The sequence below is a fragment of the Stenella coeruleoalba genome (assembly GCF_951394435.1).
Source record: "Stenella coeruleoalba genome assembly, chromosome: 10".
Classification (NCBI taxonomy): Eukaryota; Metazoa; Chordata; class Mammalia; order Artiodactyla; family Delphinidae; genus Stenella; species Stenella coeruleoalba.
In genome coordinates, this window is record NC_137156.1 from 22,540,401 (window position 1) to 22,612,301 (window position 71,901).

At 46.6% G+C, this 71,901-nt stretch overlaps 1 protein-coding gene and 1 pseudogene across 2 annotated transcripts; one reads left to right on the forward strand and one right to left on the reverse strand.

The window, feature by feature from the left end:
* Nucleotides 1-5,521: 5,521 nt before the first annotated feature.
* Nucleotides 5,522-7,102, reverse strand: LOC307192343 (cysteine-rich protein 1-like; annotated as a pseudogene). Its single transcript has 2 exons — nucleotides 7,075-7,102; nucleotides 5,522-5,783 (listed from the first exon to the last, which is right to left on the reverse strand). The product of its transcript is annotated as a cysteine-rich protein 1-like (transcript).
* An 11,379-nt stretch (nucleotides 7,103-18,481) lies between these two features.
* Nucleotides 18,482-45,448, forward strand: LOC307192344 (uncharacterized protein). Its single transcript, XM_079933191.1, has 16 exons — nucleotides 18,482-18,613; nucleotides 18,936-19,205; nucleotides 19,407-19,682; nucleotides 20,304-20,579; nucleotides 20,698-20,808; nucleotides 21,240-21,272; nucleotides 21,416-21,463; nucleotides 22,077-22,132; nucleotides 41,778-42,039; nucleotides 42,359-42,628; nucleotides 42,817-43,092; nucleotides 43,714-43,989; nucleotides 44,108-44,218; nucleotides 44,653-44,685; nucleotides 44,829-44,876; nucleotides 45,040-45,448. The coding sequence occupies exons 1-16, from the start codon at nucleotides 18,550-18,552 to the stop codon at nucleotides 45,042-45,044; spliced, it is 2,415 nt and encodes an 804-aa protein (XP_079789317.1). The 5' UTR covers nucleotides 18,482-18,549; the 3' UTR covers nucleotides 45,045-45,448.
* Nucleotides 45,449-71,901: the final 26,453 nt, after the last annotated feature.

Consider the following 71,901-nt stretch of genomic DNA (forward strand, 5'->3'; position numbering starts at 1 on the left):
TATGTCATCATGGAAATGCATATTAAAACAATGAGATACTACTACGCACGCATTGGAATGGCCAAAATCCAGAACACTAAGAAGACCAAATGCTGGAGAGGATGTGGAATAACAAGAACTCTCATTCATTGCTGGTGGGAAGGCAAAATGGTACAGCTACTTTGGAAGACGGTTTGGCAGTTTTTTACAAAACTAAATACATGTACTCTTACCAGACAATCCAGCAGACAATCCAGCGGTTGTGTTCCTCGGTATTTACCTAAAGGAGTTAAAAACCTGTCTACACAAAAATCTGCATATGAATATTTATAGAACTTTTATTCATAATTGTCAAAACTCGGAAGCAACTCAGACATCCATCAGTAGGTGAAGGGATAAATAAACTGTGGTACATCCAGACAATGGGATATTATGCAGTGTCAAAAAGAAACGAACTAGCAAGACTTGGAGGAACCTTAAATGCATACTACCATGTGAAAGAAGCCAATCTGAAAAGTCTATATACTGTATGATTCCAAGCATATGACATTCTGGAAAAGGCAAAACTCTGGAGACAGTAAAAAGATGTGTTGCCAGGGGTTGGGGAGTGAGGGGAGGAATAAGTAGGCAGAAAATAGAGGATTTTTAGGGTAGTGAAACACTCTGTCTGACACTATAATAATGGACACATGTTCCTATACATTTGTCCAAACCCACAGAATGTAGAGTTCCAAGAGTGAATCATAATATAAACTATGGACTGTGGGTGATGATGCTGTGTCAGTGTAGGTCCATCAGTGGTAACAAACGCACCACTCTTCAGGGGACATTGATAATGGGGCATGCTATGCATGTATGGGGGCAGGGAGTATATGGGAAATCTCTGTATATCCCCCTCAATCTTGCTGTGCACTTAAAACTACTCTACAAAAATAAAGTCTTAATAATATGTGAACGAGTGTTACCTAAATATCCAGCATCACAGAAAAGTCTGCCTTCTTGTGAGAGGACTCTTTCAGTTGCAAGTTAACAAAACTGGAATGAATCTAGCTTTGGCAAAAGAGGTTTAACATGTTGATTTACCGGGGAAGGCCGGGGTGAGGCCAGTTAGATACATGATTGGACCCGGAGACTCAAACTTGTCATCAGACCTCAATTTCTCTTCTCTTTCACTGTTCCTGGGGAAGACAGACAATATGATCTCTAAGCCCCTCACATTACCCACTTTCACAACTTTAGCAGAAAGATAAACATCTTTCTCACATTGAGCATGCATAAAGTACTGGAGAGGAAAGACTACCCTTGGACCAGTCCCTGTTGCTAGGTGGATGTGGTACAACGTGGTAACCTGACTTGTCAGGCCTGGGTCATGTGATTTCCTCATCCCTCGGTTCATTACATTTCCTAAGTCATCTAAGGTCATGCTGATTATTAAACCATGTAACTATTAAACAAAATGACTTTTGCAAATTCTCAGAACCATAAGAAAATAAGTGAGAACATTAACTATTAGAACTGCTGGGTGTCCTTTTATTTCCTCTCCTTTATATTTCTACCTAGCCTTTTGCCTCTTCCATTCCCCAAATTACCTAGAAGACTGGGCTACCTTTCTGGCATCATAATTTTGTCCTGTATTCCTGTGGGATGAATACAAAATCCCTTGGACCTCAGCTCTGATCTCTGGACTCCTGGCTACAGCCCTGTGAGATGCCATACTTTCAGGTGGTTGCCAGAGTCCCCCTTGTGGTGCGCACACTTCTAAGATGTGATTCCCATCTCCTGGCGTTCATGCACTTGTGTAATTCCCACCTTTGGAGTATAAGTTGGACCTAGTGACTCATTTGTAATAAAGAGAATACAGTGAAGTGATAGAATTTTATGATCACCAGGGCACAGGATATGAGGGACCGGAGGTCAACTATCCAAAAGTCAGCTGTTCAAACCAGTTGGGGGAAGCACACACTCCTCATGGAATCTGAGGCGGAATGACCCTGCACTCCTTTTCTACCTGAGGGGTTAATCCTCTAGATTTCCACCTCCACAATCCCTGTCATCAGACAGGGTGATGAGGAGGGGACCAGCAGTGATTCTGCTCCTAGGTAGGATGAGCAGGAGGTCTGGTCCGCAAGGAGGACAGGAAGTGAAGAAACAAGAACTGCCAAATCTAACACCCGGTGACCCAAACACTTCCCTAGGCCAGACCCCATGGCTAGAAAGATGAGGAGGGTAACAATCTCCAATCTCCCTGTGCTGCCCGCTCTGGCCCAGTTCTCCCTTTCTCTAACTCACAGTAATGTCCCAAGAGCCCACAGAGGTGACACGAAATATATCTCTGCTCATCTCCAGAACAGACCACCATGGCCACACACTCCTGGGAAGTCCTACTCTCTCGATATGTATTAATTCAGTATGTGCAGCAGAAACCCAAATAACAGTGGTCTCACAGGATGAAAGCTAGTGTGTGGCTCCCATGACAGTGAGGCAGGCAGTTCCAGGGCTGCTAGGGTGGTTCTGAACCACAAGGATGTCCAAGCATCCAGGTCTCCTTGACCTTTGTTTTCTGCTGTCCCTGGGATGTTGCCCTTATCAGCATGGCCCAACATACCTAAGACCATGTCATTGGTCCATGAGCAACCAGGTCAAGCAGGAGAGAAGGGAAAGTCTCATTGTGTATCTCTATCAGAGCTCTTGGGGGACCAAGTGCATCATCAATGAGCAGTAATATTTTGAAAGGAATCTTTTTCTGAGCAGTAAGTTTCCATAGTGGGCTGAAAACATTTAGTCCACCATGTTGTAAACAGATGTACTCTCATCTAGGCTTTGTTGTTCTATTTACAGATCACAGGCAGAGTAGATTTAGCATAAACGTTAAAGGGCCTGGGATTTGAGGAATGGAAAATACGCACTGGCTTCAAGTTTAAGTCACCAGCTGCATTAGCCCCTAACAAGAGAGTCAGCCTGGCCTTTGAAGTTTTGAAGCCAGGCATTGACTTCTCCTCTCTAGCTATGGAAGTCCTAGATGGCACCTTCTTCCAATAGAAGGCTGTTTCATCTATACAGAAAATTTGTTATTTAGTGTGGCCGCCTTCATTAATGGTCTTAGCTAGAACTTCTGGATAACTTGCTGCAGCTTCTACGTCAGCAGTGCTGCTTCACCTCGCATTTCCATGTTACAGAGGCGGCTTCTTTCCTTAAACCTCATGAACCAACCTCTGCTAGCTTTAAACTTTTCTTCTGCAGCTCCTCACCTTCTTGGCCTTCATAGAATTGAAGAGAGTTAGGGCCTTGCTGTGGTTTGGAATTTGGCTGAAGAGAATGCTGTGGGTGGTTTGATCTTCTATTCAGAGCACTAAAACATTCTCCATATCAGCGATAAGGCTGTTTTGCATTCTCACCATTCGTGTGCTCACTGGAGTAGCACTATTTATTTTCTTCAAGAACTGCTCCTTTGCTTTCACAACTTGCCTAACTGTTTGGTGCAAGAGGCCTAGCGTTCAGCCTATCTAGGCTTTTGACATGCCTTCCTCACTAAGCTTAATCATTTCTAGCTTTTGATTTAAAGTGAAACATATGCTACTCTCCTTTCACTTGATCATTTAGAAGCCATTGCACGGTTTTTAATTGGCTTAATTTCAATGTTGTTGTGTCTCAGGGAATCGGGGGGCCTGAGGAGAGGGAGAGAGATGAGGGAACGTCTGGTTGGTGGAGCAGTCAGAACACACACAGATTTATCCATAAGTTTATTGTCTTCTATGGGAGTGGTTCCTGGTGCCCTCAAACAATTACAATAATAACATCAAAGATCACTGATCACAGGCCAGCATAATAAATATAATAATAATGAAAAGTTTGAAATATTGTGAGAATTACCAAACTCTGATACAGTGTATGGTCAGGCCACTCAGGACGGCTGTTCTCTTGTTCTCTTGTACATCCCCTGTCCGACCAAGGCCTGCTCCACCTACACATGACTGACCCGCTACATACTTGCCCCTAGCCCTAGCTAGTGATTGTTCTTATCAGGGAGGATGTGAGGGGTGGGCCCTCTACTGGTTTCCCTGGTGTCCACCTGATGTCAATTCCCTTATAACTGGTAATATACCCCCTGGCCCCCCGCACACGGTGGGGTGTCGCTCCAGGATCTTGCTTCAGATGTGTAAGCTTCCCCATCCATTACACCACTGACGCCTCTGTTGCTGACTCCGAGCCTTTCTTCTGTCTTGAAGCTGGGCAAGCACAGGCCTTGTAGGCCTGCGGGGTGCAGCCCAACACACAGAGACATGAAGTGAGCAAATGCTGTTGGAAAAGTGGCGCTGGTGACTTGCTCACTTCAGGGATGGCACAAACCTTCAATTAGTAAAAAATGCAGTATCTTCAAAATGCAATAAGACGCGGTACACCTGCACAGGTCGACACCAATTACTTAGTTGAACCTTTGTCTAAAACTCTAGGAAGAGAGGGGTGAAATCAAACAGTGTCTATTTCAGCTCCTTGGGGGAAGGTGTAAGATGACAGTGGGTAAAACTATTGTTTCCTTCTCTTTTCTGGAGCTCTCCCATCTCTCCCAGGCTGGCCATTCTGTGTAGCAGGAGACAGATGATCACAGGCAAAACCCAGGCTTTTTCTCCCACTCTCCCGTCCTTCTTTCCTTACCATTAATATTGCGATCATCAGATTACAATATTCCCATCTTTGGATTTCCCCTGCGACCCCATTCACTCAACTCTGACTCTACCGCGGGCACCGTCAGACCCCACAGGTTAGTGCTCAGTCCTGCACGCCCGCCCCCTCCTTAAGATGCCAATCTCGAGTCCAGGTTGTCACCTGTGTTTCTGACCGACTGGCTACAGATTGGATGTTCTAATGATCCCCCACTCGGGTTTGATTAATTTGCTAGAGCGGCTCATGGAACTCACAGGAACACTTTCCTTACTAGACTACTGGATGTAACTCTGGAACAGCCAGACGGAGGAGACACAAAGGGCAAGTGTGTGGGAAGGGCGCAGAGCTTCCGTGTCCTCTCAGATTGGGACACTCTCCCCAAATCTCCGTGTATTCACCAGCGTCGAGGCTCTCTGAACCTCATCATTTTGGGGTGTTATGGAGGCTTCATTAAACAGGCACGATTGATTACATCATGGGCCATTGCAGTAGGTGAAACCTCCGGCCCCTCTCCGACCCCAGGACGTGGGGGATGCGGTGGTACCGGAAATTCCAACTGCCTATTAACATGGTTGCTTCTCCTGGTAACCAGCCCCCATCCTTAGGTTCAGTCCAAAACCCAACCTTTAACATAACAAAACACACATCTGTGGCTCTCATCACTTAGGAAATTCGAAGGATTTTAAGAGTTCTGTGCCAGAAATATAAAATTAGGAAAATGAATGAATGTGTTTTCTTTTGTTTTCTTCCAAGTGTACGGGTTTATTGAGGGCATGGGGGTCTACAGGACAGCCCCAGGTGCCTGTGGAGAAGGCCCGCCATCGGCCTAGAGGGCCGCGGCCCCGGGGGCAGCCGGGGATGGGGTCTCCAAAACCTGGGTTTACTTGAAAGTGTGACTCTCCGCTCCAGGCGCCCAAAGCCTCTGGGTCCGAACATGGCCCAGTAGCAGGGTTGGTTGCAATAGGGCTTGCCTTCATGCTCAGTGTGTCCCCTCCCCCTGAGGTCAGCGTCTTTCCACATTTCTCACACTTCAGGCAAGGCCATGACAGTCCTTCCCCAGGACGTCACCCGCTCAGCCAAGTACACCTCCTTGTCACACTTGGGGCACTTGGGCACGGTGGCGCCGGGTCCGGGGCGGGTGGCTGGGCGGGAGCACACCGGAGCGCGGGACTCGGAAAATGAATACGTTTAAATTCAATTTATAATAGCATCAGGATAAAATATTTAGGTATCAATTTAAAGAAAGTGCGCCACATAAGTACACTGAAATTATATAGTTTTGCTTAGACTTTCAATCTCTTTGGTAAAGTATTCCTTCTGTTCATTCATAGTATTCCTGAGCTCGTTATACCGCCTTTCTGAATTTTCTTGTGGCTTGTGGCGTTTCCTCATGAGCTGTTTTGAAATCTCTATCAGTTATGTCACAGTATTCCATGACCTTAAGTTTGCTTTCTGGAGAACTGTCCTTTACTTTTCGTGATGCAGTGTTACTGTGGTTCTTCGTGTGCTTGCTGTGCTGTTCCTCTGCCAGCACTGGTAAAGTGGGGAGCACTTTTCTGCTTCATTCTAACCATTCAACAAATTAGAGAGCAGAGGCTTTTCTCTTCTCTTCCAGGAGGTGGCGCTAGAGCACAGGTTTGGGGTTCTCCTACCTGCGTTACCTGCTTGGGAGAGTTGGCACTTTCCACCCCCATCAGGGGTGTGGTCCCGTGCCCTCTTATTGCTTCTTGTGCCTCCAGAGATTTTGCTGCCTTGTTGCTGCCTGTGCCACTGGCATCGCTGCCTGGTGACCTGGGATAGTGGGCTCTTCCCTCGTGTCCGGGATCCCCTGAACCACGGGGGAAGAGGGGGGCGTGGGTAGCTGGGGTGGTGCAGGCACCTCTGCCATGTCCCGTGCTGTAAGGTTCTCCGGCTCTGCTGCTGCCAGTGGGTGGCTGGAGGGGCCAAAGTCATGGGCGTCTCAGGGGCTGGTGGCTGGGGCCCCAGGACCCACTTCTGCTGCTGCCTAGTTACCTGGGGCCCTGGGCACTGCTGAGGCTGGAAGGCTGGATTCCTGTGTCCTGTTGCGGCTGCTACTGGGTGTTCTGGGGCTTCCAGCTCAGTGGCCGCAGGTGGAGAACAGGATCGCAGGCTCCGCCTCTGCTCTTCCCTCGGTTCAGCCTCGTCTCTGTGTCCCAGTCCACCCACCTTTCCATGCACACTGGGTGGCATTCTCCGGAGTCCTGGTGTGTTGGGCAGAGTCACCTGTGGTGTGTCGTGGATGTTTCCTGGTTGTGGATGGAAGCGGGGAGAGACAAAGGCAGCTTTTCACTCCTCCGTGTAGCTGATGTGTCTCCTCCAGGTCGCAGTTTTATGTCCAGAATCAGCTGATTCTGTTCAGCTGGAAGCCTGGCTCAGCTGCAGCCTGTGGGGCCCTGGGGAGCCTCCCCTGACCTCTGACCCCGAAGTCCAGGGTCAACATCAGCGCCAGAAATTAGATCTGAGTCCAGGACCACAGGGCCTTTAAGTTCAGGTTGGGAAGTGGCTGGAGGGATCCAGGCAGCAGGTCCCTGTCTATTATTAGGTCCACGGAGGGGAAGAAGAGACAGGACACTGGGGTGTCCTGGGCTCTCGGGACTGGGGAGGAGCGGAGAGGACCCTTGAGGCTTCAAACGGTGGCGGATTTCATGCCTGGACAGGAGGGGCCATGCTTGGTGTCCTTGGGTGCGGTGTTGGGACGCCTGGGCCCTGTAGGTCTGGGGAGGGGGGAGGTCGTTTTTCTGTCTCAGGGAAATGTTAGGGGGACCCCCGGGCCCAGACTCATAGCTGATCTCCTTGTCCCACTGTGGTCTCCAGGCTCCACTCCATGTCCTGTCCTCTGCTCTCCTGTCCTCTGCTCTCCACTTCCACCAGCTGGGCAGGTCTTTTTCCAAAGGTCTTTAGCCAGTCTTTTTGGCACGGTGGTCACCGCTCTCTCAGCTCACAGGGAGACGATGTCCAGGTATCCCCGGGCTGTGAGCTGGGATGGACTCTCCCTTCCTTGAGTCTCCCTGCTGCCCCCAGCACCATGTGTGTGTGGGTGGAGTGAGGACTGGGGGTGAGGCTATTTCTCTGGAAGAGAGGAATTCCTTTAACCACCTCCCCGCTCTCCTTTTCTCTTTTCTCTTTCTTCCAGGTGTATTTGAGTTATACCATACCTGTAAGGACAGGAAAACACCGAAAACATAAGCACAGTTTACCAGCAAAATACAGAGCTGACACCTGTGTACTTATCATCCAGGTGAAAAACAGAGCCTCTACCAGCACCCAGGCCAGAAGCCCCTGAGCCTCTCCCCACACAGACCCCACCCTCCCCGCACACACGTGTCCACTGAGTGAGCTGCCCTGCCCCTCTCCTTTCTCGTTCCTCCCCCTCCACTCCTGTTGGCCTCCATCCCCTAATGTCACTGTTTCCTTCCTCTCCTCACTTCTCCAGGAGCCTCCCCATCTTCATAGGCAGATATCTTAGGGGATCTCCTTCCCCTCCGGCTCCCCCTCCCCCTCCCCCTCCCCCCCCTTCTACTCCATTCTAGGGATGGAGGTTCCAGAGTTGATTCCCTAGAGGAAGAGTCTATAACCCTGTCAGCAGCTGCAAGAAGTGACAAGGACTTGGGGTTCAAGGTCCCACCCGTGGAGACTGAGGACACCCAGTATGTTTGTGGGGTCCACCCTGGATTTGGGAACCAACTGTTAATGGCCTTGAAATCTAATCCTCCCTGAGGCCTTAGTCCTTGGTGGTTTGTTGGGGAGGAAAAGGTCCGTGTCAGCATGTATTCTGAGTAACAGTTCAGACTTTGAACTTGACACTGGATGAACTCCAACTTCTGTGCGCAGCACTGACCCGCTGCTAGGAGCCCAAGGAAACCCTGGGCAGGTCTTTTGTAAGGGGGTCAAAGGGGAGCTCAGGTCTCCTGTCATCAGCAACTGTGGCCACACGGGGGCGCCACCACTCCGCCCTCTCCTATTCAGCACAGGGAAGGGAGAGGATGGGCTGCGGTCTGAGTCCGACAGAGATGGCTGCCCTGGAGGCTGGTCAGCAATGGGGGGATGAAGATGCTGCCTGAGCAGCTCTGGGGTCGGGCTCGGGGATGCGGCGGGGATTAGAGGGGAGGAGAGCCCTGGAGCGCTGCCTTGTGTCTGAGGTTTCCATCTTTCCTCTCCACAACCCATCTCTCCAGCTCATTGATGAAAACACTCTGGAAAACTCAAAGTCGATTCTTATTTCACTCCCTGTTCGTTTCTGGCAGATATTTTTTTTTTTTTCATTTTAGTGTAGTTTGAGATTCACAAAGACAGTAGCAGAGTTAGTAGAGAGTTCCTGTAAATCCCACGCTCAGTCTCCCTGTGGTAATATCTTATATCACCATCATACATTTGTCACAGCTAATGAAGCAATGTTGATACATTATTACTAAACTCCAGAATTTATTTGGACTTCATTCGTTTTTCCTTTTCCTGATCTACGATCCTATCAAAGACACATTGTGTTAAGTCCCAATCATGTCTCCTTCAGGCTCCTGTGGCTGTGACAGTCTCTCAGAGGTCCCTTGTGTTTGATGACCTTGATGTTTTCGAGTATTGCTCAGGGATACTGTAGAATGTCCCTCTATTCCGGTTGGTTGACTGGGGCAAAGTATTTTGGGGAAGAAGACGACAGAGATGAAGTGACATTCTCCACACAACAAGGGTGTATACTCTCCACTTGATAATCAGTAATAAGTTCACCTTATCACCCAGCTAAGGTACATTTCCCAGGTTTCTCCTTGTGAACTTTTATTTTTAATTCCCAACTTTCCGTACTGTAGCCTTTAGAAGGAAGTCACTACGTGCAGCCCACACTTGAGGGGCGCTCTGCTATAAACTTTGGTGTGCAGGGGTTTGTGCATATATAAGTTTTCAGATGAGTTGCATGAGGACTAGAGCGCTCAGTAGACTGGATGGAGGGTCTATGTGCAGCTTTATAAGAAACTGCTGACCATCATTTCTAGGGGCTGTGCTGCTTCGTATTCCTGCCCCAGTGAGTGAGGGTTTCTGTCGCTCCACATCCTGGACAGCACTTGGTATCACCAGTTCTTGGATTCTAGCCATTCTAATAGGTGTGATGATACATCATTTTTTAAAATTTACATTTCCTAGTAATGTATCATGTTGAGCATCTTTTCATATGCAGTTCCATGGATAGATCTTCTTGAAGAGGTGTCTGTTCAGTCTTTCCTTCATTTTTAAATTGTTTCCATATTATTGAGTTTAAGCGTTCTATGTATATTCTAAAACAAGTCCTTCATCAGATATGTGAATTTGCAAATAATTTCTCCCAGTCTGTGGCCTGAGCTCTTTCACTGACATAACAGTATTCATTAATGCAGAGATATTTTTGGGGAGAAGGAAAATGAGAAATTGCCAACCACAGTGGTTTCCAAGTAGAGGACTTGGGCAAATGGGGGACGAGAGGGAGAACATAAATTATTTATTTTGTATACCCTTGAGTACCTTTTCAGTCCCCTTCTGTGTAGGTAAATATGCTTTCAAAAATTACATTAAAATCCCTTGCACTTGTAAAACACCTGACACATCCTCTTCAGATCATGCATTAGGACACATATTCTCTACTTTGGCACCCAAAGTCTTTTAACTGAGCTATTCTGCCACAGAAATTCCATTACTGGAGAAGATGGGCTGGATTGTAGGGAGAATTCTGCTCACTGAAAATAGCTGAAAATGCCATGTAAAATATAAAAACCATCTTAAAAGCATCAAAGAGGTGACAAGGTCCTAATAAGTGACCACCCTGAAAAAAGAAGGGAAAAATCCTGCTTGGCCTCCAAAGAAAACACGGTCCTGAGAAAAGGAGAAAAGGCTGTGTGAGTTCACTGCCCAGAGCTCAGGCACGGAGCCCAGCACGTCCAGCTCTGTGCTCACAGCTCTTCACTTTTTCTGCCCACTTGCCTTCCTTTTAAAAATTTAAACAAAGCTTTTGAATTCTTATTATGATGTATATGTGTAACGTATAATATAGGATATAATGTATGTTCACTGTAAAGCAGTAATAAAGTGTCGAAAGTGATAAATGACAAAGTAAAAAGAATGTAATCCTCACATTTGCAGATATTTGTTGCATTTTTCTTTCGTTTCTTATACATCCTCCTGTTGTTGCCCAAGAGCTGGAAATTTCTCTAAGCTGAACAGCCCAGACCTCAGTGGCCCCCACCCTGCACTCTGCAGACGCCATTTCCCAGTCAGCTCACCCTCACACCCCTGAGAGGGCGATTTCTCATTTCCTCCTTTCCCCTCATACCCCACCACTCATCCCTCACTCCCTGTTCTTAAGGATGAGCTTTTTTTTTTTCACTCAGAAAAAAAAATCACTCGGGTGAGAATTACATCCTCCTCCTCCACTATTCCCACATCTGCACCTGTATCTCACCTTCCCAAGAGTGATGATGGATGGTCCCCTCCTGTCTAAGGCTGCCCCTCAGCGTGGGTACAGGATCCGACTCCATCCTCCCCTGTGTCATCAGTTTCCCACTCTCTACTGCTCCTTCATCCCTGCCTACAAACATGCTGCAATTCCTCCCATTAAAATTAATCAAACAAAAATAAATAAATCAAACCAAAATTCTCCCATAAACATCCACCACTCTGTGTACAGTTTCCTCCCAACTACTGCTCCATTTCTATGACTCTTCTTAACAGAACAATTCCTAAGGCCAAAGGCCATTGTCTCATCTACTAGATTGTCTTTTTATTTTTAGCTAATGGATATCTGCACATAGTTTTAAAAAGTAAAATACTTCTACAAGACTTGATATCTGGACCGCTGTCCCCAATCTTCCATGTCCCCCTTCTCTTGAATCTCAGAGAGAAGCTCTTTTAGTTCTTAAGCTGGTTCTCTAATTGTTTCTTCTATGTCTCTAAAATGCATGCCTTTAATACTCCTTTGCTTTCAGTTTTATGTATCATCTTTAGTTAATTGGTTTTTCTTTCACACACCCCTGTCTTTCCAAAATAGCTATAACTTATAATTATACATCTATCAGTTTTGTAATTTTGATTAGCTCAGTGTGTAATATTTGCCTTATGATGATGACGCAAACGATAGTCACAAGTGAGCATTTAATAGACTACGATTACTTTTCTTGAATGGATATTTAAGATTTCGCTGGAATAAATAATATCTTACTTTGGTTGTACTCTTTTTTTTTTTTTTTTTTTTAGTTTATTTGCCTGCTTTGGGTCTTCATTGCTGCATGCGGGCTTTCTCTAATTGCAGGGAGCAGGGCTACTCTTTGTTGCGGTGCGCAGGCTTCTCATTGCGGTGTCTTCTCTTGTTGCGGAGCATGGGCTCTAGGTGCGCGGGCTTCAGTGGTTGCAGCAGGCGGGCTCAGTAGTTGTGGCTCACGGTGTTAGTTGCTCCGCAGCACGTGGGATCTTCCCGGACCAGGGCTCAAACCCTTGTCCACTGCACTAGCAGGAGGATTCTTAACCACTTCACCACCAGGGAAGCCCCATATTGTACTCATTTTAAATCATTCTAAAACTCTGTGCAGAATCTAAGCCTTTCTGAGTATATTCAAGCACATCTGATATTCCACCAACTTCACCTCTTTGCACAGACTCTCCCACAGCCCTCCGTGCTGCCACACGGAGACTGGTTCCCTGCACCCCTGGGGCAGGGCTGACGTCCCGGATCTCCTTCTCCTCATTCTGGGCAGCCCTCTGCCTCTCTCTCCTACTGTATAATTTTACAAGGCTTCCCTGTTGCCTGGATCCCATGTTTCCCTGCTGCTGGTTTTCTCCATCATTTCCCCCGCACTTTGTCTAACAGTAACCTGAAGAAGGGAACATGGAAGGGAAAACATTGTAACTCTGAAATGTCTTAGGCTACCCTAGGACTTACTCTCATCTTGACTCAATATAGAACTCTGTGTTGGAAATACTGATTTTTTTCCTTAGAATTCGGAAGGCGTTGCTTCACTGTCTTCTAGCCTCCAGGCCCATGTTTTTTGCCTCTTGAAGTTTTCAAGGTCTCTCTTCCTTTCCATCCTTTCTGCAATTTCACTGTGATGTTTCTTAGTGTCGGTTTGTTTTCATCTACTGCAGTAAGAGTTTGCTTAGGCCATTCCAGATGTAAATTTTTGTCTGTAAACTCCGAGAGGATTCCTTGAAAATAATTTTTTATTATTTCCTACTCTCCCTTATTTTTGAAACTTGTATTGCTTACTCGCTGGAATCTCTTGATTGACAGAGGAATATTCTTATAGGTCTTCTCTCCTCCTTGCCATTACTTTTCTATTCCTATTACTTACTGTGAGTATGACTGTAATTTTTCAATTCATCTACTGAATTATACACTTCTATGACATTATTTTTAATTCCAAAGAGCTCTTTTTGGTTCTATGATTTTATATAATTGTATAGAATTCTGTTTTTGTTTAAGATACCATATATCTTTTACATCTTTCAAATATTATTGCTAACAGTGGTAGGGGAGCTGTCAGGTCTCTTGGTTATCTACTTTCATGATATCATGAACTTCTTCCTCACAGCACTTAGCTCAGTAGTGATTTACATTTATCTTTGTCATTTCTGTCCATCTCCCTCACCACAGTGCCTGTCGCACATCACCCAGGTCCTAACTGTTGTTCTTCATTTTTTCTCCAGTGTCTCCAGATCCTGATTGAAGGTGGCCTTGAAATATACACTCCTTAACCTCTCTGAGTCTCCACTTCTGTGTCTCCTCTCTCTGAGTCTCTCTCTCTGTGTCTATACAAAGGCATCACATGTTGGGTGCCTCATGGGTTTGCTTTTTGTTTTAATTAATTAATTTATTTATTTATTGGCTGCACCAGGTCTTCATTGTGGCATGCGGGATCTACTTCCCTGACCAGGGATCGAACCCGGGCCCCTGCATTGGGAGCTTGGAGTCTTAGCCTCTGGACCACCAGGGAAGTCCCCTCGTGGGTTTGCTTTGAGGAATAAATTTGACCCACTATGTAAATCACATGGCATTATTGCTTTAAGTCTTATTTAGTGTTCCTCTATTCATAGTTACCATCATTACAATGACTATAGCATTTAGATTTTTTCCATTCTTTGCTTTTTTAAACCACAATTCAAGAACATCCTTGAATATATATTTTTGAGAACATGTGTGATTATCTTCGCAGGATAAATTTCTGAAAGAGAAACTTCTATGTCATAATGTAAGCATATTGAAGGCAACCCTCCTACACTGTTGGTGGGAATGTAAATCGGTACATCCACTAGGGAGAACAGTATGGAGGTTGATTAGAAAAGTAAACATACAAGTACCATGTGACCCAGCTATCCCAATCCTGGGCCTAGATCCGGAGAAAACCGTGGTTTTAAAAGACACGGGCACCCCAACGATCATGGCAGCACTATGTACAATAGCCAAGACATGGAAGCAACCTAAGTGTATAAGGACAGATGAATGCATAATGAAGATAGGATACATATACACAATGGAATATTACTCAGCCATAAAAAAGATGAAATAATGCCATTTCCAACCACAAGGAAGGAAGCGAAACTGGAAAAGACAAGTATCCTATGATATCACTTACAGGTGGAATCTAAAAATGGATACAAATGAACTTCTTTACAAAAGAGAAACAGCCTCACAGACCTAGAAAAGAAACTTACGGTTACCAAAAGGGAAAGGTGGTGGGCAGGGAAAAATGAGCAGGTTGAGATGAACATATACACACTATTATTTATAAAATAATCAACAAGGACCCACTGTATAGCAAAAGGAACCCTACTTAACACTCTATGATAACCTATATGGGAAGAGAACCCAAAAAAGGACATATATACGTCTATGCATAAGTGAGTCAAGTTGCTGTACACCTAAAAAAACAAAACACCCCGCAACATTGTAAATTACCTATACACCAATACAAAATAAATAAATTTTTTTAATGTAAATATAATGAAATTGAGACGTTTTGCATACTGACCTTTAAAATTTTTGGACCAGTTTTCAATCCCATCAATCTTTATGACAGTATATTCTCCCTAAATTCCTGTCAATATTCTCCTCATACTATTATCTTTGACAAGATGATAGATTTTAACTTATTCCCATTTCTTATTCCAGACTTGCATTTTTCTTTACATTTATTTGTTATATATTTGTTTGACATTTGCATTTCTTATTTTGCAAATTGTTTTCTAATACACTTTAATTATGTTTTGTTTGGGATTTAGTAATTTTAAACACTGAATTCAGGAAGGACAAAGCAGTCTCCAACATCAGAAGCTGGTCTGACGTTTACCTTAGGCCTCAGCGTTGCGAGAAGCTGGGCTGGTGCTCACCACGCAGCCGTGTTCTTCTCCTGTTGGACATATATCACCCCACAGAACATCAACATCAGACAAGGACACCTGAGACCATGACACAGTGAGACAAAACAAGACCACAACATCATTTTCTCCAAGCACAGACCAAACAAGGCAGCACTATGCACCTCACAATGTATCAAACCTCTCCCTGTGCTGATACCAGCGACCACGGCTTCTTTCCAATCACAGCTGCATCCTCACTCTAGTCTTTCCTCCTTACAGGGAAGATTCACTGACAGGCCCAGTCACAGAATTGCCCCCACTTCCTGACAACACCCAATGTAGAGTGAGCCCCTCCTCCATACACCCTCCTCAAAATCACCCAACCAGAGCCCACTTCCTGTATATGTTCTATCTAGATAGGTGTTCTATCTAACACCTCACACTAAGACACCGTGGTCCCCGATGGTGTGTCATCTCCCTCACTGCATCCAGTAATAAATCCAACTTGTTTGCCCACAGATTTTCTCCTGGTGGTCTTTGGCTGAAAAACATTGCTACCTGTTTGTCAATGTTTTTGTCTTTGAGTTTGATAGGGGCATGTGTTAGTATCTTTGTGAATGTCTGGTTGACATAGAGAAAATTTATGATTTTTTAGTGGTTTTTCATCTTTTGGTCATACAACTCTTCATTCCCCAAATGTAAAAAATTCAAGTATTTTTTTGTCTAGGAGAGAGGGGTCCAAGGGTGAAGGGAAACAGAACTGATTGAATTTGGGGGGAACGAATAGCAGGAGCAGTCAGTAAAGAATTCTAAGCTGGTGGATTCTAAGGTTTACATCTCCTGCTTTATCATTTCACAAGTATGTACAGGTCCTACAAGGTATTTGATATATGCTGTGTTCAGTGAATACTTTCTCTTGGGCTAAGTGAAGACTTCAGTGTCTGCTTATATTTACCAGGTTAATGAAAAGAACAGCAAGAGCTCAAGATTATAAAGACAAGAATTAGCTCCAGCGATGGGCAGTTTTGAACACATATGACCTTAAGGTGATAAACCACGGTGTCCTTAATGTCTGAACACTCTAGTTGTTAAAATACATGTTAATGAAACTTTCTGCGCATGCTGCATTTTAAGGATATATCTAAGACCCACATAGACAAATCCATGATTTCCATATGAAGGTTATTTTAATATGCATCAACTTATGAGTCACACAGTATCTTTTTGGGGGAAGAGACTGGAAATTAAGAACACTATAGATATGCAATGCCCAATAGGCTAGCTACTAGCCACATATTTAATGTTATTTAAACTAAATAACATTAAGGTGTTTAGCACAGTAGCCACTTCTGAGGTGCTAAAGAGCGACCTGTAGCTAGTGGCTACCTGATTTTGACAGTACAGATATAGAACAATTCCTTCACAACAGAACATTCTATTGGACAGGACTGCTCTTCATGTTTTCTGGGCCTCAAGTCAGATATACTGGACTCATGAAAGGGCCTATATTATTTCTCTTAGAGATGATGTCAGATTTCTGTCTGGGATATGAATACATATTTAGCTGGTGTGTAAAAAACCAAACTAGGTTATGAGTGGGTATGGTACCTTCAGGCACAAACTGTTTCCAGGTCCAAACGGGAAACACCTGTCCCCCTACCTCCCTTCCCAGACCGAAGACACTCTCTGGGATCAGTTTCCAAGGGATAAGTTCTCTCCTAGAGGAGCCCCGGGGGCAGGGCCCTCAGCTAAGTGTGGGGAGGCAGGGAGTCCAGCTCAGGGAGAGGGATTCTCCAAAATGAAGAGGAGGCAAAGGCAAGGGTCAGTTAGGAGATTTTCCCAGGTTTATTCGAACAGCAGTTCTCAGAGTGTGATCTGTGGAACCCTTGAAGTCACTGAGACCCTTTCATGAGATCCATGAGGTGAAATCTACTTTCATAGCATTACTAAGATATTATTTGACTTTCCATTATGTTGACATTTGCTTTGAGGTATAACTTAGCAGTGATGGAGACTACTGTAGCAAACTGCAATATAATTATTTTCACAACAACTTACTTGCAGAAAAAAAAAAGCAGGTTTGCTTTAAAACTTTCTGGTTGATGCATTACAAATTTTTATCTTTCCTTAATAAGCTATAATGGAAAAGAAAATGAAAAAGAATGTATATACACATGTATAGCTGAATCTCTTTGCTGTATAACAGAAATTAACACAACATTGTAAACCAACTACATCTCATTTAAAAAAAAAACTTTAAAAAATACATAAAAATTCTTTTGTTTCCTAAATTATCCTTAAATCCACTTTTTCCTTTTTTGAGGCCACGCCCCACAGCATGTGGGATCTTAGTTCCCTGAACAGGGATTGAACCCTTGAACCCAGGCCATGGCAGTGACAGCTCTGAGTCCTAACCACTGGACGGCCAGGGAACTCCCTTAAATCCATTTTAAAAGTACCTTCTAAGATGACATGGGAAGTACCCATCAAGCCCTTCTGCTACATTCCAAAGTACTATGTCCCAAGGAAAATAATTTGTGTGACCTGAACTACCCTCTTCTTCATGGAATACAATGTTTACTTGAAAGAATGAATGACACTGGAAGATCTATATAACTTAGTGAAACAACGTATTACTTTTTTAAAATCTTACCTTAGTCCAAGAGACATTCAATGTGCAAAATAGGGTTATGGAGTTTAACGTAACAGAATAGGAAATAGTTAATAATATTGTTTCAGGTCCACTTTGAAAATAACCTTTGAGAAACTACCACTTGTGTAGTTTTTGTTTTGTATCAAAGACTAACATCCATGACTGTCTGAAAAGGTTTTTGAAAATACTACTCCTACATATGTGTGGGCCTGTTTATTTTCATAGACGTCAATCAAAAGAACGGATCCATTGAAGAAGCAAACATGAACATCCAGGGGTCTTCTAATGAGACAGACAAGAAACAGAGAGACTTGCAAAAATATAAAAATCTGAAAAGCTCCACTTTTCCCACTACCGTGTTTATTTTGGGAAGTAGTTATTTTTCATATTAAATCATGGGTTATTAATATTATTCTAAATAAATTAATTTAAAAGTTTTAAAGTCTATTATTTCTACTTTGGAAAGTACCGATAGAAGTATCCACGTAAAATTATCTGTGGGGTCGTCACTAGTTTGTAAGACTGTATAAATATTCTGACCACAATGCTGTGAAAATCGCTGACTACACAGTCCCTGGGCCAGGACTCAGGGAGACACTGTGACAAAGCTCTCGGTGCAGGAGGGGAGGGATCAGGCAGAGTCCCAGGACCCGGGAGGCGCAGGCTCTCAGGCTCTCAGGGCGTCAGGCTGTCTCTGGGGCGGGGACGCTCCGTGGTGGGAATTCCCAGTCTCCCGGAGTTTCACTTTCTCTCTCACAACCTGTGTCGGGCCCTCCTGCCTGGATACTCGTGACGCGTTCCACTTCTCACTCCCATTGCGTGTCCGGTTTCTGGAGAAGCCAATCAGCGTCCCCGCGGTTCTCGGTTATAAAGTCTCCACCGACCCGCCGCACTCAGTTTCTCCTCAGACGCCGAGATCGTGGGTCATGGCACGGCGAGCCCTCCTCCTGCTCCTCACGGGAGCCCTGACCCTGACCGAGACCTGGGCGGGTGAGTGCGGGGTCGGGAGGGAACGGCCTCTGCGGGGAGGAGCCAGGGGACCCCGGGGGTCGGGGGTCAGGACTCCCAGGGAAGGAGCCACGCCGCCGCCCCCGGTCCAGACCCGCCCCCCTCACCCCGGTCCCCGTCTGTCCCTCCCTTGCTTCCCGCCCCCTCTTCTCTCCCCACGGGGTGCCGGCCCTTCTCCGACCTTCACACCTTTTCCGTCTCACGAGCCCCTCGCCCCCTCCCCCTTGCCGGCCCCGTCACCTCGGACCCGGGGACCCGCGCCGGGAGGAGGGTCGGACCGGGTCTCACCCCTCCCCGCCCCCAGGCTCCCACTCCCTGAGGTATTTCCTCACCGGGGTGTCCCGGCCCGGCCGCGGGGAGCCCCGCTTCATCGTCGTCGGCTACGTGGACGACACGCAGTTCGTGCGGTTCGACAGCGACGCCCCGAATCCGAGGATGGAGCCGCGGACGACGTGGGTGGAGCAGGAGGGGCCGGAGTACTGGGAAGAGCAGACGCGGGTCTGCAAGGACATCGCACAGATTTACCGAGGGAACCTGAACACCGCGCTCAAATACTACAACCAGAGCAAGGCCGGTGAGCGACGCGGGCCCGGGTCCAGGTCACGACCCTCATCCCCAGGGACGGGCCGGCGTCGCCCCGAGTCTCCGGGTCCGAGGGTCACCCCAACATTGCGGGACCCGCCCGGCCCCCCGACTCGGGAGGAAACGGCGGGACTTTACCCGGTTTCATTTTCAGTTTGGGTTTAATCGCTGCGGCTGGTCGGGGCGGGGTCAGGGTCTCACACCTTCCAGGAGATGGTCGGCTGCGACGTGGGGCCGGACGGTCGCCTCCTCCGCGGGTACAGCCAGTCCGCCTACGACGGCGCCGATTACATCGCCCTGAACGAGGACCTGAGCTCCTGGACCGCGGCCGACGCGGCGGCTCAGATCACCAAGGGCAAGTGGGAGGCGGCCGGTGTTGCGGAGCAACGCAGGAACTACCTGGAGGGCACCTGCGTGGAGGGGCTCCTCAGATACCTGGAGAACGGGAAGGACACGCTGCAGCGCGCAGGTACGAGGGGCCGCGGGGCCTCCCTGGTCTCCCCTCGGGCTGGAGCTGGCTTCCCACAAGGGGAGGAAATGGGGTCCCTGTGGGAACACCGCCCCAACTTCTTGTCGGGAGAGGGAGGAATCCGCCCAGGTTTTCGTATTCTGTACAAGACAGTGACTCGCCGGTGGCCTCACTTCCCTGAAAGACAGTGAAGGAATCCAGTCTCTTTGGGGAAGAAGCAGGAAGCCATCCCTGAAATAACTGACCAGTGGTGCCCTTTGACCCTGACCCCCATCTTGTGAACCATGACTTTCTCTCTCAAGGCCTGTTCTCAGCCTGAGAACATCTTAGGAGGCCTGACTCCAGCTTTTCTGAGTCATTCAGCCTCCACCAAAGTCAGGACCAGTGCTCTGTATTCTCCCCTTTACATGGAGCCTCCTACCTTGGCTTTCATCCTTATTCTAGAACTTTCCAAGGACTGGGAGATCTTCCCAGACCCCGGAGTCCAGGCTGGTGTCTGGTGTTTTTGCTGCCTTTTTTCAAACCTGTTGTGCTGTTCATTCTCAGGATGGTCACATGATGCTGCTTCAGTGGCCCATGAAGGTAACACTAAGTGTGAATTTTCTGATTCTTCCTCCTCAGACCCTCCAAAGACACACGTGACCCACCACCCCATCTCTGATCGTGAGGTCACCCTGAGGTGCTGGGCCCTGGGCTTCTACCCTGAGGAGATCTCACTGACCTGGCAGCGTGATGGGGAGGATCAGACCCAGGACATGGAGCTTGTGGAGACCAGGCCTTCAGGGGGCAGAACCTTCCAGAAGTGGGCGGCCCTGGTGGTGCCTTCTGGAGAGGAGCAGAGATACACGTGCCATGTGCAGCATGAGGGGCTTCAGAAGCCCCTCACCGTGAGATGGGGTAAGGAGGGACGTGTGGGGTGGAGCTTCCTCTCAGATAAAACAGGAGCCCTTCTGGACACGTTCAGCAAGGTCGGGATTCAGGCCTGAGGTCAGGGCCCCTTCCCTTTCCTCCACAGAACCTCCTCAGTCCACCGTCCCCGTCATGGTCCTCATTGTTGGCCTGGTTCTCTTGGTGGTCATTGGAGCTGTGGTGGCTGGAGCTGTGATCTGGAGGAAGAAGCACTCAGGTAGGGAAGGGGGGAAGGATCTGAGTTTTCTTGTGTCCCAGGGGCGGTTCAAGCCCAGGTGGAAGCTTGCCTGCGTGTGTATTGGGCAGCACCATTCAGAGACATTGCTTGTCAGTCTGCAGACTGGCACTTACCCTTTTGTAAAGCACGTGTGGAAATGAAAGACACGTTTTTCACTTTCATAATTCCGGTTGGGGACCAGGTTACCAGCACTTGAAGGTCAGAGAGGGAATGTTCCTGCTGACAGACCCCCAGGAGGGAAGAAGTTGATCCAGTCCCCGCATATCTTCTTTCTTCGTGTTCCTGATCCTATCATGGGTTTTGGTCAACAGTTCTGGAAAGTTTTCTGTGGTCCAGGACTAGAGGGTTCCTCTAGGATCTCACAACTCAGTCTTTTCCCTGGCCTCTCACGTGATGTTTTCTTCTTACAGGTGAAAAAGGAGGGAGCTACGCTCAGGCTGCAAGTAAGTGTGGAGGGCCTGTGATTCCTGAGACCCTTGTGAGGGTGCAGACAGGAGGCCATGGGGGGGGGCTCACCCTCCTAAAGTTCCTTCTCTAGTTTCTCTCCTGTGGGTTCTGACCACGTCCTGGTTTTGTTCTCCTCCAGAGAGTGACAGTGCTCAGGGCTCTGATGTGTCTCTCACGGATCCTAAAGGTGAGACCCTGGAGGGCTTAGATTGGGAGAGATGTTGGGGCGGAGGAGATGCCCCGGGTGGTGGGGATCCTTGAATGGGACATTTGAGCATGTGGGGGGCTGTTGGGAAGGTCAGCACTTACATGACTGACCTGAATTTGTTCATGATTATTTTCTTTCACAGTGTGAGACAGCAGCCTTGTGGGACTGAGTGATGCACGGTCCCACTTTGTGGCTTCAGATGCCGTGACTCCTCTTTCTGCAGCTGCATCTGAATGTGTCTGTGTTCCTCGTAGCATAATGTGAGGAGGTGGGGAGACTGGCCCACCCCTGCCCACCACGACCCCTCCCCACCCTGACCTGTGTTCTCTTCCCTGATCCACTTGCCTGTTCCAGCAGAGGCAGGGCTGGGCCACCTCCATCCCTGTCTTAACTTCGTGGTGCACTGAATAGTAATGTCTTATCTTGCCTGTTGGAAATAAAATCTGTATATGAATTTTGTTTTCTCTAATTCCTGCCTGAGGCGTTGATGGGATAATAAAGGAAAGGATTCTTAAAGTTTGAGAGAGAAAATAAATGGAAGCGCTGAGAACCTTCCAGAATCTGTGTGCTTGCTGTGCTCTGTCTGCTGCAGGTGGGACAGGAGGAGGCGGTGAGGAGCTGAGTGTGGATGCGGCCTGTGCCCACTCCGTGCTCATTGCATCGTGGGCTTTGATGGGGTCACTGCTCTGCCAGGACATCTGCTCTGTTCCTTTGTCCTCGTCACTTCAGTAGAACCTTGTCCCACCAGGACCTGAGATCTCAGAGGCTCAGAAATCAGCTGGGCCTCGTACTGTCTCCAGGACTGTGGGCAGCAAGGGCTTCCTGTAACCAGGTAGCCTTGGCTCGGGCCTTGCTCCCATCCTCGGACCCTGTCTTTATCGTGCGTGTTTATATTTTGCTTATTTAGTTGTTGTCATTGGAATAATGACTGTTGCTTTTCATGTGCAGAGTTTGGTCTCATTCTTCTCTGGGTGTCCCCATCTCTGAGAGCAGCTGGAGTCATTTTGCCTGTCTTGTCCCCACAAGTCCAAGGGGGCCCTGCACACAGGATTCTCAGTAGTACCAAGAGAGCAATTTTCAGCCTCATCCAGCTCTTGCCCTCCTTCTAGAGATGTCTGCTGGATTCTTCTTTCCAACTTTTCCCCATCTTTTAAAAGGAACCAGATTCTGGAATTAGCAAACAGAAGGGACCCAATAGTCTCTCATCTTGACTTAATTCTTGCTGGATTTCTCTCTTCTCTGCAGCCTGGCCCCTCTTCTGCCCTTAGATCTTCTAAGCCTAGTGTTGACTCCAATCCAAACTGATGGATTTAGAAAGCAGAGTCTAATAGAGTCAGGGTACGTTGGAATATAGGACGCATAAGTGCAGGATATTCTTTTCTGAAGCGAGAAGGAGCATGGTGTGTGGTGTGCAGACTGACTGGTGTGGGAGGGAGGGGAGATCAGCCCTTGTGAGAAAAGTACAGGCGGCATTGATGTCGTTGCAAATGGATGTTGTGCTGTAGCTGCCACAAGACAGCATGTGGCCTGAGGTCACGTTAATAAAGACACTGTCTCTAGAATAGGGAGGTGCTCTACACTGATCATTCAATTGATATTTTTGTGTGCCAGGTACATGACACACTATTTTTGCATCTCGGAAACCTCGGGGAACTAACAACAGACAAAACTTGTCAGCCATGTGGAGTATATGCTCTAGGGGAAAGGGCAGAGTGTGCACTATGAGATTAGTAAGTGAGGGAAGTGTTTACATTGGAAGTTGGTAAGTGCTTTGAGGAAGGTGACCCAGCGTGTAAGTGTGTGGGGACAGGGATGATGTCTGTTTTACTAGGGTGGTCAGTGTGGGCCTGATTGAGAAGGTGACCTTTGAGTAGAGATGTGAAGGACATGAAGGTATGTCCACGAGGATTCTGGGGCAAGTTCTCTCCAGGCAGGGGAGCCTCCAGTGCCAGTGCACTAGGGCAGGAGAGTGTCTGCGTGTTCAAGGAAGAGTGAGGAGGCCATCGTAGCTGGAGGAGAGAGGAATTGAGATGAGATGCAGTGTCCGGACAGATCATATAGACCTAGACAATATTAGAAGGGTTTTGATTTTGTCTGAGTAAGGTGCGGAGTCTACAAGATGTTTTTTTTTGGTTTTTTTTTTTGCGGTACGCGGGCCTTTCTCACTGTTGTGGCCTCTCCCGTTGTGGAGCACAGGCTCCAGACGCCCAGGCTCCGCGGCCATGGCTCACGGGCCCAGCCACTCCGCGGCATGTGGGATCTTCCCGGACCGGGGCACGAACCCGTGTCCCTTGCATCGGCAGGCAGACTCTCAACCACTGCGGCACCAGGGAAGCCCCTACAAGATGGTTTGAACAGAAGATTGACCTGGTGTGACTACTCTCTAGAAACATCTGGTTGCTGGGCAGAATCAGGAGGTGAAGGGCAAGAGATTCCATAGAGGAAACTAGGAAATGGTGCAGTGTCCAGGCAGGAGATACTGGTGATTGTCTGGGGTGTGAGCAGGGAAAGTAATAGTAACTGATTGGATTCTGGATATATTCTGAAAGTGGCGTTTTACAGCAATTCCTAATGGATGAAATTTGGGTTATAAGAAAGCAGAATGAAGGAAGACCCCAAATTTTGAGATTTGCAAGTAGACATGTGGGGCACCTTCCGCAGAAATGGGGAGACTCTGGAAGCAGCATATTTGAAGAGGCCACAGCAGTGGCATTCGCTTTAGGAAAGTACAAACTGAGTCTGGGGTTCAGGTGAGATGACCTGGCTGGGGAAATAGTTGGAGGAAGTGACACCCTATAAATGAGGTTTAAAGCTTTGCAAACAGATGAGGTCACCAGGGGAGAATTGGCTACAGAAGAGGAAGGACAAGGACTGAACCCTGGACCCCCCAGCGCTATGCGATCTGATCAGACCACACACCCAAGCAGACTGCACAGTTCTGAACACCGAGTCTAGACGGCAAAGAGACCAGGGGGTCCCGATCTTCCTCTGCACCACCTGCACACCTCAGGTGGAAGGGAGCGTGAGAATCTGCATTTTAAACAAGTTTGGTGCTGATGTTGCTGGTCTTCATATCACACATTTCGTAGCAGCAATGTAGACCAGGATTCCCACGTGGCTGTGCATCAGCTTCACCTGTAGGGCTTGTTCGTAAGGGATTCCTGGACCTCATGCCCACATTCTGAGATGGCGGGTCGGGGAAGAGGCTGAGTACTTTGTCAGAATCCCTACACGCAGTCCTGAGGCTCAGGCAGATTGGGATCCACTGAGGTCAGGGATCAGAGAGTAATCAGGGTGGGGAGGGGTTTTAAATCTGCATTGAAATCTTTCTTCCCTGGGAAGAAAAAGGCAGGACATTTTCTGGGAGATACATGTTTTCTCTACCATGCAGTATAGCCAGGTGGAAAATTTAAGAAGCAGTTATCCACTCAGCATAAAGAAAAGCTTTTGAGTTCTAAGAGGGTAGACCTAAATTTTCTCCACACACACGAAAAAGGTGATAACGTGGCATGATACAGTTGTAAGCTAATGCTACGGTGGTAATTATTTTGCAATATTAAGTGTATCAAGTCAAGTTGTACACCATAAACTTACTCAATATTGTAGATCAATCATATCTCAATAAAGCAGCGGGGAAGAGTCTCTGAATCCCTGCTCTCTCGGAGTTTCGCTACATGGTATTCTCATGCAATTCTTTATGGGCAAAAAAGGGTTTCAAATTGTTCTAAATGGAAGGAGAGAGAGAGAGAGAGAGAGAGAGAGAGCGGGAAAGAGAGATTGATTGTAGTTTTGTTTTATTTCAGGAAAAAGCCACAGAACAGCCCTGAGACTACACAGCCAGGAACAGAATCCACAATCCCACCCAGGTCGGGTCCCACAGAGGAACCCCTGCCCCTGCAGGTGGGCACAGATGCCACTTTTCACAGCACTGTCAGCCCGGATGCTGGACAGCGTGCCCTGCGGCTCGTCCTGCTGTCTCTGCTGCTCCTGACAACTGGATGACACTACTGCCGCCTCTGCCACATGTGCCAAAGCGTTCAGCACAGTTCCCGCCTCTCTGTGTCACCACGTCCTGAGTCAGAGTCCAGCATGGGGTCACCTGCCTGGTGGAGCCTCAGGCTGTTTCAACCTGCCAGAATGTTTGGAAGCAGGTTTTCCTCTCCTATGGAAGGAGGTGGTCTCTACCTTCTACCAAGATCTGTAGTTTAAAAATAGAATAATCTTACAATATATTGCTAATTGATAACAAAATTGCAGATAGAATATGTGATAAATACCACCTGATAAAATGAAATCGCTCTCTATAACACTGTCGAAACTGGTAACAGTTACTGTGTCCAGGGAGGGAATTTGGAAGGGTTTTGGATGGGATGGAGGAGGAAATTTACATTTCACTGTATGTCTTCTATGTCCTATGAATTTTTTTAACTTTATGCATGTATTAGTAAGTTGAAATAAATGTTGAATGATCAAAGAAAACCCCACACTCATTTAGTAATCATTTACTAGGCGGTTACTAGATGTCAGGCCCTGTGCTGGGCCTCAGTGAGTGACACATCAAGGAACTCACGATGGAGTAAAATGACCTGGTAAATGCAACATAGTCTATAATTAGTTGTTGGGGAAACAGCTTCCAGGAGGGAGGGAGCTGATTGAGAGCATACTGTGTGCCGGGTGTGCTGCCCCCTGCCGGGGACATAAAGAAAGCTAAGGTCTATGCCTTGGTGACCTAAATGTCTCACCCCGATGAGGGTCTGTGCCAGTCCATGACTTCCCAGGAGCCCCACTCTTATCCTGTCCCTGTGTGGGACGTGAGCTGAGGAATGGAGAGATGACCTTGGCCCATTTGGTCCAAAAATTAGTGGAAAGGGTTAGTTAGAGAACACAATTTCCTAATGAAACTGAGTAATCAACACGAGAGAAAATCACTAAGAAATAATCTGGATGAAGGGGAGGAAACCAACAAACTAGAATCACAAGGAGTGACTCTGGGATCCTGTATGAAAGTAAGATGTGAGGAATAGTGGGAGCCCAGGGTTTGCTGGCAGGACGACACAGGGAAGAAAATGTGGGTGACTTTAGTGACAGCACTTTCCAGGAGGTCTAGGAGGTTTGAAAAGTAAGTAACCAACCTCTGCGAGCTTTAAACTTTTCTTCTGCAGCTCCTCACCTTCTTGGCCTTCATAGAATTGAAGAGAGTTAGGGCCTTGCTGTGGTTTGGAATTTGGCTGAAGAGAATGCTGTGGGTGGTTTGATCTTCTATTCAGAGCACTAAAACATTCTCCATATCAGCGATAAGGCTGTTTTGCATTCTCACCATTCGTGTGCTCACTGGAGTAGCACTATTTATTTTCTTCAAGAACTGCTCCTTTGCTTTCACAACTTGCCTAACTGTTTGGTGCAAGAGGCCTAGCGTTCAGCCTATCTAGGCTTTTGACATGCCTTCCTCACTAAGCTTAATCATTTCTAGCTTTTGATTTAAAGTGAAACATATGCTACTCTCCTTTCACTTGATCATTTAGAAGCCATTGCACGGTTTTTAATTGGCTTAATTTCAATGTTGTTGTGTCTCAGGGAATCGGGGGGCCTGAGGAGAGGGAGAGAGATGAGGGAACGTCTGGTCGGTGGAGCAGTCAGAACACACACAGATTTATCCATAAGTTTATTGTCTTCTATGGGAGTGGTTCCTGGTGCCCTCAAACAATTACAATAATAACATCAAAGATCACTGATCACAGGCCAGCATAATAAATATAATAATAATGAAAAGTTTGAAATATTGTGAGAATTACCAAACTCTGATACAGTGTATGGTCAGGCCACTCAGGACGGCTGTTCTCTTGTTCTCTTGTACATCCCCTGTCCGACCAAGGCCTGCTCCACCTACACATGACTGACCCGCTACATACTTGCCCCTAGCCCTAGCTAGTGATTGTTCTTATCAGGGAGGATGTGAGGGGTGGGCCCTCTACTGGTTTCCCTGGTAACTGATGAGCCCACCTGATGTCAATTCCCTTATAACTGGTAATATACCCCCTGGCCCCCCGCACACGGTGGGGTGTCGCTCCAGGATCTTGCTTCAGATGTGTAAGCTTCCCCATCCATTACACCACTGACGCCTCTGTTGCTGACTCCGAGCCTTTCTTCTGTCTTGAAGCTGGGCAAGCACAGGCCTTGTAGGCCTGCGGGGTGCAGCCCAACACACAGAGACATGAAGTGAGCAAATGCTGTTGGAAAAGTGGCGCTGGTGACTTGCTCACTTCAGGGATGGCACAAACCTTCAATTAGTAAAAAATGCAGTATCTTCAAAATGCAATAAGACGCGGTACACCTGCACAGGTCGACACCAATTACTTAGTTGAACCTTTGTCTAAAACTCTAGGAAGAGAGGGGTGAAATCAAACAGTGTCTATTTCAGCTCCTTGGGGGAAGGTGTAAGATGACAGTGGGTAAAACTATTGTTTCCTTCTCTTTTCTGGAGCTCTCCCATCTCTCCCAGGCTGGCCATTCTGTGTAGCAGGAGACAGATGATCACAGGCAAAACCCAGGCTTTTTCTCCCACTCTCCCGTCCTTCTTTCCTTACCATTAATATTGCGATCATCAGATTACAATATTCCCATCTTTGGATTTCCCCTGCGACCCCATTCACTCAACTCTGACTCTACCGCGGGCACCGTCAGACCCCACAGGTTAGTGCTCAGTCCTGCACGCCCGCCCCCTCCTTAAGATGCCAATCTCGAGTCCAGGTTGTCACCTGTGTTTCTGACCGACTGGCTACAGATTGGATGTTCTAATGATCCCCCACTCGGGTTTGATTAATTTGCTAGAGCGGCTCATGGAACTCACAGGAACACTTTCCTTACTAGACTACTGGATGTAACTCTGGAACAGCCAGACGGAGGAGACACAAAGGGCAAGTGTGTGGGAAGGGCGCGGAGCTTCCGTGTCCTCTCAGATTGGGACACTCTCCCCAAATCTCCGTGTAGTCACCAGCGTGGAGGCTCTCTGAACCTCATCATTTTGGGGTGTTATGGAGGCTTCATTAAACAGGCACGATTGATTACATCATGGGCCATTGCAGTAGGTGAAACCTCCGGCCCCTCTCCGACCCCAGGACGTGGGGGATGCGGTGGTACCGGAAATTCCAACTGCCTATTAACATGGTTGCTTCTCCTGGTAACCAGCCCCCATCCTTAGGTTCAGTCCAAAACCCAACCTTTAACATAACAAAACACACATCTGTGGCTCTCATCACTTAGGAAATTCGAAGGATTTTAAGAGTTCTGTGCCAGAAATATAAAATTAGGAAAATGAATGAATGTGTTTTCTTTTGTTTTCTTCCAAGTGTACGGGTTTATTGAGGGCATGGGGGTCTACAGGACAGCCCCAGGTGCCTGTGGAGAAGGCCCGCCATCGGCCTAGAGGGCCGCGGCCCCAGTGGCAGCCGGGGATGGGGTCTCCAAAACCTGGGTTTACTTGAAAGTGTGACTCTCCGCTCCACCGCGCCCAAAGCCTCTGGGTCCGAACATGGCCCAGTAGCAGGGTTGGTTGCAGTAGGGCTTGCCTTCGTGCTCAGTGTGTCCCCTCCCCCCGAGGTCAGCGTCTTTCCACATTTCTCACACTTCAGGCAAGGCCATGCCAATCCTTCCCCAGGACGTCACCCGCTCAGCCAAGTACACCTCCTTGTCACACTTGGGGCACTTGGGCACGGTGGCGCCGGGTCCGGGGCGGGTGGCTGGGCGGGAGCACACCGGAGCGCGGGACTCGGAAAATGAATACGTTTAAATTCAATTTATAATAGCATCAGGATAAAATATTTAGGTATCAATTTAAAGAAAGTGCGCCACATAAGTACACTGAAATTATATAGTTTTGCTTAGACTTTCAATCTCTTTGGTAAAGTATTCCTTCTGTTCATTCATAGTATTCCTGAGCTCGTTATACCGCCTTTCTGAATTTTCTTGTGGCTTGTGGCGTTTCCTCATGAGCTGTTTTGAAATCTCTATCAGTTATGTCACAGTATTCCATGACCTTAAGTTTGCTTTCTGGAGAACTGTCCTTTACTTTTCGTGATGCAGTGTTACTGTGGTTCTTCGTGTGCTTGCTGTGCTGTTCCTCTGCCAGCACTGGTAAAGTGGGGAGCACTTTTCTGCTTCATTCTAACCATTCAACAAATTAGAGAGCAGAGGCTTTTCTCTTCTCTTCCAGGAGGTGGCGCTAGAGCACAGGTTTGGGGTTCTCCTACCTGCGTTACCTGCTTGGGAGAGTTGGCACTTTCCACCCCCATCAGGGGTGTGGTCCCGTGCCCTCTTATTGCTTCTTGTGCCTCCAGAGATTTTGCTGCCTTGTTGCTGCCTGTGCCACTGGCATCGCTGCCTGGTGACCTGGGATAGTGGGCTCTTCCCTCGTGTCCGGGATCCCCTGAACCACGGGGGAAGAGGGGGGCGTGGGTAGCTGGGGTGGTGCAGGCACCTCTGCCATGTCCCGTGCTGTAAGGTTCTCCGGCTCTGCTGCTGCCAGTGGGTGGCTGGAGGGGCCAAAGTCATGGGCGTCTCAGGGGCTGGTGGCTGGGGCCCCAGGACCCACTTCTGCTGCTGCCTAGTTACCTGGGGCCCTGGGCACTGCTGAGGCTGGAAGGCTGGATTCCTGTGTCCTGTTGCGGCTGCTACTGGGTGTTCTGGGGCTTCCAGCTCAGTGGCCGCAGGTGGAGAACAGGATCGCAGGCTCCGCCTCTGCTCTTCCCTCGGTTCAGCCTCGTCTCTGTGTCCCAGTCCACCCACCTTTCCATGCACACTGGGTGGCATTCTCCGGAGTCCTGGTGTGTTGGGCAGAGTCACCTGTGGTGTGTCGTGGATGTTTCCTGGTTGTGGATGGAAGCGGGGAGAGACAAAGGCAGCTTTTCACTCCTCCGTGTAGCTGATGTGTCTCCTCCAGGTCGCAGTTTTATGTCCAGAATCAGCTGATTCTGTTCAGCTGGAAGCCTGGCTCAGCTGCAGCCTGTGGGGCCCTGGGGAGCCTCCCCTGACCTCTGACCCCGAAGTCCAGGGTCAACATCAGCGCCAGAAATTAGATCTGAGTCCAGGACCACAGGGCCTTTAAGTTCAGGTTGGGAAGTGGCTGGAGGGATCCAGGCAGCAGGTCCCTGTCTATTATTAGGTCCACGGAGGGGAAGAAGAGACAGGACACTGGGGTGTCCTGGGCTCTCGGGACTGGGGAGGAGCGGAGAGGACCCTTGAGGCTTCAAACGGTGGCGGATTTCATGCCTGGACAGGAGGGGCCATGCTTGGTGTCCTTGGGTGCGGTGTTGGGACGCCTGGGCCCTGTAGGTCTGGGGAGGGGGGAGGTCGTTTTTCTGTCTCAGGGAAATGTTAGGGGGACCCCCGGGCCCAGACTCATAGCTGATCTCCTTGTCCCACTGTGGTCTCCAGGCTCCACTCCATGTCCTGTCCTCTGCTCTCCTGTCCTCTGCTCTCCACTTCCACCAGCTGGGCAGGTCTTTTTCCAAAGGTCTTTAGCCAGTCTTTTTGGCACGGTGGTCACCGCTCTCTCAGCTCACAGGGAGACGATGTCCAGGTATCCCCGGGCTGTGAGCTGGGATGGACTCTCCCTTCCTTGAGTCTCCCTGCTGCCCCCAGCACCATGTGTGTGTGGGTGGAGTGAGGACTGGGGGTGAGGCTATTTCTCTGGAAGAGAGGAATTCCTTTAACCACCTCCCCGCTCTCCTTTTCTCTTTTCTCTTTCTTCCAGGTGTATTTGAGTTATACCATACCTGTAAGGACAGGAAAACACCGAAAACATAAGCACAGTTTACCAGCAAAATAGAGAGCTGACACCTGTGTACTTATCATCCAGGTGAAAAACAGAGCCTCTACCAGCACCCAGGCCAGAAGCCCCTGAGCCTCTCCCCACACAGACCCCACCCTCCCCGCACACACGTGTCCACTGAGTGAGCTGCCCTGCCCCTCTCCTTTCTCGTTCCTCCCCCTCCACTCCTGTTGGCCTCCATCCCCTAATGTCACTGTTTCCTTCCTCTCCTCACTTCTCCAGGAGCCTCCCCATCTTCATAGGCAGATATCTTAGGGGATCTCCTTCCCCTCCGGCTCCCCCTCCCCCTCCCCCTCCCCCCCCTTCTACTCCATTCTAGGGATGGAGGTTCCAGAGTTGATTCCCTAGAGGAAGAGTCTATAACCCTGTCAGCAGCTGCAAGAAGTGACAAGGACTTGGGGTTCAAGGTCCCACCCGTGGAGACTGAGGACACCCAGTATGTTTGTGGGGTCCACCCTGGATTTGGGAACCAACTGTTAATGGCCTTGAAATCTAATCCTCCCTGAGGCCTTAGTCTTTGGTGGTTTGTTGGGGAGGAAAAGGTCCGTGTCAGCATGTATTCTGAGTAACAGTTCAGACTTTGAACTTGACACTGGATGAACTCCAACTTCTGTGCGCAGCACTGACCCGCTGCTAGGAGCCCAAGGAAACCCTGGGCAGGTCTTTTGTAAGGGGGTCAAAGGGGAGCTCAGGTCTCCTGTCATCAGCAACTGTGGCCACACGGGGGCGCCACCACTCCGCCCTCTCCTATTCAGCACAGGGAAGGGAGAGGATGGGCTGCGGTCTGAGTCCGACAGAGATGGCTGCCCTGGAGGCTGGTCAGCAATGGGGGGATGAAGATGCTGCCTGAGCAGCTCTGGGGTCGGGCTCGGGGATGCGGCGGGGATTAGAGGGGAGGAGAGCCCTGGAGCGCTGCCTTGTGTCTGAGGTTTCCATCTTTCCTCTCCACAACCCATCTCTCCAGCTCATTGATGAAAACACTCTGGAAAACTCAAAGTCGATTCTTATTTCACTCCCTGTTCGTTTCTGGCAGATTTTTTTTTTTTTTTCATTTTAGTGTAGTTTGAGATTCACAAAGACAGTAGCAGAGTTAGTAGAGAGTTCCTGTAAATCCCACGCTCAGTCTCCCTGTGGTAATATCTTATATCACCATCATACATTTGTCACAGCTAATGAAGCAATGTTGATACATTATTACTAAACTCCAGAATTTATTTGGACTTCATTCGTTTTTCCTTTTCCTGATCTACGATCCTATCAAAGACACATTGTGTTAAGTCCCAATCATGTCTCCTTCAGGCTCCTGTGGCTGTGACAGTCTCTCAGAGGTCCCTTGTGTTTGATGACCTTGATGTTTTCGAGTATTGCTCAGGGATACTGTAGAATGTCCCTCTATTCCGGTTGGTTGACTGGGGCAAAGTATTTTGGGGAAGAAGACGACAGAGATGAAGTGACATTCTCCACACAACAAGGGTGTATACCCTCCACTTGATAATCAGTAATAAGTTCACCTTATCACCCAGCTAAGGTACATTTCCCAGGTTTCTCCTTGTGAACTTTTATTTTTAATTCCCAACTTTCCGTACTGTAGCCTTTAGAAGGAAGTCACTACGTGCAGCCCACACTTGAGGGGCGCTCTGCTATAAACTTTGGTGTGCAGGGGTTTGTGCATATATAAGTTTTCAGATGAGTTGCATGAGGACTAGAGCGCTCAGTAGACTGGATGGAGGGTCTATGTGCAGCTTTATAAGAAACTGCTGACCATCATTTCTAGGGGCTGTGCTGCTTCGTATTCCTGCCCCAGTGAGTGAGGGTTTCTGTCGCTCCACATCCTGGACAGCACTTGGTATCACCAGTTCTTGGATTCTAGCCATTCTAATAGGTGTGATGATACATCATTTTTTAAAATTTACATTTCCTAGTAATGTATCATGTTGAGCATCTTTTCATATGCAGTTCCATGGATAGATCTTCTTGAAGAGGTGTCTGTTCAGTCTTTCCTTCATTTTTAAATTGTTTCCATATTATTGAGTTTAAGCGTTCTATGTATATTCTAAAACAAGTCCTTCATCAGATATGTGAATTTGCAAATAATTTCTCCCAGTCTGTGGCCTGAGCTCTTTCACTGACATAACAGTATTCATTAATGCAGAGATATTTTTGGGGAGAAGGAAAATGAGAAATTGCCAACCACAGTGGTTTCCAAGTAGAGGACTTGGGCAAATGGGGGACGAGAGGGAGAACATAAATTATTTATTTTGTATACCCTTGAGTACCTTTTCAGTCCCCTTCTGTGTAGGTAAATATGCTTTCAAAAATTACATTAAAATCCCTTGCACTTGTAAAACACCTGACACATCCTCTTCAGATCATGCATTAGGACACATATTCTCTACTTTGGCACCCAAAGTCTTTTAACTGAGCTATTCTGCCACAGAAATTCCATTACTGGAGAAGATGGGCTGGATTGTAGGGAGAATTCTGCTCACTGAAAATAGCTGAAAATGCCATGTAAAATATAAAAACCATCTTAAAAGCATCAAAGAGGTGACAAGGTCCTAATAAGTGACCACCCTGAAAAAAGAAGGGAAAAATCCTGCTTGGCCTCCAAAGAAAACACGGTCCTGAGAAAAGGAGAAAAGGCTGTGTGAGTTCACTGCCCAGAGCTCAGGCACGGAGCCCAGCACGTCCAGCTCTGTGCTCACAGCTCTTCACTTTTTCTGCCCACTTGCCTTCCTTTTAAAAATTTAAACAAAGCTTTTGAATTCTTATTATGATGTATATGTGTAACGTATAATATAGGATATAATGTATGTTCACTGTAAAGCAGTAATAAAGTGTCGAAAGTGATAAATGACAAAGTAAAAAGAATGTAATCCTCACATTTGCAGATATTTGTTGCATTTTTCTTTCGTTTCTTATACATCCTCCTGTTGTTGCCCAAGAGCTGGAAATTTCTCTAAGCTGAACAGCCCAGACCTCAGTGGCCCCACCCTGCACTCTGCAGACGCCATTTCCCAGTCAGCTCACCCTCACACCCCTGAGAGGGCGATTTCTCATTTCCTCCTTTCCCCTCATACCCCACCACTCATCCCTCACTCCCTGTTCTTAAGGATGAGCTTTTTTTTTTTCACTCAGAAAAAAAAATCACTCGGGTGAGAATTACATCCTCCTCCTCCACTATTCCCACATCTGCACCTGTATCTCACCTTCCCAAGAGTGATGATGGATGGTCCCCTCCTGTCTAAGGCTGCCCCTCAGCGTGGGTACAGGATCCGATCCATCCTCCCCTGTGTCATCAGTTTCCCACTCTCTACTGCTCCTTCATCCCTGCCTACAAACATGCTGCAATTCCTCCCATTAAAATTAATCAAACAAAAATAAATAAATCAAACCAAAATTCTCCCATAAACATCCACCACTCTGTGTACAGTTTCCTCCCAACTACTGCTCCATTTCTATGACTCTTCTTAACAGAACAATTCCTAAGGCCAAAGGCCATTGTCTCATCTACTAGATTGTCTTTTTATTTTTAGCTAATGGATATCTGCACATAGTTTTAAAAAGTAAAATACTTCTACAAGACTTGATATCTGGACCGCTGTCCCCAATCTTCCATGTCCCCCTTCTCTTGAATCTCAGAGAGAAGCTCTTTTAGTTCTTAAGCTGGTTCTCTAATTGTTTCTTCTATGTCTCTAAAATGCATGCCTTTAATACTCCTTTGCTTTCAGTTTTATGTATCATCTTTAGTTAATTGGTTTTTCTTTCACACACCCCTGTCTTTCCAAAATAGCTATAACTTATAATTATACATCTATCAGTTTTGTAATTTTGATTAGCTCAGTGTGTAATATTTGCCTTATGATGATGACGCAAACGATAGTCACAAGTGAGCATTTAATAGACTACGATTACTTTTCTTGAATGGATATTTAAGATTTCGCTGGAATAAATAATATCTTACTTTGGTTGTACTCTTTTTTTTTTTTTTTTTTTTAGTTTATTTGCCTGCTTTGGGTCTTCATTGCTGCATGCAGGCTTTCTCTAATTGCAACGAGCAGGGCTACTCTTTGTTGCAGTGCGCGGGCTTCTCATTGCGGTGTCTTCTCTTGTTGCGGAGCATGGGCTCTAGGTGCGCGGGCTTCAGTGGTTGCAGCAGGCGGGCTCAGTAGTTGTGGCTCACGGGCTTAGTTGCTCCACAGCACGTGGGATCTTCCCGGACCAGGGCTCAAACCCTTGTCCACTGCACTGGCAGGCGGATTCTTAACCACTTCGCCACCAGGGAAGCCCCATATTGTACTCATTTTAAATCATTCTAAAACTCTGCGCAGAATATAAGCCTTTCTGAATACATTCAAGCACATCGGATATTCCACCAACTTCACCTCTTTGCACAGACTCTCCCACAGCCCTCCGTGCTGCCACACGGAGACTGGTTCCCTGCACCCCTGGGGCAGAGCTGACGTCCCGGATCTCCTTCTCCTCATTCTGGGCAGCCCTCTGCCTCTCTCTCCTACTGTATAATTTTACAAGGCTTCCCTGTTGCCTGGATCCCATGTTTCCCTGCTGCTGGTTTTCTCCATCATTTCCCCCGCACTTTGTCTAACAGTAACCTGAAGAAGGGAACATGGAAGGGAAAACATTGTAACTCTGAAATGTCTTAGGCTACCCTAGGACTTACTCTCATCTTGACTCAATATAGAACTCTGTGTTGGAAATACTGATTTTTTTCCTTAGAATTCGGAAGGCGTTGCTTCACTGTCTTCTAGCCTCCAGGCCCATGTTTTTTGCCTCTTGAAGTTTTCAAGGTCTCTCTTCCTTTCCATCCTTTCTGCAATTTCACTGTGATGTTTCTTAGTGTCGGTTTGTTTTCATCTACTGCAGTAAGAGTTTGCTTAGGCCATTCCAGATGTAAATTTTTGTCTGTAAACTCCGAGAGGATTCCTTGAAAATAATTTTTTATTATTTCCTACTCTCCCTTATTTTTGAAACTTGTATTGCTTACTCGCTGGAATCTCTTGATTGACAGAGGAATATTCTTATAGGTCTTCTCTCCTCCTTGCCATTATTTTCTATTCCTATTACTTACTGTGAGTATGACTGTAATTTTTCAATTCATCTACTGAATTATACACTTCTATGACATTATTTTTAATTTCAAAGCGCTCCTTTTGGTTCTATGATTTTATATAATTGTATAGAATTCTGTTTTTGTTTAATATACCATATATCTTTTACATCTTTCAAATATTATTGCTAACAGTGGTAGGGGAGCTGTCAGGTCTCTTGGTTATCTACTTTCATGATATCATGAACTTCTTCCTCACAGCACTTAGCTCAGTAGTGATTTACATTTATCTTTGTCATTTCTGTCCATCTGCCTCACCACAGTGCCTGTCGCACATCACCCAGGTCCTAACTGTTGTTCTTCATTTTTTCTCCAGTGTCTCCAGATCCTGATTGAAGGTGGCCTTGAAATATACACTCCTTAACCTCTCTGAGTCTCCACTTTTGTGTCTCCTCTCTCTGAGTCTCTCTCTCTGTGTCTGTACAAAGGGATCACATGTTGGGTGCCTCATGGGTTTGCTTTTTTTTAATTAATTAATTTATTTATTTATTGGCTGCACCAGATCTTCATTGTGGCATGCGGGATCTAGTTCCCTGACCAGGGATCGAACCTGGGCCCCCTGCATTAGGAGCTTGGAGTCCTAGCCTCTGGAACACCAGGGAAGTCCCCTCGTGGGTTTGCTTTGAGGAATAAATTTGACCCACTATGTAAATCACATGGCATTATTGCTTTAATTCTTATTAAGTGTTCCTCTATTCATAGTTACCATCATTACAATGACTATAGCATTTAGCTTGTTTCCATTCTTTGCTTTTATAAACCACAATTCAAGAACATCCTTGAATATATATTTTTGAGAACATGTGTGATTATCTTCGCAGGATAAATTTCTGAAAGAGAAATTTCTGTCATAATGTAGACATATTGAAGGCAACCCTCCTACACTGTTGGTGGGAATGTAAATCGGTACATCCACTAGGGAGAACAGTATGGAGGTTGATTAAAAAAGTAAACATACAAGTACCATGTGACCCAGCTATCCCAATCCTGGGCCTAGATCCGGAGAAAACCGTAGTTTTAAAAGACACGGGCACCCCAACGATCCTGGCAGCACTATGTACAATAGCCAAGACATGGAAGCAACCTAAGTGTATAAGGACAGATGAATGCATAATGAAGATAGGATACATATACACAATGGAATATTACTCAGCCATAAAAAGGATGAAATAATGCCATTTCCAGCCACAAGGAAGGAAGCGAAACAGGAAAAGACAAGTATCCTATGATATCACTTACAGGTGGAATCTAAAAATGGATACAAATGAACTTCTTTACAAAAGAGAAACAGCCTCACAGACTTAGAAAAGAAACTTAAGATTACCGAAAGGGAAAGGTGGTGGGCAGGGAAAAATGAGCAGGTTGAGATAAGCATATACACACTACTATTTATAAAATAATCAACAAGGACCCACTGTATAGCACAAGGAACCCTACTCAACACTCTATAATAACCTATATGGGAAGAGAACCCAAAAAGGACATATATACGTCTATGCATAAGTGAGTCAAGTTGCTGTACACCTAAAAAAACAAAACGCCCCGCAACATTGTAAATTACCTATACACCAATACAAAATAAAAAATTTTTTTAATGTAAATATACTGAAATTGAGACGTTTTGCATACTGACCTTTAAAATTTTTATACCGGTTTTTAATCCCATCAATCTTTATGACAGTATATTCTCCCTAAATTCCTGTCAATACTCTCCTCTTACTATTATCTTTGCCAAGATGATAGATTTTAATTTATTCCCATTCTTTATTCCACATCTACATTTTTCTTTACGTTTATTTGTTATATATTTGTTTGACATTTGCATTTCTTATTTTGCAAATTGTTTTCTAATACACTTTAATTATGTTTTGTTTTGGATTTAGTTATTTTAAACACTGAATTCAGGAAGGACAAAGCAGCCTCCAACATCAGAAGCTGGTCTGACGTTTACCTTAGGCCTCAGCGTTGCCAGAAGCTGGGCTGGTGCTCACCACGCAGCCGTGTTCTTCTCCTGTTGGACATGTGTCACCTCACAGAACATCAACATCAGACAAGGACACCTGAGACCATGACACAGTGAGACAAAACAAGACCACAACATCATTTTCTCCAAGCACAGACCAAACAAGGCAGCACTATGCACCTCACAATGTATCAAACCTCTCCCTGTGCTGATACCAGCAACCACAGCTTCTTTCCAATCACAGCTGCATCCTCACTCTAGTCTTTCCTCCTTACAGGGAAGATTCACTGACAGGCCCAGTCACAGAATTGCCCCCACTTCCTGACAACACCCAATGTAGAGTGAGCCCCTCCTCCATACACCCTCCTCAAAATCACCCAACCAGACCCCACTTCCTGTATATGTTCTATCTAGATAGGTGTTCTATCTAACACCTCACACTAAGACACCGTGGTCCCCGATGGTGTGTCATCTCCCTCGCTGCATCCAGTAATAAATCCAACTTGTTTGCCCACAGATGTTCTCCTGGTGGTCTTTGGCTGAAAAACATTGCTACCTGTTTGTCAATGTTTTTGTCTTTGAGTTTGATAGGGGCATGTGTTTGTATCTTTGTGAATGTCTGGTTGACATAAAGAAAATTTATGATTTTTTAGTGGTTTTTCATCTTTTGGTCATACAACTCTTCATTCCCCAAATGTAAAAAATTCAAGTATTTTTTTGTCTAGGAGAGAGGGGTCCAAGGGTGAAGGGAAACAGAACTGATTGAATTTGGGGGGAACGAATAGCAGGAGCAGTCAGTAAAGAATTCTAAGCTGGTGGATTCTAAGGTTTACATCTCCTGCTTTATCATTTCACAAGTATGTACAGGTCCTGCAAGGTATTTGATATATGCTGTGTTCAGTGAATACTTTCTCTTGGGCTAAGTGAAGACTTCAGTGTCTGCTTATATTTACCAGGTTAATGAAAAGAACAGCAAGAGCTCAAGATTATAAAGACAAGAATTAGCTCCAGCGATGGGCAGTTTTGAACACATATGACCTTAAGGTGATAAACCACGGTGTCCTTAATGTCTGAACACTCTAGTTGTTAAAATACATGTTAATGAAACTTTCTGCGCATGCTGCATTTTAAGGATATATCTAAGACCCACATAGACAAATCCATGATTTCCATATGAAGGTTATTTTAATATGCATCAACTTATGAGTCACACAGTATCTTTTTGGGGGAAGAGACTGGAAATTAAGAACACTATAGATATGCAATGCCCAATAGGCTAGCTACTAGCCACATATTTAATGTTATTTAAACTAAATAACATTAAGGTGCTCAGCACAGTAGCCACTTCTGAGGTGCTAAGGAGCGACCTGTAGCTAGTGGCTACCTGATTTTGACAGTACAGATATAGAACAATTCCTTCACCACAGAACATTCTATTGGACAGGACTGCTCTTCATGCTTTCTGGGCCTCAAGTCAGATATACTGGACTCATGAAAGGGCCAATATTATTTCTCTTAGAGAAGATGTCAGATTTCTGTCTGGGATATGAATACATATTTAGCTGGTGTGTAAAAAACCAAACTAGGTTATGAGTGGGTATGGTACCTTCAGGCACAAACTGTTTCCAGGTCCAAAAGGGAAACACCTGTCCCCCTACCTCCCTTCCCAGACTGAAGACACTCTCTGGGATCAGTTTCCAAGGGGTAAGTTCTCTCCTAGAGGAGGCCCGGGGGCAGGGCCCTCAGCTAAGTGTGGGGAGGCAGGGAGTCCAGCTCAGGGAGAGGGATTCTCCAAAACGAAGAGGAGGCAAAGGCAAGGGTCAGTTAGGAGATTTTCCCAGGTTTATTCGAACAGCACTTCTCAGAGTGTGATCTGTGGAACCCTTGAAGTCACTGAGACCTTTTCATGAGATCCATGAGGTGAAACCTACTTTCATAGCATTACTAAGATATTATTTGACTTTCCACTATGTTGACATTTGCTTTGAGGTATAACTTAACAGTGATGGAGACTACTGTAGCAAACTGCAATATAATTATTTTCACCACAACTTACTTGCAGAAAAAAAAAAGCAGGTTTGCTTTAAAACATTCTGGTTGATGCATTACAAATTTTTATCTTTCCTTAATAAGCTATAATGGAAAAGAAAATGAAAAAGAATGTATATACACATGTATAGCTGAATCTCTTTGCTGTATAACAGAAATTAACACAACATTGTAAACCAACTATACCTCATTAAATAAACTTTAAAAAATACATTAAAATTCTTTTGTTTCCTAAATTATCCTTAGATCCACTTTTTCTTTTTTTGGGGCCACGCCCCACAGCATGTGGGATCTTAGTTCCCTGAACAGGGATTGAACCCTTGAACCCAGGCCATGGCAGTGACAGCTCTGAGTCCTAACCACTGGACGGCCAGGGAACTCCCTTAAATCCACATTTTAAAAGTACCTTCTAAGATGACATGAGAAGTACCCATCAAGCCCTTCTGCTACATTCCAAAGTACTATGTCCCAAGGAAAATAACTTGTGTGACCTGAACTACCCTCTTCTTCATGGAATACAATGTTTACTTGAAAGAATGAATGACACTGGAAGATCTATATAACTTAGTGAAACAACGTATTACTTCTTTAAAATCTTACCTTAGTCCAAGAGACATTCAATGTGCAAAATAGGGTTATGGAGTTTAACGTAACAGAATAGGAAATAGTTAATAATATTGTTTCAGGTCCACTTTGAAAATAACCTTTGAGAAACTACCACTTGTGTAGTTTTCGTTTTGTATCAAAGACTAACATCCATGACTGTCTGAAAAGGTTTTTGAAAATACTACTCCTACATATGTGTGGGCCTGTTTATTTTCATAGACTTCAATCAAAAGAACGGATTCATTAAAGAAGCAAACATGAACATCCAGGGGTCTTCTAATGAGACAGACAAGAAACAGAGAGACTTGCAAAAATATAAAAATCTGAAAAGCTCCACTTTTCCCACTACCGTGTTTATTTCGGGAAGTATTTTTCATATTAAATCATGGGTTATTAATATTATTCTAAATAAATTAATTTAAAAGTTTTAAACTCTATTATTTCTACTTTGGAAAGTACCGATAGAAGTATGCACATAAAATTATCTGTGGGGTCGTCACTAGTTTGTAAGACTGTATAAATATTCTGACCACAATGTTGTGAAAATCGCTGACTACACAGTCCCTGGGCCAGGACTCAGGGAGACACTGTGACAAAGAGCTCTCGGTGCAGGAGGGGAGGGATCAGGCAGAGTCCCAGGTCCCGGGAGGGGCAGGCTCTCAGGCTCTCAGGGTGTCAGGCGGTCTCTGGGGCGGGGACGCTCCGTGGTGGGGATTCCCAGGCTCCCGGAGTTTCACTTTCTCTCTCACAACCTGTGTCGGGCCCTCCTGCCTGGACACTCGTGACGCGACCCCACTTCTCACTCCCATTGCGTGTCCGGTTTCTGGAGAAGCCAATCAGCGTCCCCGCGGTTCCCGGTTATAAAGTCTCCACCGACCCGCCGCACGCAGTTTCTCCTCAGACGCCGAGGTTGTGGGTCATGGCACCGCGAACGCTCCTTCTGCTCCTCACGGGGGCCCTGGCCCTGACCGAGACCTGGGCGGGTGAGTGCGGGGTCGGGAGGGAACGGCCTCTGCGGGGAGGAGCGAGGAGACCCCGGGGGTCGGGGGTCAGGACTCCCAGGGAAGCCACGCCGCCGCCCCCGGTCCAGACCCGCCCCCCTCACCCCGGTCCCCGCCTGTCCCTCCCTTGCTTCCCGCCCCCTCTTCTCTCCCCCCGGGGTGCCGGCCCTTCTCCGACCTTCACACCTTTTCCGTCTCACGAGCCCCTCGCCCCCTCCCCCCTGCCGGCCCCGTCACCTCGGACCCGGGGACCCGCGCCGGGAGGAGGGTCGGACCGGGTCTCACCCCTCCCCGCCCCCAGGCTCCCACTCCCTGAGGTATTTCTACACCGCGGTGTCCCGGCCCGGCCGCGCGGAGCCCCGCTTCATCACCGTCGGCTACGTGGACGACACGCAGTTCGTGCGGTTCGACGGCGACGCCCCGAATCCGAGGGGTGAGCCGCGGGCGCCGTGGGTGGAGCAGGAGGGGCCGGAGTACTGGGATCGGGAGACGCGGAACTTCAAGGACGCCGCACAGATTTTCCGAGTGAACCTGAACACCGCGCTCGAATACTACAACCAGAGCAAGGCCGGTGAGCGACGCGGGCCCGGGTCCGGGTCACGACCCCCATCCCCAGGGACGGGCCGGCGTCGCCCCGAGTCTCCGGGTCCGAGGGTCACCCCAACATTGCGGGACCCGCCCGGCCCCCCGACTCGGGAGGAAACGGCGGGACTTTACCCGGTTTCATTTTCGGTTTGGGTTTAATCGCTGCGGGGTCAGGGTCTCACACCGTCCAGTGGATGTACGGCTGCGACGTGGGGCCGGACGGTCGCCTCCTCCGCGGGTACACACAGTACGCCTACGACGGCGCCGATTACATCGCCCTGAACGAGGACCTGCGCTCCTGGACCGCGGCCGACGCGGCGGCTCAGATCACCAAGGGCAAGTGGGAGGCGGCCGGTGCTGCGGAGCAAGAAAAGAACTACCTGGAGGGCAGGTGTGTGGAGTGGCTCCTCAGATACCTGGAGACCGGGAAGGACACGCTGCAGCGCGCAGGTACGAGGGGCCACGGGGCCTCCCTGGTCTCCCCTCGGGCTGGAGCTGGCTTCCCACAAGGGGAGGAAATGGGGTCTCTGTGGGAACACCGCCCCAACTTCTTGTCGGGAGAGGGAGGAATCCGCCCAGGTTTTCATATTCTGTACAAGACAGTGACTCCCCCGTGGCCTCACTTCTCTGAAAGACAGTGAAGGAATACAGTCTCTTTGGGGAAGAAACAGGAAACCATCCGTGAAATAACTGACCAGCGGCGCCCTTTGACCCTGACCCCCATCTTGTGAACCATGACTTTCTCTCTCAAGGCCTGTTCTCAGCCTGAGAACATCTTAGGAGGCCTGACTCCAGCTTTTCTGAGGCATTCAGCCTCCACCAAAGTCAGGACCATTGCTCTGTATTCTCCCCTTTACATGGAGCCTCCTACCTTGGCTTTCATCCTTATCATAGAACTTTCCAAGGACTGGGAGATCTTCCCAGACCCCGGAGTCCAGGCTGGTGTCTGGTGTTTTTGCTGCTTCTTTTCAAACCTGTTGTGCTGTTCATTCTCAGGATGGTCACATGATGTTGCTTCAGTGGCCCATGAAGGTAACACTAAGTGTGAATTTTCTGATCCTTCCTCCTCAGACCCTCCAAAGACACACGTGACCCACCACCCCATCTCTGACCGTGAGGTCACCCTGAGGTGCTGGGCCCTGGGCTTCTACCCTGAGGAGATCTCACTGACCTGGCAGCGTGATGGGGAGGATCAGACCCAGGACATGGAGCTTGTGGAGACCAGGCCTTCAGGGGACGGAACCTTCCAGAAGTGGGCGGCCCTGGTGGTGCCTTCTGGAGAGGAGCAGAGATACACGTGCCATGTGCAGCACGAGGGGCTTCAGGAGCCCCTCACCCTGAGATGGGGTAAGGAGGGACGTGTGGGGTGGAGCTTCCTCTCAGATAAAGCAGGAGCCCTTCTGGACACGTTCAGCAAGGTCGGGATTCGTGCCTGAGGTCAGGGCCCCTTCCCTTTCCTCCACAGAACCTCCTCAGCCCACCATCGCCATCATAGGCCTCATTGTTGGCCTGGTTCTCTTGGTGGTCACTGGAGCCGTGGTGGCTGGAGCTGTGATCTGGAGGAAGAAGCACTCAGGTAGGGAAGGGGGGAGGGATCTGAGTTTTCTTGTGTCACTGGGGGGTTCAAGCCCAGGTGGAAGCTTGCCTGCGTGTGTATTGGGCAGCACCATTCAGAGACATTGCTTGTCAGTGTGCAGACTGGCACTTAGCCTTTTGTAAAGCACATGTGGAAATGAAAGACAGGTTTTTTCACCTTCATAATTCCAGTTGGGGACCAGGTTACCAGCACTTGAAGGTCAGAGAGGGAAGGTTCCTGCTGAGGACGGACCCCCAGGAGGGAAGAAGTTGATCCAGTCCCCACACATCTCCTTTCTTCGTGTTCCTGATCCTATCATGGGTTTTGGTCAACAGTTCTGGAAAGTTCTCTGTGGTCCAGGACTAGGGGGTTCCTCTAGGATCTCACAACTCAGTCTTCTCCCTGACCTCTCACGTGATGTTTTCTTCTTACAGGTGAAAAAGGAGGGAGCTACGCTCAGGCTGCAAGTAAGTGTGCAGGGGCTGTGATTCCTGAGACCCTTGTGAGGATGCAGACAGGAGGCCATGGCGGAGGGCTCCCCCTCCTAAAGTTCCTTCTCTAGTTTCTCTCCTGTGGGTTCTGACCATGTCCTGGTTTTGTTCTCCCCCAGACAGTGACAGTGCCCAGGGCTCTGATGTGTCTCTCACGGATCCTAAAGGTGAGACCCTGGAGGGCCTAGATTGGGAGAGATGTTGGGGTGGAGGAGATGGCCCGGGTGGTGGGGATCCTTGAATGGGACATTTGAGCATGTGGGGGGCTGTTGGGAAGGTCAGCACTTACATGACTGACCTGAATTTGTTCATGATTATTTTCTTTCACAGTGTGAGACAGCAGCCTCGTGGGACTGAGTGATGCACGGTCCTACTTTTGTGGCTTCAGATCCCGTGACTCCTCTTTCTGCAGCTGCATCTGAATGTGTCTGTGTTCCTCGTAGCATAATGTGAGGAGATGGGGAGACTGGCCCTCCCCTGCCCACCACGACCCCTCCCCACCCTGACCTGTGTTCTCTTCCCTGATCCACTTGCCTGTTCCAGCAGAGGCAGGGCTGGACCACCTCCATCCCTGTCTTAACTTTGTGGTGCACTGAGTAATAATGTCTTATCTTGCCTGTTGCAAATAAAATCTGTATATGATTTTGTTTTTTCTAATTCCTGCCATGAGGCGTTTTTGGGATAATAAAGGAAAGGATTCTTAAAGTTTGAGAGAGAAAATAAATGGAAGCGCTGAGAACCTTCCAGAATCTGTGTGCTTGCTGTGCTCTGTCTGCTGCAGGTGGGACAGGAGGAGGCGGTGAGGAGCTGAGTGTGGACGCTCCCTGTGCCCACTCCATGCTCACTGCATCGTGGGGTTTGATGGGATCACTGCTCTGCCAGGTCATCTGCTCTGTTCCTTTGTCCTCGTCACTTCAGTAGAACCTTGTCCCACCAGGACCTGTGATCTCAGAGGCTCAGAAATCAGCTGGGCCTCGTACTGTCTCCAGGACTGTGGGCAGCAAGGGCTTCCTGTAACCAGGTAGCCTTGGCTCGGGCCTTGCTCCCATCCTCGGACCCTGTCTTTATCGTGCGTGTTTATATTTTGCTTATTTAGTTGTTGTCGTTGGAATAATGACTTGTTTTTCACGTGCACAGTTTGGTCTCATTCTTCTCTGGGTGTCCCCATCTCTGACAGCAGCGGAGTCATTTTGCCTGTCTTGTCCCCACAAGTCCAAGGGGGCCCTGCACCCCGGATTCTCAGTAGTATCAAGAGAGCAATTTTCAGCCTCATCCAGCTCTTGCTCTCCTTCTAGAGATGTCTGCTGGATTCTTCTTTCCAACGTTTCCCCATCTTTTAAAAGGAACCAGATTCTGGAATTAGCAAACAGAAGGGACCCAGTAGTCTCTCATCTTGACTTAATTCTTGCTGGATTTCTCTCTTCTCTGCAGCCTGGCCCCTCTTCTGCCCTTAGATCTTCTAAGCCCAGTGCTGACTCCAATCCAAACTGATGGATTTAGAAAGCAGAGTCTAATAGAGTCAGGGTACGTTGGCATATAGGACGCATAAGTGCAGGATATTCTTTTCTGAAGCGAGAAGGAGCATGGTGTGTGGTGTGCAGACTGATTGGTGTGGGAGGGAGGGGAGATCAGCCCTTGTGAGAAAAGTACAGGCGGCATTGATGTCATTGCAAATGGATGTTGTGCTGCAGCTGCCACAAGACAGCATGTGGCCTGAGGTCACGTTAATAAAGACACTGTCTCTAGAATAGGGAGGTGCTCTACACTGATCATTCATTTAATTGATATTTTTGTGTGCCAGGTACATGACACACTATTTTTGCATCTAGGAAACCTGAGGGAACTAACAACAGACAAAACTTGTCAGCCGTGTGGAATATATTTTCTAGGGGAAAGGGCAGAGTGTGCACTATGAGACTAGTAAGTGAGGGAAGTGTTTACATTGGAAGTTGGTAAGTGCTTTGAGGAAGGTGGCCCAGCGTGTAAGTGTGTGGGGACAGGGATGATGTCTTTTACTAGGGTGGACAGTGTGGGCCTGATTGAGAAGGTGACCTTTGAGTAGAGATGTGAAGGACATGAAGGTATGTCCACGAGGATGTCTGGGGCAAGTTCTCTCCAGGCAGGGGAGCCTCCAGTGCCAGTGCACTAGGGCAGGAGAGTGTCTGTGTGTTCAAGGAAGAGTGAGGAGGCCATCGTAGCTGGAGGAGAGAGGAACTGAGATGAGATGCGGTGTCCGGACAGATCATATAGACCTAGACAATATTAGAAGGGTTTTGATTTAGTCTGAGTAATGTGCGGAGTCTACAAGATGGTTTTTTTGGGTTTTTTTTTTTGCCGTACGCGGGCCTTTCTCACTGTTGTGGCCTCTCCCGTTGTGGAGCAGAGGCTCTGGACACGCAGGCTCAGCGGCCATGGCTCACGGGCCCAGCCGCTCCGCGGCATGTGGGATCTTCCCGGACCAGGGCACGAACCCGTGTCCCCTGCATCGGCAGGTGGACTCTCAACACTGCGCAACCAGGGAAACCCCTACAAGATGGTTTGAACAGAAGATTGACCTGGTGTGACTACTCTCTAGAAACATCTGGCTGCTGGGCAGAATTAGGCGGTGAAGGGCAAGAGATTCCATAGAGGAAACTGTAGGAAATGGTGCAGTGTCCAGGCTGGAGATACTAGTGATTGTCTGGGGTGTGAGCAGGGAAAGTAATAGTAACTGATTGGATTCTGGATATATTCTGAAAGTGGCGTTTTATAGCAATTCCTAATGGATGAAATTTGGGTTATAAGAAAGCAGAATGAAGGAAGACCCCAAATTTTGAGATTTGCAAGTAGACATGTGGGGCACCTTCCGCAGAAATGGGGAGACTCTGGAAGCAGCATATTTGAAGAGGCCACAGCACTGGCATTCGCTTTAGGAAAGTGCAAACTGAGTCTGGGGTTCAGGTGAGATGACTTGGCTGGAGAAATAGTTGGAGGGGGTGACACCCTATAAATGAGGTTTAAAGCTTTGAGAACAGATGAGGTCACCAGGGGAGAATTGGCTACAGATGAGGAAGGACAAGGACTGAACCCTGGACCCCCCAGCGCTATGCGATCTGATCAGCCCACACACCCAAGCAGACCGCACGGTTCTGAACACCGAGTCTAGACGGCAAAGAGACCAGGGGGTCCCGATCTTCCTGTGCACCACCTGCACACCTCAGGTGGAAGGGAGCGTGAGAATCTGCATTTTAAACAAGTTTGGTGCTGATGTTGCTGGGCTTCAGATCACACATTTAGTAGCAACGATGTAGACCAGGATTCCCACGTGGCTGTGCATCAGCCTCACCTGTAGGGCTTGTTCATAAGGGATTCCTGGACCTCATGCCCACATTCTGAGATGGCGGGTCGGGGAAGAGGCTGAGTACTTTGTCAGAATCCCTACAAGCAGTCCTGAGGCTCAGGCAGATTGGGATCCACTGAGGTCAGGGATCAGAGAGTAATCAGGGTGGGGAGGGGTTTTAAATCCACACTTAAATGTTTCTTCCCTGGGAAGAAAAAGGCAGGACATTTTCTGGGAGATACATGTTTTCTCTACCATGCAGTATAGCCAGGTGGAAAATTTAAGAAGCAGTTATCCACTCAGCATAAAGAAAGTCTTTTGAGTTCTAAGAGGGTAGACCTAAATTTTCTCCACACACACGAAAAAGGTGATTATGGGGCATGATACAGTTGGAAGCTAATGCTACAGTGGTAATTATTTTGCAATATAAAGTATATCAAGTCAACAAGTTGCATACCATAAACTTACTTAATATTGTAGATCAATCATATCTCAATAAAGCAGCGGGGAAGAGTCTCTGAATCCCTGCTGTCTCAGAGTTTCGCTACATGGTATTCTCATGCAATTTTTTATGGGCAAAAAAGGGTTTCAAATTGTTCTAAATGGAACGAGAGAGAGAGAGAGAGAGAGAGAGAGAGAGAGAGAGAGCGGGAAAGAGAGATTGATTGTAGTTTTGTTTTATTTCAGGAAAAAGCCACAGAACAGCCCTGAGACTACACAGCCAGGAACAGAATCCACAATCCCACCCAGGTCGGGTCCCACAGAGGAACCCCTGCCCCTGCAGGTGGGCACAGATGCCACTTTTCACAGCACTGTCAGCCCTGATGCTGGAGAGCGCGCCCTGCGGCTCGTCCTGCTGTCTCTGCTGCTCCTGACAACTGGATGACACTACTGCCGCCTCTGCCACATGTGCCAAAGCGTTCAGCACAGTTCCCGCCTCTCTGTGTCACCACGTCCTGAGTCAGAGTCCAGCATGGGGTCACCTGCCTGGTGGAGCCTCAGGCTGTTTCAACCTGCCAGAATGTTTGGAAGCAGGTTTTTCTCTCCAATGGAAGGAGGTGGTCTCTACCTCCTACCAAGATCTTCAAGTTCGAAATTCCCCTAACTTGGGAAGAGGGTACAGATTGTAGGGGTGGAGGTTGAAGGTGAGGAAGGGAAAAAGAATGACAAATTTCAATTTCTGCAGCAGTGATCTAGACGAGAACTTGACCTGGTACATTGTAAGCAGTCAGGTTGGATGGATGAATAAGTAATAAATGACATCTTTCAACTTCTTCTGTGATGTTCTGTTATGGGGTCCAGCTTCTGTCTACTCCAGTTTATACTCAGATAAGCAGAGTGCATTTTTCAATAATGAAATGTTTAATCAAAATGTCCTCTCCCTACCTTTGTCTCTTTCTAAGCTTCAAAAAACAAGATCTATAAGTCTTCATGGGATCCATACATAAACACTGACATTTTATACTGTTTCATATTTCTTTGTACATGCACATCTTTCTGGGGAAAGTATCCGTATCACTTATCAGTTTACATGTGATCCCCACAAAATCTTTAAAAAGTATCAGTACTAGTTTAGACACCAAGTTACTCAATCTCTGGTCCATGAGGAACTAATGATCCAACTGTCTTAGCAGATCCAATGACATGATATACATGCTCATCTTTTTCTTGGCAATTAGCAGTCTGGGACAAGATAAAGGTAGAAGTTTACTCGCTTACACTCACTTTTAATGTCTGTGTGTTTCTTATTGTGAGCTGAGAGCAAGCATTTCACAAAGCAGCACTGGCTCACACAAGTGATAAAGAATCATTGCTTTGGGTGGACTTGTATTCTCGCACCTACCATGGTGCCAGATAAATAGCAGGAGTGAAAAAACAGGTCATGGAGACTCCATTCCCAGTACCGCGATAGAACTTGTTTTAAGGCTGCCTCTTCCAGTGAAAACAAATAATAAAGTATAAAAAGCTTCCATAAGTACAGTATCAAGAGAATAACTGTTCAGGCCAAAATATAAACGTGGGTAATAACCCAGAGGGAAAAGTTGTTTTTATCCTTAGGGCATCATCCAAATCTGGAAAAATCTTACCTTTGGTTTTCTCAAGCTTATGAGCTGTAATTGGAAATGTCACCCAGAGAGCTCATATTGTTGTATTTTTGTTTGTTTGTTTGTTTGTTTTGCGGTAGGCAGGGCTCTCACCGCTGTTGCCTCTCTCGTTGCGGAGCACAGGCTCCAGACGCGCAGGCCCAGCAGCCACGGCTCACGGGCCCAGCCGCTCCGCGGCACGTGGGATCCTCCCGGACTGGGGCACGAACCCATGTCCCCTGCATCGGCAGGCGGACTCTCAACCACTGCACCACCAGGGAAGTCCCTCATATTGTTTTTTTTTAATCTGTGAAGTAAAAGCTTTTAGTCAGAAAGGCTTAGTGGAATCCCCTGAAAAAGCCTCCCAAGCTCAGCTATGACAGAGCATTAAAAACAATATTGTGTCTTGGGACAATGAAAGAAGTTAACGTCATCCTCACAGACTTAAAGGATGCAGGGGTGGTGGTCACATCACGTACCAGTTAACTCACCACTGTGGTTCTTGTGGAAACTGGAAGCATCGTCGTCAATGACAGTGAGACAGCGCTAACGCTCAGCGCTGCTACCTGGCTTTTCATTTCCTACGTTTATGTTTCTACCTACAAAGTTCTCTCTTTTAAAAATCCCCAGTTACCTGGAAGATTGGGCCAGTTTTTGGGGAATATAATTTTGATCTGGATTCCTGTGAAGTGAGCCCCAAAACCTTTGACTTGAACTCCTTATTTATTGTGGTCTCTGCATTGCTACCCTCAGCCGTGTAACAGGCCATGTAGTCAGATGGTCCCAAAGTCATCCTGTGGTCGGCAGACTCTAAGTTGGTCCCCGATGCTCCCTCCTCTGGTATCTATGCCCCTAATACTTTTGGAACATAAGCTGGACCTAGTGACTCATTGGTAACAAATGAAATAGGGGAAGTGATGAATGTATGTTTGGGGATCACCAGGGAAAAATATATGAGGGACCTGGGGTCCGCTGTCTCAGGGCTAGCTGTCCAGGCCTGGCTGGGGAAGCAGAGATTCCCGATGGAACCCAATGACAACCGATGCTGCATTCTCTCCCTACCTGAGGAGTTTCTCCTCTAGATGTCAGCCTCCACAGTCACTGCCATCAGACAGGAGGAGGAGAGGAAAAGACCACAGGCAGGGATTCTCATCCTGGCTGGAATGTCAAGAGAACTGTCTGTGAAAAGGACAAGAAGGGACGTGAAGAAACGAAGGCTCCCAAATCTCTAACACCTGGTGACCCAAACGCTCCCCTATCAGACCCCATGGCTAGAAAGATGAGGAGGGTAACCGTCTCCCTGTGCTGCGCCCCCAGCCCTGGCCCAGCTCTCCCTTTCTCCATTTACAATAATGTCCCAGGAGCCCAAGTGGTGACACTGTAAATATACCTCTGCTCATCTTAGAACAGACCACCACAGCCCCACACTCCTGGGAAGTCCTTTTCTCCCGATATGTATTCAGTATGTGCAGCAGAACCCAAATAACAGTGGTCTCACAGGATGGAAGCTTGTGTGTGGCTCCCATGCCAGTGAGGCAGGCAGTTCCAGGGCTGCTAGGGTGGCTCTGCACCACGAGGATGTCCAGCGTCCAGGTCTCCTTGACCTTCCTTCTCTGCTGTCCCTGGGATGTTACCATTGTTGGCATGACCCAAGGTACCTAAGACCATGTTCATGGTCCATGAGCAACCAGGGAAAGCAGGGAAGGAAAAAAGGTTTCTTCCTTTAAGATCAAAATTTTAAAGTTCACATCTGCTTCATCATATTGGCCAGAACTTAATCAAAAGGATACAAGTAGTGGAGATTGAATGGTATTTTTTTTTTACTTTAATTAATTAATTAATTTAGGCTGCATTGAGTCTTCATTGCTGGGCTTTCTCTAGTTCCGCTTAGCTGCATTGCAGGGGCTGCTCATTGCGGTGGCTTCTCTTGTTGCGAGAACAGGCTCTAGGCGCACAGGCTTCAGTAGTTGTGGCGCACGGGCTTATTTGTTCCGCGGCATGTGGGATCTTCGCCGACCAGGGATCGAACCCGTGTCCCTTGCATTGGCAGGCAGATTCTAAACCACTGCGCCACGAGGAAAGTCCCGAATGTGTTTTTATTCTAGGTGACTTTCTCCAGAAAAAGAACTCTATTACTATGGAAGAGAGATGATTTTTGCTATACTTCATTTTTTTTTTTTTTTTTTTTTGCGGTACGCGGGCCTCTCACTGTTGTGGCCTCTCCCATTGCGGAGCACAGGCTCCGGACACGCAGGCCCAGCGGCCATGGCTCACGGGCCCAGCCGCTCCACGGCATGTGGGTTCTTCCCAAACCGGGGCATGAACCCGTGTCCCCTGCATCGGCAGGCAGACTCTCAACCACTGCGCCACCGGGGAAGCCCTATACTTAAATTTTTTTAATCAGCAGTGGAGAACTGTTATTATCAATATCTTAAGCTGAGCCAGATTTGTAGTTTAAAAATAGAATAATGCTTACAATATATTGCTAACTGATAACAAAATTGCAGATAGAATATGTGATAAATACCACCTGATAAATGAAATCGCTCTCTATAACGCTGTCGAAACTGGTAAAAGGTACTATGTCCAGGGAGGGAATTTGGAAGGGTTTTGGATGGGATGGAGGAGGAAATTTACATTTCACTGTATGTCTTCTATGTCATATGATTTTTTTTAACTTTATGCATGTATTAGTAAGTTGAAATAAATGTTGAATGACCAAAGAAAACCCCACACTCATTTAGTAATCATTTACTAGGCGGTTACTAGATGTCAGGCCCTGTGCTGGGCCTCAGTGAGTGACACATCAAGGAACTCACGATGGAGTGAAATGACCTGGCAAATGCAACATAGTCTATAATTAGTTGTTGGGGAAACAGCTTCCAGGAGGGAGGGAGCTGATTGAGAGCATACTGTCTGCCGGATGTGGTGCTCCCTGCCGGGGACATAAAGAAAGCTAAGGTCTATGCCTTGGTGACCTAAATGTCTCACCCCGATGAGGGTCGGTGCCAGTCCATGACTTCCCAGGAGACCCACTCTTATCCTGTCCCTGTGTGGGACGTGAGCTGAGGAATGGAGAGACGACCTTCGCCCATTTGGTCCAAAAATTAGTGGAAAGGGTTAGTTAGAGAACACACTTTCTTAATGAAACTGAGTAATCAACATGAGAGAAAATCGCTAAGAAATAATCTGGATGAAGGGGAGGAAACCAACAAACTAGAATCACAAGGAGTGACTCTGGGATCCTGTATGAAAGTAAGATGTGAGGAATAGTGGGAGCCCAGGGTTTGCTGGCAGGATGACACAGGGAAGAAAATGTGGGTGACTTTAGCGACAGCACTTTCCTACAGGTGTAGGAGGTTTGAAAAGAAGGGGGCAAATATTCAGAGCGGACCCTCTCAGATTCCCACAGACCTGGAGAGAAACCTTTCCGATGAAAGCATTGATTCTTGTATCCAGGTCGGTGCCCAGATAAACACAAGTCAGTTCTGCAGATCATCCTGCCTGAGGCGGACCCACAGTGACAATGACTGTTCAGTGACTGTGCAATCCGTGTGTGAACACGGCCAGGGCAGAGTCCTCACTACCTCGTGCTCCTGCTTCTCTGACCTGGAATGTCCCAGTGCAGACAGACTGAGATGCCACCCAAGGATCCCTGCCTCCTGGGGTTCACACCTGGTGGCTCTCCACCCCTGAGTGTGGGTGGGACCTGTGACTTGCTTCTGATCAATAGAATATGACAACGGAGATGTCACTCCTGAGATTAGATCATAGAAGAGCAAGACCCCATCTTGCTGGCTGACTTTCCACTGTCTTCACTGCTTGCAAGCTCTGAAAAAGGAAGCAGCCATGTTGGCAGGTCCTACATGGCAAGAAATTAAGGTCAGCCTCCTGTCAACATGCAGCAGAAGTCTGAGGCTGCCAGTGTAACAGCCCACAAGAAACTACTCAGTCTTCTTCCCTAAGGCAATGCTTTCCTTCCCTTGGTGACAGACATTCTGCTTTCTCTTTAGCAGCGTAATGTCAGCTTCTCTGTCTATCCTAGTTGCTGTCCTCTCAGTTCATCCAGGAGGCCCCAGAAGGGAGCAGCAGGCAGGGTGGGAGGAAGTGCTGGTGAGCAGGGCTGTGGCCAGACCCCTCCTCATGTGTCACCTTGGACAGCAGATGTTCCCAGGAAGTCAGCTGGCAGAAGAGCAGTCGGGGCAGCAGGGATGGGAAGGAGATGCGTGAGCACTCCTGTGACTCTCAGGCCCACGAGGGGCCGTGGTTTCAGGCTGTGGAATAACACAGTGATGAGTAAACTCTGCATGGGCCCTGCTGGTCGTCACCCTTCAGCATCTGGAAAGCCCAGCTCACACCCAGATGCAAACACCACTGAGGCCCTCCAGCCCAGATGTGACCCTCACTTCCCCCCACCTCCGGCAAACACACTCCAGCAGCCAATGGAGAACCAACTCTCCTGTCACTTCAGACCCCATGGACACACCTATAGGGAGTGTGAGAAACGCAATAGACTCCCAGCCAGTCTCAGAGCACAGAGCGGACAGGGAAGCTGTCAGAGCCCCCAGAGGAGGTGACCCTTAGTGAGGTTGGTGAACAGTGTATGGGAGTCAACACAGCAGAGTGAGTACAGACCTGGGCACAACGGTCAGACCGCTTCCTTAGAGTCATGGCTCAGCCAACTGAGAGCCAGCCAAGCTCTCTGAGGCCTCAGTTTCCTTGTCTGTAAAATGGGGTTGATAGCTGTCCCTATCTCAGAGGACTCTGATGAGATTTAAATGATTTGCTTCATGTAAGTCCCTTAAAATGGTATCTGACACATTTATTAAGGCAAAATCCTGGGGAGGAAGAGAGTCCACGCATGCAGCTCCTGTTTCTTTCTTCCGAGAGGACGAGGACCACTTCTCCCCAACACTCATCACCTCAGCCTCTTCTTACTCATGTGCAGATGGAGAGCTGTCCTGTCTCTTATATCCCCTGAGGTGGGAGGGGCACCTGGAGAAGGCCAGGGTGGGGGCCAGGATGAGGACGCATCAGAGCAATGCACACCCGCACACCACAAAAACACACATACATATACAAAGGCCCACACATGCTTGTGTACACTCACCCACACACATATACACAGACATCCACACACATTTCTATCCGCATGTGAACACACACAGACAGACACACATGCAGGTTACACTCTCCCTTCAGATTTGCCAGTTCATTGTAGGACTGGGCTTAATACTACTTCATCTTTGTAAAAACATTTAGGATCCTGCTGGAGACCGACTGAGAATTTTGTCCCACTAGAAAGAGACCCATTCCCCAGGCAATCTGGTACTTTCTGGGACTCATGTGGCCCTGCTCCTGGAACCCTCATAGAGGAGAAGGGGAGCTGAACTTAGATCAAGGTCCAGGAGTCCAAAGGCAGCCACGTACACTGGCCGGACCTGGAACTGGGGCTCGGGGGATCCAGCAGGTCCCCAGCCTCCCAGCTCACCTGCACTTCCTCAGCTGGCCTCCCACCAGCCAGGGTCCCTCCAGGCTTTGCTGCACAACAGGATGTCTGCACGTTGGCTGCAGAAGTCACGAGGACAGGAGCTGCAGTTCAAGCCCTGAGGCAAGAGACCCTTGGGTCAGAACCATGAAACCCAGAATCCCTTCCTAAGCTGAGCTCTTGTTGTTCTAGAGCACAGTTCTCGCAGGCAAAGTTCGACCCACCTAAACTCCTGCAAACACAACCCCACTGACAGCAGCTGCAAGCAGAACCTGGCCAGCAAATGCTCCCTTGATGGGGATGTTGGGCTGGGAAGACGGCTTTGAGGAGGAAAGGAGAGGGAGGGGCCCTGACCTCACACCTGAGCCCTGACCCTGCTGAAAGTCCCCAGAAGGGCTCCTACTTCCCTGAGAAGAAGGTTCCCCCTCAGATCCCTCCACACCAGACCTCAGGAAGAGGGGTTCAGGCAGCCCCTGGTGCTGCACATGGCACGTGTGTCTCTGCTCGTCTCCAGAAGGCAACACCAGGGCCGCCCACTTCTGGAACATTCTGTCCTCTGAAGGCCTGGTCTCTACAGGCTCCATGGCCTGGGTCTGGTCCTCCTCACCACACTGCCAGGTCACGGTGACCTCTGAGGGTACAAGCCCAGGGCCCAAGATCTCAGGGTGACATCTCTGTCAGGGCTGGGATGGTGTGTCACCTGTGCTCTGGAGGCTCTGTGGTAGACAAAGCAGGGAGGGCTCAGGCAGGGGCTTGCTGAGTAGCATCGACTCCAAAGATCAAGACACCGTAACTCCTGATGGTTTGGCTGCCAACCAGCACGAGGCAGCGGGTGAAGGGAACGAGCACTAGACAGCCAGGTCCAGGACACGGAGGTGAGAACTCTGTCCAACATTCTCCTCCAGGATAAGATCCTCTTCAAGGACTCTCCTCCCTCTTTTTTTTTTTTGTTTTCCTGTCAGTGGTGTGCAGGGTTTTTTCTAATAGTTTTATGTTTCATAGTTTTTAAACCTTGTGACCAGACAAGTTTGTTGCCATTTCTACCATTCTGGACTTTATTGAGGCTTTCTGTATTGTACGTTGTAAACTTTTGGACAGTTCAAAACATTTGAAAAGAAGGTACATTCTCTGTGTTCTTGGAATAGGATTTGCTATATCTCCATGAAGTTTTCCTTAGTAGTTTTGTTATTTAGGTATTTTGTATTGACACTTATTTTTTGACTTCTTGATATGTTATGGACTAGAAGAAATCACTCAAAGATTCCTATTAGCAATGAGTTTTTGCCCATTTTACTTGTATTCTTATAGTTTTTGCATTTTATATTTTGATGCTTTTTTTCTGTATGACCTTTAGGGAGAGTTATATCTTAATTGTGGATTATAATTTTCTTAGTAGCATAAAACACCCTCTGTAGTCTCACTTAATAATTTTTTGCTTTGAATACAATCCTGTTCGAAAATAAGATCAAGACCTCAGATTTCTTTCATTTCGTATTTAGCTTACACATCTCTGCCCAGCACTTCCTTAATTTTAAATTTAAAAAATGTATATTTAGGGGCTTCCCTGGTGGCGCAGTGGTTGAGAGTCCGCCTGCCGATGCAGGGGACACAGGTTTGTCCGGGAGGATCCCACATGCCGCGGAGCGGCTGGGCCCGTGAGCCATGGCCGCTGAGCCTGCGCGTCTGGAGCCTGTGCTCCGCAATGGGAGAGGCCACAACAGTGAGAGGCCCGCGTACCGAAAAAAAAAAATTTTTTTTAAATTTAAAGAGTACTGGGAGAATGAATCTAAAAGAGGTATCTTTGAGAGTGGAGAGAAATAGTATTGTCTAGGACTAGAAGTTTAGGGCTTAGTTTAAAAACAAGGAATATGCCCGAAGGTGCTCTTTAATGAAGCACCAGGTGGGTTCAGCAGATGTTGGCCTGGATACTTACATGAACCACTTTAGACTGGACAGCTCTGGGTGTCTCCTGAATTGATTTCTCTATTTCACTTGAGTTTTCACGGTGCTTTGTCACCTTCTAAAATTATATTAGCCAACAGTAAGAGAATTTAACCTAGAAGATGTGGTGTCAGAATTGCTTACTGTCCTTTGGTACTTTTATTCCAGGAAAATTGATGAGGAATCTGGAATATAAAACAAGTGAGCATCTGGAGGGGATAGTGGCTGAAGTTTGCTAATTGCAGCTTTCCTATGAAGCTCCATTACTTATGGGTCAGCTCTTTCGTTTTAAAGAGGAAGGTCTTCGTGTGACTAATGTATCCAAATTCTTTATCCCGAGAATTCAGATTTCAAACCCACAAACCTTTCCCCAGATTTGTGCAGCTGCAGTGATCTCAGTCCTTACCGTTTTGCCCTCTCAAGTCTCATCACACTGCCTGTGCCCTTGAATTTTCTGTGTTCTCTTCATTTTCCAGATGTGGTTGCTAATAGTATGAGCACAAGGTCACAAGCAGTTTCTGGCCTGCTCCCCTGAGGAGTCCACCCCCATTGTCATAAAGGCCCCAGAACCTATGGGATAAATCTCAATTGCTGTCTTTTGTGATGCCACACATTCGTCTCCTTGTCCCCACAGTGAGGATCATCCTGAATTCCCAGACAGCCAAAGGCTACCTCTCAGTGTTTCCAAATGGGAAGAGCATGATATTCACTGGCTTGTGGATGAACACAAAGCAGCATGGTCAGCGATTTGATCCGGAGCCTGGTGTGCTGGGCAGTAAGGGCTTCACGCGGGGCAAAGTGTATCAGGAAGTGACAGTGGACAGGATCTGGTGGGGAGCAGGGGAGGAAGAAGAAGCAGTGAAATACGGGGGTGGAAGCAGAGGTGTGTTTGGCAGTGGCTATCTTGGTGGATTTCTAGGCATCCCTGATGGGTCTAGCTCTCCTGGATATAGAGGTGAGAAGGAGCAGTCGGAGGGGAATGGTCGCAGGACTTTGGAGTGTGGCCAGAATTCTGCCTGCTGAGGGTGGCAGGAGAGTCAGTGGTGAGAAGAGGGTTTCTCAGCTTCACCCCCGAGGAGGGGTTCTGGACTCTGCAGCTGTCTTCAGCTGGGGTCTATATATGCACCGGCCCTGAGCCTTGCCAGATCCTGTCCTACTGTCCAAGGCTGACTGGAGCTGCTCTGGATTATGATGGTGGGAAGGTAACCTTTACCAATGCCAGAACTCAAGAGTTTCCCTATGAATTCTCATCTTCCTTCACTGGGAGAATTTCCCCTTTCCTGTGGCTTGACTGCATGAGATCCAGACTTACGCTGAGACCCTGAGAGGAGACCTCCTGGGCACAGCCCTGGGTGTTTGCATTGATTCTCTGCTCCTTTACCTCATTCCCAACTCGCTGCCTCAGCTGGGTGGTCCTGCTGGGTTTCTGAATGCGCTTAGATGACTGGAGCCTTACGGTAGTCAGGACTCTCTTGTCCTCACCGCTTTGTCTCTAAAATGGGAGTAGTAACGCTTGATCTGCTTTCTCTACAAGGGAATGGTTGAAATGTCTTTAAAGTACTTATTAAAATGCGTGTTAATTATTAATTTTTCTCTTCAGTTGCCTTTGATTTGGTTCTTCACCTGCCACGGAGATAAAGGTATGAGAACGAGTGACTATATCATAGGACTGCAGCCGCTGCCACGAATAGGAATTGATTACAACAGCCATATCCATTTCTAGAGCATCTTTTCTGTCACATAATTTCTCCTGCCATCCTTCTAAGCAGCTGAGGAAACAGTAAATGTTTTGCAACTCATACCTGCTTACCATTGATACATTATGAGACTTGAGCTATCTGGAGTGGGAATTGGTTTATTTCTTTCTGCTATGCTCTGATAATTTTTGCATTAATAAGGGGGGAGTGGAAGCCATGTGAGGTTCAGGTGTATATGAGTTTTGGAGGTCACTTGGACCTGAAGTTCAGTCTTATGTCAGCTGTGTTTTGAGTTGGTAGAAATAGATACTTAGCTTAATATTAAATTAGTAGTCTTAAGTATAAGCAGCAGAAAACAAATTTGGCTAATTTTAGAAAAAGGGAAACTTATTAAACGTTACTGGGGCTTGTAAAGTGTAAAGAGGGAGGGATATGTGTGCCTACCTGCTTGCAAATTCTGCCCCAAGAGAGCTGGGAGTCAGTGTGGGCGCTGCAGTGAGAGGGAGGAGCAGCTAGGGGGTCGCAGGGGTTGAGAGGATGGTTGGGGTTGGCGGAACCTAAACAGAACATACCAGGCATGAGGACAAGCTAGTGGAGAGCGGGTGTGATCTGGTGGGGAGCAGAGGAGGAAGAAGTAATGAACACACACAGGGGTGGAGCCAGAGCTGGGTTTGGCAGCAGCTATCGTGGTGGATTCATAGACCCAGCTGATGGGTACACATCTCCTGGACATAGAGATGAGAATGAAGAGTTGAGGAGGAAATGGTCTCAGGAAATTGGTGGATAGAACAGACCGTAGTTCTTCATGTAAGTAACTCCTAAAGAAAAATCTGGCATAAGTGCACCAGATTGCCAGAGAATAGGATGCCTGCCTTTGCTCAGCAACATTAAAGGTTAGGAAACCGTGCTTTTGGCTTCTGTAACGAGAGGTGGTCTCATCAAGGCTCATGTCATTTAGCATTCTCAAGACATGGGAGCAGATGCTAGTTGCCTAAGAAGAACGTCCCTTATTTAAATTGCTGGGTTCAAGAGATGTGGGTATACTTGCTCTGATAGCTCAGTTGTATAAGAATGTTTTGTCAAAAAAATATGACCAAACAACAGAAGATTCCTATACCCTATAACTGTATCTATCAATACAAGCAAGTACAAGTCGAGTGCTGACGTTGCATGTTCTGATCCTCACTATAGAAGGGACAAAGCAATGTGCAAACAGATTTTTTCTATATGGTGAGTGGCCAAAGGTTTTAACTATTATATTCAATGACAGTGCAGTCCGTGTTTCACTTACAGGACTGAAGGGAACAGATTTTATAGGTTAAGGATGTAGACAGAGGATGTTGCAGTGCTTTTGGTTAGAAGTAATTATGAGATGAAATGTGAGTAATTACTAAAGAACAGGGTCAGAATTTAGCAAGACAATGTTGAAACTGTTCCTCTTTAGAATGTTTCTTAAGTCAACGATTAATGTTAATAAGATACTTATTAGACAGATAAATAGAAAAAATGTCAGAAAAAAGAAGCCAAGAAAAGAAATTATGTCTGATAGTAGAACCACAGGAAGAGTCCTCTGGGGATTCCAGATTCTGTGCCAAGAGAGTGACTCTGAGGGCCCGCGCTCTCTCAGGACAACTAAGGCATCCAGTCTCTCCAGGTATGGAGGGGAAGACAATCCCCGAAGTGACTGATTAGCAGTTCCCTTTGACCCCGGCGGCAGCAATGGGCACTATACTCTGGGCGACTTTCTCTCTCTCAGGCCTTGCTCTCTGCCTCACCCTCAATCTGTCTGGAGGTCTGACTCCAGCTTTTCTGAGTTACTCGGCCCCCACACAGGTCAGGACCAGAAGTGGTGTTCTCCAACCCAGAAACCTGGAGCCTCTTACTCTGAGTTGTCTCAACCTGAACTTACAGCTATCCAAGGAACAGGAGATTATCCCAGACCCCACGTCCAGGCTGGTGTCTTTCTCCCCCCCAACTCAACTGTCCAGTCTGTTCCCAGGATGGTCAAATGTGTGCTGCTGGAGTGTGCCATGACGGTTGCAAAATGTCTGAATTTTCTGATTCATCCCGTCAGATTCTCTCAAAGACACATGCAACCCATCACTCTATCTCTGACCGTGAAGTCACCCTAAGAACCTGGGCCCTGGGCTCCTACCTTGTGGAGTAACACTGATCTGGCAGCATGATGGGGAGAACCCAACTCATGGCACAGAGGTTCTGGATAGAGAAAAATATACCATGCTAACACTAGTCTAATGAAAGCAAGAGTAGCTATATTAATTTCAGACACAGCAGACTTCAACACATGGAAGGTTATCAGAAATAGCAAGAAAGGCGTCACATACTGATAAAAGAGTGAATTCTCCAAAAAGACATAACAATCTTTAATGTGAATGCACCTAACAACAGAGGGTCAAACGATGTGAGGCAAAAACTGATAGAATTGATAAGAGAAATAGATGAATCCACTCTTTTAGTTGGAGACTTCAACATCCCTCTCTCAGAAATGGACAGAGCAAGCAGGCAGAAAATCAGTAAGGACATAATTGAACTCAAAACACTATCAATCAACTGGATATAATCAATATCTATAGACTACTTCAGCCAACAACAGCAGAATACACAGTCTTCTCAAGCTCACATTAAACATTCACAAAGATAGACCACATTCTGGGCCATAAAACACATGTTAACAAATTTTTTTTAATAAATTTATTTATTTTATTTCTGGCTGTGTTGGGTCTTCCTTGCTGTGCATGGGCTTTCTCTAGTTGCAGCAAGCGGAGGGTACACTTCATTGTGGTGCACGGGCTTCTCATTGTGGTGGCTTCTCTTGTTGCAGAGCACGGGCTCCAGGCATACGAGCTTCAATAGTTGTGGCTCACGTGCTCTAGAGCGCAGGCTCAGTAGTTGTGGCGCACGGGCTTACATGCTTCTCGGCATATGGGATCTTTCCAGACCAGGGATCAAACCCGTGTCCCCTGCATTGGCAGGCGGATTCTTAACCACTGCTCCACCACGGAAGTTCTCACTTAACAAATTTGGAAGATGAGAAGTCATACAGAGCCTGAACCAAGATGGAGGAGTAGAAGGACGTGCTCTCACTCCCTCTTTGAGAATACCAGAATCACAACTAGCTGCTGGACAATCACTAACAGGAAGACACTGGAACTCACCAAAACAGATATCCCACATCCAAAGACAAAGGAGAAGCCACAATAAGATGGTAGGAGGGGCACAATCACAGCAAAATCAAATCCCATAACCGCTGGGTGGGTGACTCACAGACTGGAGAACACTTATACCACAGAAGTCCACTCACTGGAGTGAAGGTTCTGAGCCCCACATCAGGCTTCCCAACCTGGGGTTCTAGCAACGGGAGGAGGAATTCCTAGAGAAACAGACTTTGAAGGCTAGCAGGATTTGATTGCAGGACTTTGACAGGACTGGGGGAAACAGAGACTCCACTCCTGCAGGGCACACACAAAGTGATGTGTGCATCAGGACCTGGGGGAAGGAGCAATGACCCCATAAGATACTGAACCAGACCTACCTGCTAGTGTTGGAGGGTCTCCTGCAGAGGCGGGGGTTGGCTGTGGCTCACTGTGGGGACAAGAACACTGGCAGCAGAAGTTCTGGCAAGTACTCCTTGGCATGAGCCCTCCCAGAGTCTGCCATTAGCCCTACTAAAGAGCCCAGGTAGGCTCCAGTGTTGGGTTGCCTCAGGCCAAACAACCAACAGGGAGGGAACCCAGCCCCATCCATCAGCAGTCAAGGGGACTAAAGATTTACTGAGCTCTGCCCACCAGAGCCACACCCAGCTCTACCCACCACCACTCCCTCCCATCAGGAAACCTGCACAAGCCTCTTAGACAGACCCATCCACCAGAGGGCAGACAGCAGAAACAAGAAGAACTACAATCCTGAAGCCTGTGGAACAAAAACCACATTCACAGAAAGATAGACAAGATGAAAAGGCAGAGGGCTATGTACCAGATGAAGGAACAAGATAAAACCCCAGAAAAACAACTAAATGAAGTGGAGATAGGCAACCTTCCAGAAAAAGAATTCAGAATAATGATAGTGAAGATGATCCAGGACCTTGGAAAAAGAATGGAGGCAAAGATCGAGAAGATGCAAGAAATGTTTAACAAAGACATAGAAGAATTAAAGAACAACAAACAGAGATGAAAAATACAATAACTGAAATGAAAACTACACTAGAAGGAATCAATAGCAGAATAACTGAGACAGAAGAACGGATAAGTGACCTGGAAGACAGAATGGTGGAATTCACTGCTGCAAAACAGAGTAAAGAAAAAAGAACGAAAAGAAATGAAGACAGCCTAAAAGACCTCTGGGACAATATTAAACGCAACAACATTCGCATTATAGGGGTCCCAGAAGGAGAAGAGAGAGAGAAAGGCCCCGAGAAAATATTTGAAGAGATTATAGTCAAAAACTTCCCTAACATGGGAAACGAAATAGCCACCGAAGTCCAGGAAGTGCTGTGAGTCTTCTGTAGGAGAAACACAAGGAGAAACATGCCAAGACACATAGTCATCAAATGGGCAAAAATTAAAGACAAAGAAAAATTATTGAAAGCAGCAAGGAAAAAATGACAAATAACATACAAGGTAACTCCTATAAGGTTAAGAGCTGATTTCTCAGCAGAAACTCTGCAAGTCAGACGGGAGTGGCATGATATACATAAAGTGATGAAAGGGAAGAGCCTACAACCAAGATTACACTACCCGGCAAGGATCTCATTCAGATTCAATGGAGAAACCAAAAGCTTTACAGACAAGCAAAACCTAAGAGAATTCAGCACCACCAAACCAGCTCTACAACAAATGCTAAAGGAACTTCTCTAAGTGGGAAACACAAGAGAAGAAAAGGACCAACAAAAACAAACCCCAAAAATAAAGAAAATCGCCATAGGAACATACAAATCAATAATTGCCTTAAACGTGAATGGATTAAATGCTCCAACCAAAAGACACAGGCTTGCTGAATGGATACAAAAACAAGAACACATATATGCTGTCTACAAGAGACCCACTTCAGACCTAGGGACACATACAGACTGAAAGCGAGGGGATGGAAAAAAGATATTCCATGCAAATGGAAATCAAAAGAAAGCTGGAGTAACAATATTCATATCAGATAAAATAGACTTTAAAATAAAGAATGTTACAAGAGACAAGGAAGGACACTACATCATGATCAAGGGACCAATCCAAGAAGAAGATATAACAATTATAAATATATATGCACCCAACATAAGAGCACCTCAATAAATAAGGCAACTGCTAACAGCTGTAAGAGAGGAAGTCAACAGTAACACAATAATAGTGGGGGACTTTAACACCTCATTTACACCAATGGACATATCATCCAAAATGAAAATAAATAAGGAAACAAAAGCTTTAAATTACACAGTAGACCAGTTAGATTTAATTGATATTTATAGGACATTCCATGCAAAAACTGCAGATTACACTTTCTTCTCAAGTGCTCACGGAACATTCTCCAGGATAGATCACATCTTGGGTCACAAATCAAGCCTCAGTAAATTTAAGAAAATTGAAAGCATATCAAGCATCTTTTCTGACCACTACGCTATGAGATTAGAAATGAATTACAGGGGAAAAAATGTAAGAGACACAAACACATGGAGGCTAAACACTACATCGCTAAATAACCAAGAGATCACTGAAGAAATCAAAGAGGACATCAAAAAATACCTAGAGAAAAATGACAACGAAAACATGACAATCCAAAACCTATGGGATGCAGCAAAAGCAGTTCTAAGAGGGAAGTTTATAGCTATACAAGCCAAACTCAAGAAACAATAAAAATCTCAAATAAATAATCTAAACTTACACCTAAAGGAACGAGAGAAAGAAGAACAAACAAAACCCAAAGTTAGCAGAAGGAAAGAATCATAAAGATCAGAGCAGAAATAAATGAAATAGAAAAAAATAAAAGAATAGCAAAGATCAATAAAACTAAAAGCTGGTTCTTTGAGAAGATAAACAAAATTGATAAACCATTCGCCAGACTCATCAAGAAAAAGAGGGAGAGGACTCACACCAATAAAATTAGAAATGAAAAAGGGGAGGTTACAACAGACACTGCAGAAATACAAAGCATCCTAGGAGAGTACTACATCAACTCTATGCCAATAAAATGGACAACCTGGAAGAAATGGACAAATTCTTAGAAAGTTATAACCTTGCAAGACTGAACTAGGAAGAAATAGAAAATATGAACAGACCAATCACAAGTAAGGAAATTGAAACTGTGATTAAAAAATCTTCCAACAAACAAAAGCCCAGGACCAGATGGCTTCCCAGGTGAATTCTATCAAAAATTTAGAGAAGAGCTAACACTCATCCTTCTCAAACTCTTCCAAAAAATTGTGGAGGAAGATGCACTTCCACACTCATTCTGTGAGGCCACCATCACCCTAATAGCAAAACTAGACAAAGATACTACAAAAAAAGAATATTACAGACCAATATCACTGATAGAATATAGATGTAAAAATCCTCAACAAAATACTAGCAAACAGAATCCAACAACACATTAAAAGGATCATACACCATGATCAAGTGGGATTTATCCCAGGGATGCAAGGATTCTTCAATACATGAAATCAATCAATGTGACACACCATATCAACAAATTGAAGAATAAGAACCATACGATCATCTCAATAGATGCAGAAAAAGCTTTTGACAAAATTCAACACAACACCCATTTATGATAAAAACTCTCCAGAAAGTGGGCATAGAGGGAACCTACCTCAACATAATAAAGACCATATACAACAAACCCACAGGAAACATCATTCTCAATGGTGAAAAACTGAAAGCATTTCCTCTAAGATCAGGAACAAGACAAGGATGTCCACTCTCACCGCTATTATTCAACATAGTTTTGGAAGTCCTAGCCCCGGCAATCAGAGAAGAAAAAGGAATACAAATTGGAAAAGAAGAAGTAAAACTGTCACTGTTTGCAGATGACAGGATAATATACATAGAGAATCCTAAAGATGCCACCAGAAAACTACTAGAGCTAATCAATGAATTTGGTAAAGTTACAGGATACAAAATTAATACACAGAAATCTCTTGCATTCCTATACAATACTGATGAAAAATCTGAAAGAGAAATTAAGGAAACACTCCCATTTACCATTGCAACAAAAAGAATAAAATACCTAGGAATATACCTACCTAGGGAGACAAAAGACCTGTATGCAGAAAACTATAAGACACTGATGAAAGAAATTAAAGATGATAGCAACAGATGGAGAGAAATACCATGTTCTTGAATTGGAAGAATCAATATTGTGAAAATGACTATACTACCCAAAGCAATCTACAGATTCAATGCAATCCCTATCAAATTACCAACGGCATTTTTTACAGAACTAGAACAAAACATCTTAAAATTTGTATGGAGACACAAAAGACCCCCAATAGCCAAAGCAGACTTGAGGGGAAAAAACGGAGCTGGAGGAATCAGACCCCCTGACTTCAGACTATACTACAAAGCTACAGTAATCAAGACAATATGGTACTGGCACAAACACAGAAACACAGATCAACGGAACAAGACAGAAAGCCCAGAGGTAAGCTCGAGGGAGGAGATATGGGGATATATGTATACATATAGCTGATTCACTTTGTTATACTGCAGAAACTAACACACCACTGTAAAGCAATTATACTCCAATAAAGTTGTTAAAACAAAAAATGGGGCTAGGACAACTGGACGTGCACATGCGAAAAAAAAGAAAAAACAGAATCTAGATGTAGACCTTACACCCTTCACAAAATTTAAATCAAAATGGACCACAGACCTAAAGGTAAAATGCAAAAGTGTAAAACACCTAGAAGTAACATAGGAGGAAACCTAGATTACATTGAGTATGGCAGTGACCTTTTAGATAAAACACCAAAGGCACAATCCATAAAAGAAACAAGTGATAAGCTGGACTTCATTGAAATGAAAAATATCTGCTCACAGAAAGGCAATGTCAAGAGAATGAGAAGACAAGACACAGACTGGGTAAAAAAATTGCAAAAGACGCATCTGATAAAGAACTCTTATTCAAAATAGGCAAAGAACACTTACACCTCAACAATAAGAAAACAGTCTCATTTAAAAATGGGCCAAAGGGACTTCCCTGGTGGCGCAGTGGTTAAGAATCCGCCTGCCAATGAAGAGAACACGGGTTCAATCCCTGGGCCGGGAAGATTCCACATGCCGCGGAGCAACTAAGCCCGTGCGCCACATCTACTGAGCCTGCACTCTAGAGCCCGTGAGCCAAACTACCAAGCCCACGTGCTGCAACTACTGAAGCCTGTGCGCCTAGAGCCCGTGCTCCACAACAAGAGAAGCCACCGCAATGATGAGCCCACGCACTGCAACGAAGAGTAGCCCCCGCTCACCACAACTAGAGAAAAGCTTGCGCGCAGCAACGAAGACCCAAGTGCAGCCAAAAAACAAAAAAAGTACCAAAGACCTTAATAGACATCTTACCAAAGAAGATATACACATGGCACATAAGCATATGAAAAGATGTTCCCATTTTATGTCATTATGGAAATGCATATTAAAACAATGAGATACTACTACGCACGCATTGGAATGGCCAAAATCCAGAACACTAAGAAGACCAAATGCTGGAGAGGATGTGGAATAACAAGAACTCTCATTCATTGCTGGTGGGAAGGCAAAATGGTACAGCTACTTTGGAAGACGGTTTGGCAGTTTTTTACAAAACTAAATACATGTACTCTTACCAGACAATCCAGCAGACAATCCAGCGGTTGTGTTCCTCGGTATTTACCTAAAGGAGTTAAAAACCTGTCTACACAAAAATCTGCATATGAATATTTATAGCACTTTTATTCATAATTGTCAAAACTCGGAAGCAACTCAGACATCCATCGGTAGGTGAAGGGATAAATAAACTGTGGTACATCCAGACAATGGGATATTATGCAGTGTCAAAAAGAAACGAACTAGCAAGACTTGTAAAGACTTGGAGGAACCTTAAATGCATACTACCGTGTGAAAGAAGCCAATCTGAAAAGTCTATATACTGTATGATTCCAAGCATATGACATTGTGGAAAAGGCAAAACTCTGGAGACAGTAAAAAGATGTGTTGCCAGGGGTTGGGGAGTGAGGGGAGGAATAAGTAGGCAGAAAATAGAGGATTTTTAGGGTAGTGAAACACTCTGTCTGACACTATAATAACGGACACATGTTCCTATACATTTGTCCAAACCCACAGAATGTAGAGTTCCAAGAGTCAATCATAATATAAACTACGGACTGTGGGTGATGATGATGTGTCAGTGTAGGTTCATCAGCGGTAACAAACGCACCACTCTTCAGGGAACATTGATAATGGGGCATGCTATGCATGTATGGGGGCAGGGAGTATATGGGAAATCTCTGTATATCCCCCTCAATCTTGCTGTGCACTTAAAACTACTCTACAAGGGCTTCCCTGGTGGCGCAGTGGTTGAGAGTCTGCCTGCCGATGCAGGGGACACGGGTTCGTGCCCCGGTCTGGGAGGATCCCACATGCCGCGGAGCGGCTGGGCCCGTGAGTCATGGCCGCGGAGCCTGCGCGCCTGGAGCCTGTGCTCTGCAGCGGGAGAGGCCACAACAGTGAGAGGTCCGTGTACCGCAAAAAAAAAAACAAAGAACAAAAAAAACTACTCTACAAAAATAAAGTCTTAATAATATGTGAACGAGTGTTACTTAAATATCCAGCATCACAGAAAAGTCTGCCTTCTTGTGAGAGGACTCTTTCAGTTGCAAGTTAACAAAATTCGAATGAATCTATCTTTGGCAAAAGAGGTTTAACATGTTGATTTACCGGGGAAGGCCGGGGGTGAGGCCAATTAGATACATGATTGGACCCGGAGACTCAAACTTGTCATAGACCACAATTTCTCTTCTCTTTCACTGTTCCTGGGGAAGACAGACAATATGATCTCTAAGCCCCTCACATTACCCACTTTCACAACTTTAGCAGAAAGATAAACATCTTTCTCACATTGACCATACATAAAGTACTGGAGAGGAAAGACTACCCTTGGACCAGTCCCTGTTGCTAGGTGGATGTGGTACAACGTGGTAACCTGACTTGTCAGGCCTGAGTCATGTGATTTCCTCATCCCTCGGTTCATTATATTTCCTAAGTTATTTAAGGTCATGCTGATTATTAAACCATGTAACGATTAAACAAAATGACTTTTGCAAATTCTCAGAAACATAAGAAAATAAGTGAGAACATTAACTATTAGAACTGCTGGGTGTCCTTTTATTTCCTCTCCTTTATATTTCTACCTAGCCTTTTGCCTCTTCCATTCCCCAAATTACCTAGAAGACTGGGCTACCTTTCTGGCATCATAATTTTGTCCTGTATTCCTGTGGGATGAATACAAAATCCCTTGGACCTCAGCTCTGATCTCTGCACTCCTGGCCACAGCCCTGTGAGATGCCACACTTTCAGGTGGTTGCCAGAGTCCCCCTGTGGTGAGCACACTTCTAAGATGTGATTCCCATCTCCTGGTGTTCATGCACTTGTGTAATTCCCACCTTTGGAGTATAAGCTGGACCTAGTGACTCATTTGTAATAAAGAGAATACAGTGAAGTGATAGAATTTTATGATCACCAGGGCACAGGGAATGAGGTCAGTTGTTCAAACCAGTTGGGGGAAGCACACACTCCTCACGGAATCTGAGGCGGAATGACCCTGCACTCCTTTTCTACCTGAGGGGTTAATCCTCTAGATTTCCACCTCCACAATCCCTCTCATCAGACAGGGTGATGAGGAGGTGACCAGCAGTGATTCTGGTCCTAGGTAGGGTGAGCAGGAGGTCTGGTCTGCAAGGAGGACAGGAAGTGAAGAAACAAGGACTGCCAAATCTAACACCCGGTGACCCAAACACTTCCCTAGGCCAGACCCCATGGCTAGAAAGATGAGGAGGGTAACAATCTCCAATCTCCCTGTGCTGTCCCCTCTGGCCCAGTTCTCCCTTTCTCTAACTCACAGTAATGTCCCAAGAGCCCACAGAGGTGACACGAAATATATCTCTGCTCATCTCCAGAACAGACCACCATGGCCACACACTCCTGGGAAGTCCTACTCTCTCGATATGTATTAATTCAGTATGTGCAGCAGAAACCCAAATAACAGTGATCTCACAGGATGGAAGCTAGTGTGTGGCTCCCATGACAGTGAGGCAGGCAGTTCCAGGGCTGCTAGGGTGGCTCTGCACCACGAGGATGTCCAAGCATCCAGGTCTCCTTGACCTTTGTTTTCTGCTGTCCCTGGGATGTTGCCCTTATCAGCACGACCCAACATACCTAAGACCATGTCATTGGTCCATGAGCAACCAGGGAAAGCAGGAGAGAAGGGAAAGTCTCATTGTGTATCTCCATCAGAGCTCTTGGGGGACCAAGTGCATCATCAATGAGCAGTAATATTTTGATAGGAATCTTTTTCTGAGCAGTAAGTTTCAATAGTGGGCTGACAACCTTTAGTCCACCATGTTGTAAACAGATGTACTCTCATCTAGGCTTTGTTGTTCTATTTACAGATCACAGGTAGAGTAGATTTAGCATAAACATTAAAGGGCCTGCGATTTGAGGAATGGAAAATACGCACTGGCTTCAAGTTTAAGTCACCAGCTGCATTAGCCCCTAACAAGAGAGTCAGCCTGGCCTTTGAAGTTTTGAAGCCAGGTATTGACTTCTCCTCTCTAGCTATGGAAGTCCTAGATGGCATCTTCTTCCAATAGAAGGCTGTTTCATCTATACAGAAAATTTGTTATTTAGTGTGGCTGCCTTCATTAATGGTCTTAGCTAGACCTTCTGGATAACTTGCTGCAGCTTCTACGTCAGCACGTGCTGCTTCACCTCGCATTTCCATGTTACAGAGACGGCTTCTTTCCTTAAACCTCATGAACCAACCTCTGCTAGCTTTAAACTTTTCTTCTGCAGCTCCTCACCTTCTCGGCCTTCATAGAATTGAAGAGAGTTAGGGCCTTGCTGTGGTTTGGAATTTGGCTGAAGAGAATGCTGTGGGTGGTTTGATCTTCTATTCAGAGCACTAAAACTTTCTCCATATCAGCGATAAGGCTGTTTTGCATTCTCACCATTCGTGTGCTCACTGGAGTAGCACTATTTATTTTCTTCAAGAACTGCTCCTTTGCTTTCACAACTTGCCTAACTGTTTGGTGCAAGAGGCCTAGCGTTCAGCCTATCTAGGCTTTTGACATGCCTTCCTCACTAAGCTTAATCATTTCTAGCTTTTGATTTAAAGTGAAACATATGCTACTCTCCTTTCACTTGATCATTTAGAAGCCATTGCACGGTTTTTAATTGGCTTAATTTCCACGTTGTTGTGTCTCAGGGAATCGGGCAGCCTGAGGAGAGGGAGAGAGATGAGGGAACGTCTGGTCGGTGGAACAGTCAGAACACATACAGATTTATCCATAGGTTTGTTGTCTTCTATGGGAGTGGTTCCTGGTGCCCTCAAACAATTACAATAATAACATCAAAGATCACTGATCACAGACCAGCATAATAAATATAATAATAATGAAAAGTTTGAGATATTGTG

Bases quoted from the DNA above. Each gene is read 5' to 3' on its own strand.
- LOC307192344 (XM_079933191.1), top strand. From the start codon at position 18,550: ATGGCACGGCGAGCCCTCCTCCTGCTCCTCACGGGAGCCCTGACCCTG. The intron at 19,683-20,303 runs GTACGAGGGGCC...CTTCCTCCTCAG, and splicing joins GGACACGCTGCAGCGCGCAG to ACCCTCCAAAGACACACGTG. The intron at 44,219-44,652 runs GTAGGGAAGGGG...TTCTTCTTACAG, and splicing joins CTGGAGGAAGAAGCACTCAG to GTGAAAAAGGAGGGAGCTAC.